We start from the raw sequence: 72,089 nt of genomic DNA on the forward strand, positions 1-72,089 counted from the left end.
TGGTTACAAACGTAAACTCGGTTCCCTGAGAGAAGGGAACGAGTATAGCGTAAGTAGCTTACGCTATGGGAAAACTCCTTTTCTCGAGAATATTTAAGTCAAATTTTTAAAATGCAGTGCAGTTTCGAGAGGTCTCTTGTATTGCGTAAGTAGCCTACACTATGGGAACCCCTTTTGAAATGCTGTGCGTGCTTAAAACTTCGCTCCCCACTATAGCCCAGGGCAGAAGTCCCGAGGCCCATACAAGAGTAAAGTAATGAATCCTAATAGAGGCCAAACCCCTGTTGAGCCTTCTATAGGGAACCAAGGAATGGGCCTTTGAGAGGGCCAGTCCTTATATAATATGTATGAACTAGGACCAGATATATGCATTGGCCTTATAGTTATGTGCACTTATTAACACTTATTATATTGAAAGAATCTTTGCTTGTAAACCGGGAACTTCCATGTTATAATATCATAAATGTGGACGGCGAGGCCCAGCCGGCCGCCGCACAGATATCTTCAATTGGAATTCCACTCGACCATGCCCAAGATGAGGCCATACCTCTCGTGAAATGAGCTCTGACGCCTATGGGACACTGGAGGCCCTTAGACTCATAAGTCAGCGAGATAGCGTCCACTATCCAGCGTGATAATCTCTGCTTTGTGACCGCAAGCCCTTTGGAGCGGCCGCCAAAACATACAAAGAGCTGTTCTGACTGCCTGAACGGGGCAGAACGCTCTAAATAAACTCGAATGGCCCTGACAGGGCAGAGCAAATTCGCATCTCGTTCATCCTCTGACGAGGGAAGAGCTGGCAGTGAAATTACCTAAGCTCTAAACGGAGTGGAGAGCACTTTAGGAACTCTGGAGTTGTTAGGCCCGAATTCAAGGCAGGAAGCACTTACTGAAAGCGCTTGCAAATCACCTACTCACTTGACTGATGCTAGCACCAGCAAGAGAGCAGTTTTGAGTGAAAGAGGCTTCAGGTCAGCGAGCAGAAGCGGCTCAAATGGGGCTCCTTTCATGGCCTCCAGGACCATGGAGAGGTCCCAGACAGGCACGGAGGGGGGTCGAGGTGGGTTTAGACTTCTGGCCCCTTTGAGGAAGCGCACGACCAGGTCGCTTCTTCCCAGTAATTGCCCAGCCACATTAGCGTGAAATGCTGCTATTGCCGCTACATATACTTTGAGCGTGGATGGGGAACGCCCCACGTTTAATAGCTCTTGTAAAAAGGAGAGAATTTTCTGTACTCCACATGTGTGCTCAGCCCACTTCTCTACACACTTTTCACACACGACTGCAGTTCTTCCTCCCCATCCAACTACGTAATAAAATTTGCCGACGACACAACAGTGCTCGGCCTCATCACCGGGAATAACGAGACTGCATACAGGCGAGAGGTCCAACTGCTGGCGGCATGGTGCAGCAGCAACAACCTGACCCTCAACACAAAGAAAACCAAAGAAATCATTGTGGATTTCCGCAAGACTGGACAGTTAAACCACTCTCCACTCCTCATTGGGAATGAGGTGGTGGAGAGGGTCTCTAGTTTTAAGTTTTTAGGTGTGACTGTGACGGAGGATCTGTCGTGGGGGAAAACCATCGCCTCTGCCACAGCGAAGGCCCAACAGCACCTCTTTTTCCTCAGGAAGCTGGGGTGGGCAAAACTGCCCCAGAGACTCATGGTCAACTTTTACCACTGTGCAGTGGAGAGTGTGTTGACCTACAGGTTACTGGTGTGGTTTGCTGCCTGCACCAGCACAGAGAAGGAGGCCCTACACAGAGTGGGGAGAGCCGCAGGAAAGATCATTGGGGTCATCCTCCCAGATATTCCAACTGTGTACACCTCCCGCTGCATGAACCGAGTGAAGAACATCCTCCAGGACCATTTACATCCAGCACATCACCTCTTCCAACTACTGCCTTCGGGGAGAAGATATAGGTCCATCAGGGCCAAAACCAGCAGGCTGGCCAACAGTCTTTACCCCCATGCAGTCAGGCTGCTTAATGGGCAGTCTACCCCCCCATTCCCCATCGGACATCCCTCTGTGACATAATGTCTCTGTCCATACACCCTCAAAATCTGTGACCTGGACTTTGCATTGCTGCAAAAACACTCCAACAACCTTACCTCTATTATATTTATTAATTGCACCATGCACTTTACTGGACATAGCACTTTATGGGGTCTTCTAGGGGTATTTATGGGGAGTTAAATTAGGTACAAGTCATTGGTAATTTAATTTAATTTAATTTAATTTAATTTAATTTATGGGGACATATTGATAAGGTAAATGGGTGGACATCTTAAAACTATATGCCTGTCTGTTTTTGCTCTAACAACATTTCGTTGTTATCCTGTAACAATGACAAATAAACTGAACTGAACTGAACTGAGTAGGGGTCCAGGTTCCGAGCTGTGTACCAGCCGGAGAACACTGATCATTTTAAAGCGTAACGATGCCTGGTCAAGGGAGCTCTAGCTTCAGTAATGGTTTTCAGCACCCCTTCTGTGAGGTCCCTGGGTATCCATTGAGGGGCCATACATAGAGCCCACAAGTCGGGACGGGGATGCCAGATCCTTCCGTTCGCCTGCGAGAGGAGGTCTCTCGTCAGCGGAATCGGCCATGGGGCTGTTTCTAGCAACTGAGTGAACTCGGAGAACCATAGCTGGTTCTTCCAGAGAGGGCCTATCAAGAGCACTGTACACTTGCTCTCTCTGATCCGTTCTATGACCTGAGGAAGCATCGAGACCGGAGGGAATGCATACAGCATTAGCCGGCGGCCCGGCCAATCATGGGCAAGCGCATCCCTGTCTTTGGAGAAAAATGTTTGGCTATGAGTGTTGTCTTCTGAGGCAAAGTGGTCGACCTCTGCCTTACCGAAGATGCTCCATATCAGATGAACCGCTCTCGGGTGAAGCGACCATTCCCCTGGGGGAACTTTGTCTCTGGATAGCATGCGTATGTGGCCCGGTTGCCATGCGTGAGTTTTAACCAGTGCAGAAGTGTTATGTTTTAACCAGCGCTGAAGAGGACGCATGTACAGTAAACCCAGCTGGAGTACTGATGATGCTGAGGCCATGAGACCTAACATCCTCTGAAATCTCTCGAGAGCTGCGCTCTCATTTGTATAGAGTTTATGACTGTTCCCAGGTAGGAAATGTTCTGGCTGGGAGACAGTGCGCTTTTGGAAGCATTGATCCTGATACCTAGGCATTTTAGATGGCTGAGGAGCCAGGATCTGTGAGTTATTAACTGTGTTCGCGATTGTGCTATAACCAGCCAATCGTCGATGTAGTTCAACACTTGCACCCCCCGGTGTTTAAGGGGGGTGAGAGCTGCATCTGCACTTCATAAATGTACGGGGTGCTAAAGATAGACCGAATGGTAGGACCGTGTACTGATAAGTCTGCCCCTCGAAAGCGAATCTCAAGAATGGCCTGTGATGGGGTGTTATCTATGTGAAAATAAGCATCTTTAGGATCTACTGAGAAAAACCAATCCCCCAAGCGAATTTGCGCGCAGATTTTTTTGGTCGTCAGCATCCTGAATGGGCGCGTCATCAGCGCTTTGTTCAGGTGCCTTGGATCTAGGGTGGGCCTGAGGCCGCCATCCTTCTTTGTAACGGCAACCGACTCGCTTTGTGGCAACGGGACTGGTTCTACGGCCCCTTTTGCTAACATTTTCGACACTTCGGTGCGAAGGACGTGAGCCACGTCGCTTCTCACTGTTGTCTCGACCATGGCTTGAAAGCACGGGGGTCTGCGAGCGAACTGTAGCGAGTAGCCTCGTTTTATTATATTCAAAACCCATTTTGATATACCGGGGATGGCCTCCCAGGCCTTGGCCCGCATAGCTAGGGGTTGAGTGATGTCTGGGGATGGGCCGCTTTGTGATAGGGACCTGGCAGACTTTGCTTTGTGCTTGTGATACTTTGGGAACAGTGCTTATATGCAGGGGTGCATACTTCATAGTGGGCACATGACCTACATTTATTACACTTCCAGCATGAGCCAGAGGGAGAACAAACAGACAAGTGCTCTTTTTGTGCTTTATTTAGGTCGCCGTAAAAACGCCGTTTGTTTACTGGGAGATGTGTAAGAGCTTTCTTGGAGGTTGGTCTGGCTGCAGCGGGACTTAAACACTCTCTTTTCCTTCCTGCCGTCGTGGCTAGGAAGGTTTTCAAGGCTCAGGGTGCAACACAATCTTGGGTCGGGGTCCCCGTCGTGTACCTCAGTCGCTGGGCGAGGCTGGGAGACCAGCGGCGTTGGCTTTAATGGCTGTCGGGGCGGTGCCATTTTGTGGCGGCCCGAAGCAGAGCTGGAGCGGTTAGTAAGGAAGTGACGCATAGCCTGCAACGCTTTCTGAGCCTCGGTATAACGTTCCGTGAAACCCTTGACTGCTGGCCCGAACAGACCGGTGGTGGAAATAGGGGAGTCACGAAAAGCTGCCCTATCCGCATCCTTCATCTCTGTTAAATTTAACCAGAGATGATGTTTAAGCACTGTCAAGTTCGCCATGCTCCTGCCAATCGCCTGGGCGGTTGCCTTGGTAGCTCGCAGAGCTTAGTCAGTAGCGCTGCGCAGGTCTCTGAAAGCTTCTGCTTCAGGTCCAGACTCGTCCATCGAGCGGAGAAGTTTGGCCTAGAGAACTTGGAGGATAGCCATGGTGTGAAGCGCCGAGGCAGCTTGGCCAGCGGAAGTGTATGCACGGCTGGCGAGAGCTGAAGTGACGCGGCAAGGCTTGGACGGGTGAGTTGCTTTAGCTTTCTATCCCGTGGCGGTGAGCGGGCAGAGGTGTGCAGCCACCGCTTCCTCGAGGGGAGGCATCGCCTCGTGACCTTTTTCAACAGGAAAATTAAGGCTTTAGACGAGCTGAATGTGTTGCTTTCCACAACTTTGTTAGCTCGTCGTGCACCTCAGGGAAGAAAGGTACAGGCCTCTGCTGAGGGCCCTGTCGGTGCCCCTGCAGGAACCATTCGTCCAACCTGCTACACGTGGGTTCCTCGGGCGAAGACCACTCGAGCCCAATGTCTTCAACGGCCTTAGTCAGCACGTGGAGAATCTCAGCATCGAGGCTGGACCTCACATCACTTGTGCTAGCTTGCGTTGAGGGGGCGGGGTCAGTCACGGAGCCCGTCCATTCCTCGTGTTTGGATGCAGCGAGAGAAAGGCTGTCATCCTTATCGTCCTCCTCGTCTGATGCCCCAAAAGAGACAAGACAGGCTGCTCGCTGAGAGGGGCGCTGGTCCGCCTGTGTGAACTGGACCAGCGAGGGGGTTTCTCTGGGAGAGAGCGAGGCATGCGGGGACGGAGACGGCGTGTGCCCACTCGTAATCTTCCCCTCTGGCATCCTTTGTTAATGCCGCTTCTTTTTGCGCGGCTTGAGCAAAGGGAAAGGAACGGATGCAAGGTCGTTGTCGGCAAAACTGGCCAGTCGAGACCGCAGTGTAGAGAGCGTCATCTCATCGCACTCCGGGCAGCGCAGAGGATGTGGCGATCTCCGCCGAAGAGCGGGCCTCTGCACGAGGCACAGGTGACCCAAGGCATTTGGAACAACGCCTGAAATCTGCTCTTTTACAAAAGAGAGTCACAACAGCGAACACTCTAGCTTGTGTTGTAGCAAATTCAAAGTCCTCAAATCGGGTCATAAAGAAATCTCTCAAGAGTCGAAGTTCCAGGTTTCAGATGAATTAACTTTATTGACAAGCAACAAAGTTAGATGCAGTTGTTCATCTGACTTGCAATGGTCGAACTTCAGGTCTTATACCTTTTCTTATCACTAGGTAGCCAATCAGCTTTATCTTTATCTTTTTGCTCCGCACTGAGACACAGCAATACAGACTGATTAGTTTGCGTGCATGAGCCGCCTCGCCATAGGTTCGTGCAGTTGCCGCAGCACAGCCAATGACCGCTCTAGGTGCTCAGCTAGGTGTCTGCTGTGCAGCTGCACTGCGTTTTAAAAACCTCTTGAAAGGGAAATGTAGGTGTGACAGGTTTGAGACTAGGGTAACAGGGTTGAAGAGACAAATACAGCTTAACATATAAATAGTTGTTTTTTTACTCAAATTCACTGTAAGATTTTCTATAAGCACTGCATTTCATTATGTAACCAAGAAAGACAACGGATATAAATTGCAATTGCAACTGAGTTTTATTGAGCCGACTGCAGGAAAAACAGCAATAACATAGTATACATTAGAAAATTATAAAATGACTGAATAGGACCTCAAAATAAAACATAACGTGTGCTTTTTATGTGTAGGCTATGTGTGTGTGTGTGTGTGTGTGTGTGTGTGTGTGTGTGTGTGTGTGTGTGTGTGTGTGTGTGTGTGTGTGTGTGTGTGTGTGTGTGTGTGTGTGTGTGTTTTTTTTCATGTACGCACGCTTCGTGGCAAAGAAGTAATGGGGTTGAGTGTGACGGGGTTGTTATTTTTTGCTCAAAATGGCCACTGCTCTACATGAAGTGAATAACAGGAGAGCACATGGCATGCATGGTATTAAGAAATCATGTATATTGTTGAAATAAAGATAATTTTAACAAGTAATAGATTTATATGTTTATTTGATGTAACAGGGTTGAGTCGTTGAGCTTGACAACCACAATATCACAATTCTAAATAAGTTACAGTTACAAAAGAAGGTGGTAACTTGCCTCTGTCTGCACACAATGTTGTTCAGAAGACTTATATGATGTTAATTCCTGTTATTGATGTCACACAAGGATATGTTCATTATTTTTATGGGGGGAGAATGATTTGTCTAACGGGGTTGAGGGGTTACTGAGGTACAGAACTAAATAATGTGATTTTAATTAATAATCATGAATTTAATTAGAGCAACAACAACAACAACAACAAAAAAAAACATTACCAGCAAAAAAGCACAGACAAGTATTCATGGGAAGGGCAATATGTATGTAATTTTAATATTCATATCCCAAGTACACTTTCAGAAGGCCATGAGGGATATGACAAAGTAGGTGGTGTCAACAAAAAAACAAAAACAAAAAAAAAACAAGATCATTTCTAATATAAAGATAAAATGTATGTCATTATTTCTACACTTTATCAAATGAGACATTTCAATTAATTTAACAATCTCTTTAACTCTGTTGCGTGGAAATCTGTCAGATTTCATTTAAAATATCTTCATTTGTGTTCCAAAGACGATCAAAAGTTATACAAAAAGCTTTTAAAAATAGATTTTGGTGACACAATAGGTAAAATGCATTCAGAGTTCCTAATGGCGATGCGAATTCAACCAGGAAAATGGCCCTAGTTTTCGGAACATTTAGTTCTCGGGGAATCACCATGATGGCTAGTTTATAGAAATAAAGCTAGCGCAAGTTCTGCCAGGGAGACTCAATCATTTACGTCACTAATTGCCTTATCAACTACCCTATCATTTCCTTGCTGTAGTATAAAAGGGCAGCCCTTACTCATATCTGAGTCCGCAGATGCTGTTGTTCCAGCCACCACCTTCCTCCCCACCACCACTAAGACGGATCTTCTCCTCCATCCTCCCCCATCACGACCACCCAGGTGTCCACTTTCACCATCCCTAATATCACTAGATGGGCTCTTCTCTCCAACCTGAAGTCTTCAAGACGCCCTCCTTTCCATCCACCCCACCACCACCAGAGGGCCCCCTTCATCGCCTCGGGGGGTGAGCGGCGCCCCTGCCTTCATCTTCAGTCAGCAGTCGCTGATTCAATACCCCTGGAATTCGAGTCATGAACGGGGCCTCCGCCAAAGAATTTGATTGCTTGCTGAGCTCATTAATAAATGTCTATGCTACAGCATTAATTCTCCCGAGTCTTTCTGGCAGAACTACCCGGTGCGAAAGCCCCAATGTTCCATTTCGGCAGTAACATGTACACTTCATGTACCTACATTTATAATACTAATATGCACCCCCTAAATAAGGTACCTTTTGAAAGCTTTTGTACCTTATAAAAAGTAAGTTAAATGACAAAAATAAGGAATATATTGCCAATTAAGAACAGTTAAAGTTGAGATGAACTATAACAGTACATCATGCAAATGCAGGGCTGTGAAACTAAGAGGGTCAAACTGTGTCGTGGGAGGATTCACACACCACATCAACACTTCTGCTGTATGTTTAGCAGGAAGTTTTATTAGATCAGACACTGAACAACTGAAGGAAATGTTTCACGTGTTAGTTTTGTTCTGTTTGTGCTGCTTGAGTCTAATCGGTAAGTTCTAAAAACATTTTATGGCTTAATTTTTCTTTTCCCATATTAGAGTAATAAAGCTGCTCTACTGTTCAAATTAAATTATTTTCATCTGCTGTTATGTACCAGACGAATCAAGAATATTAGGAAATCTACTAACTTTGAATTCAGTCTCTGTTCAGAATTTTAAACTGAAATACAATATTGAAAGGCATGGAAATGAATGGAAATCTCTAGAGAAAATGTAAATTTCTGATATTTTCTGTAAATCTGTTTTCTTAATCTTCGAATAAATTTTTAATGGATTCACATCAGAAGTGTATACTGTATGCACAATTAACTTGCATGTTCAATCTGCAATACTTATCATGTATTTGTTTTTAATAAATATGTAACTTTATACATTGATATTCCTCAACAGAAGATCATTTTAAAACAGTTTAAAGTTTGAGGATGTGTTGCACCATATTAAATTAAGGTTTAACTAATAAATCTCTTGTGCCAAACTTTAAACTGTGAAATAACCAGATTTACATTTAAACCATAATTTTGAGCCTGAATTGCGTTCCTTTACATTAAAGAACAGGGTAAAAGTTAATCTTAAAAGTAAACTCCTTAATGAAGTCATATATGATTGAAAAAGTTTTTGTTGTTTTTGGAAACCTGTCCGCTTTGAGTTCATATCTGTAATTAAGCATTTATGTTTTTTTACTATATTAAATAGCCTGTAATATTTAGTATGACAATCTAAAGCATTACGGCTTGTTGAATAATTTGCTTGTTAAAAATTTACATTTTTAAAAGTATTAATAATAATAATAATACTAATTCTTGCATAAGAATAGTAGCATTTAGGAGAATTATCTCTCCTTTTTTCACAAATGATGCTGCCATATTAGTCTATTAATTGATACTGTAAATATATTTCCTAGTAACCTGTAAGCGCTGCTGCGATGTTTTCTCTCACTGCTTGATTCAGACGATCTCTCTTTAACGGTAGTGGTGAGAAGTTTACAGTAGCACATGTAAAGACAGTTGATATTTCAGGCTTTGTAAACCATCAGAAACCTTAATCTGTAAATTTGTTTGGTTCCACTTTATTTTGATAGTCCACTTCAGAAATTATACTAACTATAAGTAACTTTGCAACTACGTCAACTAACTCTCATTAGAGTATTTGACTGTTAGGTTATGGTTAGTTGCCAAATTACTTATAGTCAGCAGAATATCTGTTGAGGAGCATCAAAATAAAGTGTTAGCAGATACAGAGCAGCCAGTCTACTAATACTCTAATGACAGTTAGTTAGAGATCACTTCTAAGTGGATTATTGAAATAAAGTGTTGCCATTTGTTTGTTCTCCAGGTGTGTTTGGTGAATCATTGTCAGTGATGGAGGGAAATTCTGTCACTCTAAACACTGATGTCACTGAAATACCTGAAGATGAAGATATATGGTGGACATTTGGAGCTGAAAACTATCTTTTAGCTAAAATAAAAAAAAATAAGCAAATTGTCTCAACATATAACGGCACTGATGGAAGATTCAGAGACAGACTGAAGCTGGACGATCAAACTGGATCTCTGACCATCAGAAACACCACAACTGAACATACTGGAGTTTATCAACTAGAGATAATTAGAGCTGGAAAAGCATCAAAAACATTCAATGTTTCTGTCTATGGTGAGTAGAGATCATTTGTCCAAACGTTCATATATTCTATTTACATATTCAAATGTTTAATCATTTTATTGTTTGAGATTACAGACACATTTAGTGACCATGAACACACTAAACACTCACTTCATATTTCAGTTTATTCTCTCATGTTTTCCAGCTCGTCTGCCTGTTCCTGTCATCATCAATAACTCTTCACACTGTTCTTCATCATCATCATCATCATCAAATTGTTCATTGGTGTGTTCATCAGTGTTGAATGTGTGTGATGCGACTCTCTCCTGGTACAAAGGAATCAGTGTATTGTCCAGCATCAGTGTGTGTGATCTCAGCATCAGTCTCTCTCTACCTCTGGAGGTGGAATATCAGGATAAAAACACCTACAGCTGTGTGCTGAACAATCCCATCAGCAACCAGACCACACATCTGGACATCAACACACTCTGTCACACATGTGCAGGTACCACAGCTCTGATGATAGATGTGTGTATTTACTGACCTGATCTCTTTAGTTGTAGATCTGATACATTCACTCACATTAATGACTGTCTCTCTTTAGCCGTTACAGCACTGATGATATACGTGTATGTGTTTATGTACAGATTCACTCACACTAATGACTCTCTCCTTCAGTTCCTCCAGTCTCAGTGTCTCTGATAGTGTTGATCTCTGCTGGATCTCTGATGATTGTTGCTGGATTCGGGATCTTCTGGATCTGCAGTAAATGTAGAAAAATTGACAGGGAAGGCAAGTGTTATTACTGCTTTTAAACAAAGTTTATAATAAACAAAACTTTACACCCTAAAATATACTCTAAATATATTTAGTCAACTGATAACCCTAAATATAATTTTGTCATTATTATGTAGTTAACACCTTTGAGATTATTTATATGAAAAGAAACCAAAACAATATGTGTAGTTTTGTTGTATTATTTTAATTTAATACTGTGAAGCTGCTTTGATACAATCTGTATTGTGAAAAGCGCTATACAAATAAACTTGACTTGACTTGACTAGTTTGTGTTTAATAAAAGACAAAAAAACAGATCCTTCTTTTCTCAAATTGCACCAAAAGATTAAAAATACAAAAGCTTTCTCCACTTTATGAACATAATTTTACATGTTCCATAATTATTCCATGTACATGTTACATAATTGCCTATTGTTACTGTAAAGCTGCTTTGAAACAATCTATATTGTTGAAAGCGCTATATAAATGAAGGTGACGTGTAAAGATGCAGCTGGTGCTAAAGTTTAAATATGTTATTGATTACTTTTGTTCAACTTGTTGAGCATCAATTTCACCAAACAAAGAATGCATTTGACTTAAATTTCCTGCCTGGGTTTTATTTACAAATTATGTGTAAAAACATGTCTCTCTAATTTTAAGGTGATAGTTCAAATTTCAATTTAGTCGAATGAAATTTGTTAATGTAATTTTTTTTTTTTAAAGGGCTGTGTTAATGTTTAATAAAATGTGTGCATTTATGCTTTAACTTTGACGGCCATAATAATAATAATAATACATACAGTATGTTAAAGAATCAGATCTACAGTAATTAGTATTGAGTTTTGTTGTTTTAATGCATCTATTATCATTGAAACAGTCGAGACTCGTGAAGACGAGATCACTTACGCTGAACCAGCGTTCTACAAAAGAAACGCACAGAAAACGGTAAGACGATGTATTATTGAGTAATGTTGTGTTTCTCTGTATTATTTCAGCAGTGAGTCAGATGCAATTGTGTTTTTGACTGTATAATGATCCATCAAACACAACATCACCAAATCAGATGTTTAATAAAAGCCATTAGATTATCAATGCAAGAAAAACTTTTGTTATTTTCCTATTGTGTTGTTTGGATCACATCACAGATTACATTTTTAGCAAGCAATTTTTAATTTGAGATGTAATACATATTTAAAGAAACTGAGAAACACTGAAAGACAGCAGGACCTCTAAACTTCATCTATAAAGGATTGTAATTACATTGATGAAAACATTTAAACAAATAATGGTTTGCACAACAAGACTAGGACAAGCCAAACAAATGATGTTTTGTTGAATCTAATAAATTGAAGTTCTTGTATCAGATTAACATGTTAGCAGAACCGGTTGAGAACCACTGATATAGAAGATGTTGTTTGATGTCATATCTTCAAGATGTTTAAGTTTGCATGCAGTGCTGATAAATGTTATTAGAATAACTATATACAGTAACTATATAAAACTATATTTCTTGTGTTGTGTTTTTTACAGAAAGTTGAAGAGGAGGATCATGTGGATTATGCACCAATCACAATGAGAAGATGAACAAACTTCAGTCTTTTTATAAGTACAAGACCGAACTGTGAGTCCTGCGTCGAGTCCGAGTCTATGGTTGAGTTTTTGGTGAGAATCACCATATTGTATCAGGACGTCCCAGCAGACGTAGAACAGGATAAATATTTAAAGTATTAAATGAAGTGGTCTCCTAAAAACTTAAAACAAACTTCCCTTTTTAACCAATTAAATCATTCATTAGAGCATTTCATGTTTGACTTTTAAAGTATTAAAGAGAACATGCGTGTAATCTCATGAAAAACACAGATGCAAAACACTCATGAACACTGTGGTCTCATGTATTCACATCTGAACAGAAATGTGGTTTGATCTGCTGGGTGGATGGACAGCTTGTGCATGAGTGTTTCTGCTGATGGACGTGTGTGTTTGATGTCAGTTTGTGATCGTCTCTGTCTGAGGTGTGAATAGTCTGTGAATAGCCTGTGGTTGAAGGACTTTTTCCATTCCAGCTCACATGAAACCGTCGACTTCTGCTCTACAGAAAACCTGCTATACTAAAATATACTGAACTCAGCACTGGTGTTTAACAAAAATATAATATACTTTGTGTGCGTGATGATCAATACTCATGCAGTGATCCTGCAGTTAAGCAGTGCGACACTCTCAGGGTCATATTCTTACAAAGGTCATATCATTTTTCTGCCAGTGTCTGCGTAATTTTAAGGATAAATGCAATGTATGACTTACAATTTATGATTTATGTTTGATAGTTGTTAATTTATTTTGTTTTCATCAGTATGGACGAGAAACTAACTAAACACTACAAACAGTCTTGATTATTATTATTTATTTATTTTTATAACAGTGGTCCTGTCCATAAAACAAAGGTTTTTTTAAAGATAAATTAATATCCCTATTAGCAAATATGTAGGCTAGTTAGTGCAGTGTTCTAGTGGATGTGAATAGGCTACCAGGGTGCTTGTGGTTGTTTACTAGTCAAAGTGCCCACATCTCCACATCTCTGTGCTTTTCTCAGTCTCTGTGATCTTCTGGTTTGATGTCTCGGTTCCCTCCTTCAATGTGTGTCTGACCCAGACAGCAACATAGTGTCTGCCCAGATCCGGGCCACATCTGGTACATGTGGATTCAATGGGTACCAGATGTGGGCCGGATCTGGGCCAACACTATGTTGTTGTCTGGGGAGGGACTTTTCACCTGATTCATCATCTTCATTCAGGTGAAAATCTGCTCACTTAAAATTAAAGCATGTCTCCTCAACAACACACATTATTTTAGGAATCATTCTTGAACGGAGCACAGGACTGAAACTGTTTACTTGCAGATTTTCTGATGGTTTTTTTCAACTTCTAAGAAAAGTGACATGAAGTCAGATTTACAGCTCACGCGGAAGACAATATTAACTTTGATGCCGCCAAGATGACGTCACGTGAACACGGCTTCATCCAGGGAGATGTACACAAGAACATTCATTTGTAATCAAATAAAAAAATGATTTGAATTTCTTTTTGTTGACAATGAATAATTTCATAGCTGCCATGTTCCTAATCGTAAATAATATCCTTCATCAAACCTATATGTGTTCCCATCTAATGCTTCTGTATTGTAAACAACCTCCCTAACTGCATTTCTACAATCCTGCCAGTTCAACGCTGATATATAGTTTCTGTTTCTTTTTACTTCAACATGCGCTAATACTCAAAGAAAGCAGATATTTAAACACTCAGAAATGACTATAACAACACTTGACCACTAGAGGGATTAATCACATTCCCACCCAGAATAAATGTGGTAGCTATATTTGCTTTCTCAAGCGTCAAAGCCTATACTGTTTTTATAAAGGATATTAATAATGTTCATTGCCATGGCACGGAGCGATTGAACATGGTAATTATATTTCTCCACAACATAGTACAGTTATGATTCCTATTATACAATTATAATTTGAGATCTTCAAAGTGTAAAAGAAATTATAAAAAAAATGGTCATTTATTTTTTTAAGTCACTCATTAAATTTCACTATAATAACTGTTGCTGTTTCCCATGATCTTTATTATTATTATTATTTGTAAGAACAACATCCCACACAATGTGCCCTTATTATCACCTTATATTTCAGATAAGAGCAGGCACGGCCATTTGTACTTTTAATGTGTCTGGCTTCCAGTGTCATATGCCTCCTTACCATATTACCATATTACATATCATATCTACATATCTTAGTAACTATAAACATGCTGGTTTGTAGCAAAAAGTTTAAAGTTCACTGAACTTTGATATATTCTTCTCGTTATTTCTCTATAGCTGATAATAAATAGTCTCGCACATTCTGCGTCCAGCTTACTTCTGCGTTGAAACATCAGGTTTCCTCCTTCCCTTTAGCCGGTGTGTATCGCTCCTCCACCTCGCTGTGCTCAGAAGCCTTAACCTGCCCAACGTTGCTTTAATCTCTGGTTTAATCACTGTGTTACGATTATTAAGTGTAAGAAGTCCAGATAAACTGTACTTTAACTGTACTTGTTGCCACAGCAACAACCAGGGTACTGAAGGGGTTGGGGGTCAGAGGACAGGCCTTCCGAAAAGCTGTTGGGTCACTGTCAGAGACTGATGAGCAAAGCAGAAACTGGCTGTGGCTAAATCGGAAGAATCCCAAATGGCCCACAAAATGGCCAAGAGAGGTAAGAGTAGAGGGGGGCGCACCTGGGACACCAGTTGTTGCTTTTGAGCCCTTTGGAGGTGTCTTGGGCCTATCAACGAAAACACCAAGGAAGGAGGGTGCCCACCTGATGACCCTAATGAACTGATTAATGGCTCCATCTGGTGTGTTTTTGAAGAACAGCATCATCACTGTGAACTCAACAGGAAACACTATTATAGTGATGATATGTGTGACCCCTCAGGATGTGCATCCAACACTATATTGTTGGATTTTAACATTCCTTAAAGGGTAAATATTGTTTAAGTGCTATAGTCTGGTCCCTGGGGGCATTTACCAACCCCAAAAAACGTGAAAATTTACGTCAACTTGTGTAAAAGTTAAACATGACGGTACATGCAAGTCGATGAGTTGAATCAATGTAACTCCACAACAACTACATAAATGTATCCACTAACCATTCATAAATGTCCAGGTGCGTCTAAAAGTTAAACCTCTACCTGAGTCTCTCTGTAAGGCAGCACTCGCTAGTGAGATTATTTGCGTGTTTTGTCATTGTTGGAGTATCCGAAGCTTGTGTAAAGGATCGACACTCTTCTGAACAGAGGCGAGGAGCTGCAGCTCATTTACATTTAAAGGGACACACGCGAAAATGGCGCGTTTTGCTCACACCCAAAAAGGGCAAATTTAATCAGCTGCAATACGTGATGTGTGGGGTATTTTGAGCTGAAATGTCAAAGACACATACTGGGAACACAGTAGATTTATATTACATCTTGTGAAAAGGGGCAAAAAATGTTAGCCTGACTACGTCAGACTTCGTACTTCCGCTCAATTTCATTTCGCTTCTGTACTCAGTCTGAGACAGCGTCATAGCTTTCCGTTTTCCTCCGGCCTGAAAACAGCCGGGCCAATCAACGAACAGAGGGTGGGCTGAGAGCCGTGACGTAGACGCTGATTGTACCGTGGATGCATAGATTTACTTCACATAATCTGCAAAAGTCGTTCACAGCCATGTTCACTCCGGTGTTTCGCTGTTTTTTGTTTTCGCATCATACGTGTGTTTACACGTAACATATGCAAACAAACAGCAGAAGAACATCATTTATTCACACTTTCATTCTCAGACAAACATGTCTCATGATCTTGAACAACTTAATGCACATTCAACTCACATCCTGATTTCTAAGCATCACAGTACAATCTGTAGAATGTGAATGTTTTATTCTTTACCAAATTGATATAAAATTATATATTTTTTAAAACAAAAGAATAAATAACTTTTTACAGACTAAACTTGTGAATGGCAGTGTTAAACAGAGGTGGGTAGAGTACCCAAAAACTGTACTCAAGTAAAAGTACAAGTACTTATAGAAATATTTACTCAAAGTAAAAGTAAAAGTAATAATCTTAATAGTTACTTGAGTAAGAGTAAAAAAGTATCCAATGAAAAAACTACTCAAGTAGCGAGTAACTTACTTCGGATCATATAGGCCTCTATTTTATATATATATATATATATATATATACAGAATATATATGAAGACTTCAGATGCAAAAGCCTCTGAGTGCCATCTGAAACTTTCTTCTAAAACAAGCATTTTTATCAAGCTTGTATATTTAAGTTCAGTAATGTCACTTTAACGACAATTAATAGGTACTTTTCATTGCCATTTAAGTGAAATAACTGAACATAAACATACAAACTTGATAAAAATGCTCTTTTAGAAAATTTCAGATGGTACTTAGAGGCTTTTGCATCTGAAGTCGTCATATATATATAAAATAATATTATTTAGATTTTTTTTATTTAAATGACTATTATTTTCATAAGTAGATTGGCTCTCTTTGCAACAAAAAACATTATTTCTGCCATCTGTAGCCCGAAAATCATTGCCTGTCCTTTGGTTTGTATAATAGTAACTTACAGTTGGATTATTAGACAATGTCGAAATAAAGTGAATCTGCAGAGTGTTGCATTCAACTGACACAGAGAAGAAAGAGTTAAAACTCTTCACATGTGCTCGCGCTCATGACTGCTACTGAACATCTGAACACAAAAAAACAAACAAGTACATCGACGGATCTTTTTCTGTCTGTTCTCCAAAATATAATCAAATGTATATTTCTGCAAGCATGTTTAAACTGGTTAACTGTGTGTACGGCAGGCAAAAGCATTCGTTTTCAAGTCGAGTTCGTACGCCACTGCGCAACAATACACAAACTACCGCAGGATGGCGGGTGTTCATAAACTGTGAACAATGGTAGCTTATTTAATGTAGAAATGAATGTATTATGTCCAAAAAACGGGTAATGTCATCCTTTCTACTAGTGCTATCATGGCATAATAATCTGTTTGGTTGTAAAATGTATTACCTGAGTGAAATGAAATCGAATGTATCGTCCTGTGGAATCATTCATTCACAGACAGCTTACGAAGATGTTCAACTAATAAAGATCTTCATCGCTGGCAAATATATGATGCATTTGAAGATTTGCTCTCACTTGACTGTAGCCTACTGTAGGTCCACGGCCACTTCATCCAACGCTCTTCCCAGCTAACAGGGGACGTCCCCCGGACTTTTCCAACGTCCCCTTAAGTCCGCATTAGGTCCGCTTTGTAACGTTCCCGAGCGGACGTTCGGAGGACGTCCGCATTTGGTCCGCTTTGTAACGTTCCCGAGCGGACCTTCGGAGGACGTCCGTATTTGGTCCGCTTTGTAACGTTCCCGAGCGGACCTTCGGAGGACGTCCGTATTTGGTCCGCTTTGTAACGTTCCCGAGCGGACCTTCGGAGGACGTCCGTATTTGGTCCGCTTTGTAACGTTCGCTGATGGACGTTCTGATGACATTTGTCCGGGCCAGTTTGCGAACGTCTATTTCGTCCCTCACCTGCCATTTCCATGACAACACAATCCAGTCGCCCATGCCTTTGATTTTTATCATTAGACCGGACATCTTGCAACTCAGACAAACGAATAATTAAACTAAAATATAAACCCATATTGGATTTAAAAGGGGATTTGTTTATCCATTAAATGAACTGTAATAATAGATTTTATCTAAAAACCATGGTTTTTTGTTTTGCAGATTGACAGTTTTATAACTGCAAATAAACTATAGTAAAAATATTATTTGAATTAATTGTAAAATTAAGTTAATGTTAAAATTGTTAGTGTTTTAATTTTAATGTTAAGATAATAACTTTCATGTTACTTATAACTTCTATCACTAATTAAATATGTAATCAAATCACGAGTCTGTTTTCAGCCAATATAATTTAAACATCAAAAACATGAGAAGTGATTCAATTGAATAGCCTACAATTTATTATTCCGCATGAAGAAAATATGGTTGAATCTCAGGAGCTCTAAAATAATGCATCGACTTCACATGATGAATGCAGCCAAGGAAAATGCGAAGAATGGAAAAGCACATTGCTGGAAAGAAAGTGGAAAATAACACAGGTAAGACAAATAAAAGTATCCTCCTAATTTAGACTACCTGTAAAAATGTTGGTCAGGCGATCGAAGTACTGGTTTTATTCAAAATAAGTTATTTTAGGAAAAATATTACCGGTATTCTAATTATTGCACTTAAGACTGATAGCACATTGCATTTCAAATAACAAAAAAAAAAAGTGTCATATAGCTACACACTATAATTTTGGCAGAATATGCCTTCCATAACACACTAGCAAGTGACGATCAAATGCACCTAAGCGAGTGACGTCATTCATTATGCGGCACGCAGCATGTATCCGTGTATCCATGGCAACGCTCAGCTGCGTAGTGACAGTTAACGGTCCTCCTCAGACGCGGCCTTGTGTTTTCTCTTTCGACAGTCTAAAAGGTATTTTTAATTTTTAGATTAGTATACATTAGTTATCGTAACCACTATACATCATTACATATTATGAAAATTTGACCTTTTAAAACGTTTGCTGAAGTTGTCCGCCGTTGTACCACTGCTAACCGTTATGCTAACACTACGAAACTAACGTTAAATGTTGCTGAAATGAAACGACGTTATATTTCACATATTCATATATAGACATATAAAATCATAACACTACTGAATGTGTTCATTTTGTTGTTTTAGATGCCAGGGGGGAGAACTGCCAACGGACTAACCCCACAGCTGACCGACCGAGACACACACACACACACACACACACACACACACACACACACACACACAGCTGCCAGCGCGTTTGAAGACACACACACACACGGAAAGAGCACAACACCTTTACAATTGTTTGAATAAATACTTTGTTCCTTACAACGTGTCTGTTTTCTTTGGTTAGCCAGAAGTAAAATAAAATAAAAGGATGTTAAAAGGACTTCTAATGAACGTTCTGTAAAGGTCCCCGAAAGTTTTCCAAACGTCCCACTAAGGTCCCTCGGGACGTCGCACGACGGTCCTGCAAACGTCCTGCGCACGTCCCCCGCGACGTCCTGCTAACGTTTAACCCTACACGAAGACGTCCAGAGGACGTTCGCAGAGGACGTTCAGGGACGTTCTAGGGACGTCTTTTTGTTAGCTGGGTTGTACGACTCCGAGTCGAGTGTGAATTGCAATCGCTTCAGACGATTCAGTGCGTGCAGGAACTGAACAGAATCAGGAACTGAATCATTCAAACTGATTCGCGAACCGATTTAGACAGATCTGCCAACTTGTTTGATGAAGTCTTTGAACAGAATCGACTCAAAAGAGTGATTCATTTGTGAATTGAGCATCGCTCAAGCCCAGAAAAAAAGATACATCGCGCTTGGAATAAACTACGCATTTAACAACACATATTGCATTAAAATAAAGTAACGAGAAGGACGTCGCCCAACGTAACGAAGTAAAAGTACAGTTTTTTCATTAGAAATGTACTCGAGTAAAAGTAATAAGTACCCACATTCAAATCTACTCTTAAAAGTACATTTTTTCCAAAAAAATACTCAAGTAAATGTAACGAAGTAAATGTACTTCGTTACTACCCACCTCTGGTGTTAAATATACACTCACCTAAAGGATTATTAGGAACACCATACTAATACTGTGTTTGACCCCCTTTCGCCTTCAGAACTGCCTTAATTCTACGTGGCATTGATTCAACAAGGTGCTGAAAGCATTCTTTAGAAATGTTGGCCCATATTGATAGGATAGCATCTTGCAGTTGATGGAGATTTGTGGGATGCACATCCAGGGCACGAAGCTCCCGTTCCACCACATCCCAAAGATGCTCTATTGGGTTGAGATCTGGTGACTGTGGGGGCCATTTTAGTACAGTGAACTCATTTTCATGTTCAAGAAACCAATTTGAAATGATTCGAGCTTTGTGACATGGTGCATTATCCTGCTGGAAGTAGCCATCAGAGGATGGGTACATGGTGGTCATAAAGGGATGGACATGGTCAGAAACAATGCTCAGGTAGGCCGTGGCATTTAAACGATGCCCAGTTGGCACGAAGGGGCCTAAAGTGTGCCAAGAAAACATCCCCCACACCATTACACCACCACCACCAGCCTGCACAGTGGTAACAAGGCATGATGGATCCATGTTCTCATTCTGTTTACGCCAAATTCTGACTCTACCATCTGAATGTCTCTACAGAAATCGAGACTCATCAGACCAGGCAACATTTTTCCAGTCTTCAACTGTCCAATTTTGGTGAGCTCGTGCAAATTGTAGCCTCTTTTTCCTATTTGTAGTGGAGATGAGTGGTACCCGGTGGGATCTTCTGCTGTTGTAGCCCATCCGCCTCAAGGTTGTGCGTGTTGTGGCTTCACAAATGCTTTGCTGCATACCTCGGTTGTAACGAGTGGTTATTTCAGTCAAAGTTGCTCTTCTATCAGCTTGAATCAGTCGGCCCATTCTCCTCTGACCTCTAGCATCAACAAGGCATTTTCGCCCACAGGACTGCTGCATACTGGATGTTTTTCCCTTTTCACACCATTCTTTGTAAACCCTAGAAATGGTTGTGCGTGGAAATCCTAGTAACTGAGCAGATTGTGAAATACTCAGACCGGCCCGTCTGGCACCAACAACCATGCCACGCTCAAAATTACTTAAATCACCTTTCTTTCCCATTCTGACATTCAGTTTGGAGTTCAGGAGATTGTCTTGACCAGGACCACACCCCTAAATGCATTGAAGCAACTGCCATGTGATTGGTTGATTAGATAATTGCATTAATGAGAAATTGAACAGGTGTTCCTAATAATCCTTTAGGTGAGTGTAATTGTGTTTCAATTGTTTTCCTGTCTCTGTGTGAAACAGTTTATCATCATGTTTCTGTAGATTAAAGTTTAAAGCTGTTCGTATAAGCAGGACAGGAAGAAACTCTTCACCTACAAACTACCACACACACACACGCACTGAATGCCCAGTCTCACATATAAGATGTCCGTCCAACCAAATGATCAAACCACAAAAAAAAAAAAAAGAAGACAGAAATAACCCGCAGGAGGTTTCAGTTTGACTCAGAAGCTGAACGTCAGTAAAACTATGAGATCAGATACGCTTTTAACTTTGTACTTTATTTTTATTCATACACTAAATTTAAGAACTGAATAAATATACACAACCATTTTAAAATCAGTTATGCTCTTAGCCATTTAACACAGTTACAACTACTTTTCAAAAAGTATGTTAAATGATAAAAATAAAGAATATCTCACCCATTAAGAACAGTTTAAGTCTTGATAAGGCCAGATGAACTATAACATTATGTCATGTGCAAATGCAGCGAGTGAAACTAGGAGGGTCAAACTGTGTCGTGGGAGGGTTCACATATAGACTTGAGTGTTTTCAGTGGATAGTTTCATCACACACTGAACTACTGATGAAAATGTTTCACACGTTTTTCACATGCGTTTTGTTCTGTCTGTGCTGGTGCCGTTTGATTGGTAAGTTACAAAAACATTTTTATGTTTTTTGTTGTTTTTTTGATGGTGATACAGCGGCTGCTACACACTCAGAAAAAAGGTACAAAAGCTGTCACTGAGGTGACACACTTTCAAAAGTAATATAATAATTTAAGTACTAGTACCTTTAATATACTAATATGCATCCTTTAGGGATTAATAAGTGAAAGGGTCTCGCTCCAGTCACAGCTTTTGTACCTTTTTTCCTGACAGTATCTGTTCAAATGAGATTATTTTCATCTACTGTTATGTGTGAAATGAATCATGAATATTGTGAAATCTACAAACTTTGTATTCAGTCTCTGTTCAGAATTTTAAACCGACATTTTCTGCCATAAAGTTGGACATTTTAACATGGGGGGTGGGTTGGCTCTCTTTTGGAGCCTGTCCCTAGTGGCCAGACAATGAATTGCAGTTTAAGTCACTTCTGTGTTGGATTCAGGAGAGAGACAGGAAGCTTCGCCAAGATCACTTGGTTCAAACACACAGGCTGCATCCGAAATCTGACAAATGACAGACAGGATACGGAGGTAGGAAGGTAACAAGGACCGAATCCGATGATCGTGTTACATCCATCAGGAGACCTTCATCTGATTGATTTTTGAAGGCAGCATTGATGTATCCTTCACTGCCTTTGATATCCCACAATCCTGTGCATTCCATTCTGTGACAGTTAAATAAAGATGGCGTTTGAAATTTGAGGTCGGAGGTCAGTTTGTGTGTAAAGTGCACATTTTGACAAACTTTTCCCTCTTCTGATGACATTTCTAGTGAGAAGTTAATATTGTAGTAATCAAAATATTCAATTTGTTGTCACCAAAGCTCTCTCTTTTTTGTCATTAATCATTAAATCGTTACGCTGCCTCAGAAGCCTGTCTGAAATCAGTTTGGTGAGGTATCTTTATACATAAACGCCGTCTGCTAGGTCATTGTCTGACAGGGCAGAGAGGCAACAAGTCACTGTCTAGGTTTTCAGATTCAGCCACAATTTGTAGCCTATATATTTACAACACTAACTAACTCTATGAACATGGAAAACAGTGATAAATCGACCTCTCGCCCTCTCAACCTTATAACTAAGGAGGAAATCCAACGCAACTTTGAGGGGACCAAACGAAACATGATCAGTTAGCGACACTGGATATCAACCACACAGCAAATGCTAAGACTTTTTCATATACTGTCTACTTTCTTTGTATAACAGTTCTATCTAATAACGTATTAGACAGGGCGGTTAAACAGATTGTAAACTAAAGATGGAGAATACGAGTGCTGTGTTCAGGCTCTGGGGCTCGTTCTTCGTACGTCGCTAACTCAGTTAGCTGGATTTGATTGTTGACGATTTGGCATGATCTTGGATTGTTTGGTTCTTCGACGCTCATCCTGGACTTGCTGTCATAGCAACAGGTGCGCAAACTTGAACCTGCTCGGGAGCAGGCTTATTTCATGTAAACAGGATTAGATCCCGGCTTCATAAGCGGAGCTGATACGGGAAGTCCAGCGCAGCGCGATAGTGCACTTTCTGAGATTGAAATTTTTTTCTCGTGACTCGTGAGATTGTCGTTTACATTATTAATTTGTTGGAAACGCACATTATTTTCGACTTGTCGGAGTCGGGCTTTAACTACAGCACAAACTGTTTGCATTGCCCTATGATTATTTGCGAGTGGCTCTTTCCTTTACACTATTGGAGCAGAGAACTTGATGGAAAGTGCTGTCTGTCGTGTCATTCGGAGTTTACCTGGCGCTTTTAGGTTTAAAAAACAGTTTTAGGTTTTTAAGACCCAATGTTGTAAAGCAGTTTTTTTAAAGCAGTTTTTTTTTTTTTTTTTTTTTTTTTTTTGGCTATCATTTTTTATGAAGATCATGCAATCATGACCATGCCGATTACAGTATGTCACTCAGGCTTCACTAACGTGATTGGTACCATAGATAGACTATATAGGCTTCCATAGACTGCCATCAAGGCCTCAATGAAGGGGATTATGTGAACAGAAAGGGGGTTCACAATGTAAATGTGCAGCCCAGTTACTATTGGGAGTCTTAATATTCCAGATTAATAATATTATATCAAATAAAAAAAGTCAGTTGACTAAAATCTTCCATATCACAAATGTGAAAGCAAAATGGCCAGGATCTGTGCATGACTTAAGAATTTTCAGAGATTCACATTTATGCACATTATTTGAAAGTGGTAAGGAAAGTTCCACAATTAAATATCAAGCTCACTGTATTACATACACTTATGCTGATCCTAACAGAACTGCATTTCTTCATAGGTGATTATGACATGTTCCTGCCTGCAGACAGGTGTTTTATGACCCCATTCCCTGACCCAAACCAGTTACAATGCAGTAGCCAGGACAAGGGCACGCAATGAAATGAACTTTGGCTAACTAAAGGGAAGATTTCAGTGTCTGATAAGTCTGAGGTTTGCACACCTGACAGGGCCTGTGACATTACTGCATGTGCCATATTACACAACATTGCCCAAAAAAAAAAAAAAAAAAAAACTTTTCATTATAATATAATGAAAAGTTTAATAAAAGACCAATATACTTAGTTCCTTGAGTTTTATTTCAATTGTTCTTTGTAAAGAAAAGCCAGTGTTCAAGTGCCTGCAACAAGAGATATTAGACACATGCCTCATGCAACAAATAAAAAGGAATGTCTCCTCTGTCTGTGCTGACTCTTCTGTAGGCCTTTCTGTAGATGTGGAATCCTGCAACTTATATTGCTGCCATAAAGCATACAAGTATAAATTAAGTAAAGTTATTTATGCACTTGCAGGTAGGCTAGTTCCTCCATATGACAGTTATCTGAGAGGGTTTATTCACTGTCCAGTGAAATGGAAATAAATGGACATTACAAAGTCTTATACTTTCTTTCCTTTGGAAAGTTATAAAAAAAATGTCCACTTACTGCACATATTTCAGCCACCACTTTCTTGGGAACAGATACAAGTGTTGGTGTATTATGTAAAAGTGCACAAAAGAGGAAAACACAATGTCATTATATGAACTACACTCTGGAAAAATATTTTTACATTAATATAAGTTTATTAGTTTTGTCAAAGCAATTCATCATTACTCAAGATTTAACAGTTGAAATGACTATACAGCCTTAATTTAATGCAGCAAAAGTTATTTTACAGTGTAGGCTACTAAGATCTTTTCTTCTTTTTTTTTTTTTTGCTCAGCCTTTTTCTTGGTTGCTTTTATAAACAGCCAACCATTTATTTAATAGTGTCTTTTATAAAAGAGACTATAATATAACAAAAAAATTACCATTATGTAGAATATTTTTGTACTTCACTTTTGTTTGTTCCCATGTTCTAGTGTGGTGACTCTGACATTACAATGAACAAAGTAATTATGCAATTATTCAAATACAAAAATATAGGCTAATAAGTGATAAAAACATCTAACATGGCCACTTCTAACGGATTTAAATTGTCTGCTACTTTTTGCCAGCCCTCTCTCCTGGCTTTTGCAGACTTTGAGGTGTTCCCTGCGTTTTGCATTAAAACATTAAAATTCCGAATAAACTTCGACTATTAGTTCTTGCTCTGCTGCGGAGAAAAACTGTGCGCGCTCTTTGGCCATGCTGAACAGCCAATAGCAGCGTTGCTGATCAATGTTTCTACTATCGATACATGTCCCCTTTTAACCCAGCGCATGAACGCGCAATTATCTCAGATAACTCAATCCAGCGATACTAATCCTATCCGGCAAGTGTGTTCGAAGAACCGAGTTAGCCAGATCATGATTAGCACGATGATATTATCTTGGATGTGTCATTTGATCTCGGATGTAATAAGCAACGTACGAAGAACGAGCCCCTGGTGTTCTCAGTGCTGTCAAAATAAAAGTCACAACAACAAGTGCGGCTTACGTCACTTCAGAGTTCCTAGTGGTGTAAAAAATTGGAAAATTGCCCTAGCTTTGGAAACATTTAGTTCTCGGGGAACCACCCTGGTGGCTAGAACTACCCGGTGTGAAAGCGCCTAATATGTGCCATTTCGGCAGTAATATGTACACTTTATGTACATACATTTATAATACTAATATGCATTGCACACCCTAAATAAGGTACCATTTGAAAGCTTTTGTACCTTACAATAAGCAAGTTAAATTACAAAAATAAGGAATATATTGCCAATTAAGAACAGTTAAAGTTGAGATGAACTAGTACATCATGCAAATTCAGGGTTGTGAAACTAGGAGGGTCAAACTGTGTCGTGGGAGGATTCACACACCACATCAACACTTCTGCTGTATGTTTAGCAGGAAGTTTTATTAGATCAGACACTGAACAACTTAAGGAAATGTTTCACATGTTAATTTTTAGTCTAATCTGTAAGTTATAAAAACATTTTATGGCTTAATTTTTCTTTTCCCATATTAGAGTAATAAAGCTGCTCTACTGTTCAAATGAAACTATTTTCATCTGATGTTATGTACCAGACGAATCACGAATATTGGGAAATGTCTCTGCATCTCTACAGTGATTGTACATATATTTCTGTAAATCTGTTTTCAATGTATTCAAATACATTTTGAATGGATTCACATCAGAAGTGTATATATCCACAAATAAACTTGCACATTCAATCTGCAATAATTGTCAGGTATCTGTTTTTAATAAATATGCAAATAAATATGCAAATATAAACTTTATACATTGATCCTGAATTGTGTTCCTTCACATTAAAGAACAGGGTCAAAGTTAATCTTAAAAGTCGTATATGATATGTTGTTTTTGGAAACCTGTCCGCTTTGAGTTCACATCTGTAATTAATGCATTTATGTTTTTTACTATATTAAATAGCCTGTAATATTTAGAATGACAATCCAATGTATTACGGCTTGTTGGGTCATTTGCTTGTTTAATATTTACGGTGCATCTGTACAAGTATGAATACAAGTATGTACAAGTATGAATAATAATAAGTCTTGCATAAGAATAGAAGCATTAAGCCATCATCTCTAGACTGGCTCCGCCCTCCTATGTACTTCCGCTCAATTTGAATTTTCCTTTAGTATGATTTATGTACCAGGACCAGGCTAATTATCTCCTTTTTTTCCATAAATGATGTTGCTGTATTAGTACTTAAAAAAAAAAAAAAAAAAATTATATTTATTTATAAGCAATTCATAAGCACCACTGCAATGTTTTCTCTCTCTGCTTGATTCAGACAATCTCTTTAACGGTAGCGGTTAGAAGTTTACAGTAGCACATGTAAAGACGGTTGATATTTCAGGCTTTGTAAACCATCAGAAACCTTAATCTGTGAATCTGTTTGTTCATCAGGTGTGTTTGGTGAATCAGTGTCAGTGATGGAGGGAGATTCTGTTACTCTAAACACTGATGATACTGAAATACATGAAGATGAAGATATATGGTGGTCATTTGGAGCTGAAAACTATCTTTTAGCTAAAATTAAAAAAAAGAAGCAACTCTTCTCCACATATGATGGTCCTGATGGGAGATTCAGAGACAGACTGAAGCTGGACGATCAAACTGGATCTCTGACCATCACAAACACCACAACTGAACATACTGGAGTTTATAAACTACAGATAATTAGAGCTGGAAAAGCATCAATAGCATTCAATGTTTCTGTCTATGGTGAGCAGAGATAATCTGTCCAAATGTTAACATGTTAATTTTATAGTTAGGACTGAAAGACACATTCAGTGACCATTAACACACTACACACCAACTCAACACAAAATTCACAATAACTAAAATAGACTGATTGTTAATAGTTCTCTCTATTCTCTCATGTTTTCCAGCTCGTCTGCCTGTTCCTGTCATCATCAGTAACTCTTCACAATGTTCTTCATCATCATCATCATGTTCATTGGTGTGTTCATCAGTGTTGAATGTGTGTGATGTGACTCTCTCCTGGTACAAAGGAATCAGTGTATTGTCCAGCATCAGTGTGTGTGATCTCAGCATCAGTCTCTCTCTACCTCTGGAGGTGGAATATCAGGATAAAAACACCTACAGCTGTGTGCTGAACAATCCCATCAGCAACCAGACCACACATCTGGACATCAACACACTCTGTCACACATGTGCAGGTACCACAGCACTGATGATAGATGTGTGTGTTTACACATTCACTCACACTAATGACTCTCTCCTTCTCCTCCTCCAGTGTCAGTGTCTCTGATAGTGTTGATCTCTGCTGCTGCTGCTGGAGGATCTCTGTTGATTGTAGCTGCAGTCATTGGGATCTTCTGGATCTGCAGGAAAAAAATAGGTAACGAGATCAAACAATTAATGCATATGTTGAAATATTGATCTTTTATAAGGCCAATTTCAATAGACTGAATGCTGTTTTTAACTTGTATGCATTATGTTATTGTTTATGCAGTTCAGACCCAGGAGAAATACATGAATTATTCTGCATGTAAACCAAAAAGACGAAAAAAGGTAAGACCATTCATGACTTTGTTGCAATAAGTTGTTGTCTGTTTGAATTTTTGTAATCAATATGCATCAGACGGTCAGTAAACAGATGTATTGTATTTTTTCTCAATAACAATAAAATATGATTATATTCAATGAATAGTTCATCCAACAAAAAAAAGTCTAAAAAAAATTTACTCACAGCACTGTTATTAGATTATTTTAGGCAGCATGTCAGCCTCAGTCACCATTCACTGCATATTTTTTAAAGTGAACTATAACTGCCAGTGTCTGCCTACCACCACCTTGTGTTTCCCGGAAGAAAGTTTATCTCCATCGTTGGTCTGGTTGTACCGTAACCATAGACTGTAAAAAAATATGGACGTAGTGTCCGTGACGTCACCCGTAGGTTTCTGAAGAGCATTTTTGAAGCCTAAAGTGGGCGGAGCCGGCCGTAGCCATCTTGTCCTTGCGTTACTCCTGGATTAACAGAAAATGGGCAAAGAGGCTGAGGAGCCTGGCTATCTGAAATCACGCCCACCTAGCTCGACATGATCGAGTTAGCTCAGGCTGGGGAGGTAATGCTCTAACGTTATGCTTTTGACAGTACCAAGTCTGCGACTGCACAGGGCCTCGCGCTAAAGTGACAGTTGATGATGTAAAGCTAATTAAAAGTTCCTATTTTTGCCCTTCAAAATGTTGTAATAGTTAAAAGACATGGCTACAAGTGAGACTGTGTATCGTGATTCTGTACTATTCTGCTAGTTGAAAATGTATTATGCAGTAACTTAATATTACTCTGAGAGAGTGTGTGTGAAAGTGATTTATGTGCATACATGTCAGTCACTCTTTTTTATGGTCCGTCAGCCCGGCATCGCTCGTCAAGTTCGTAGAGAGCTTATTCAGTCCATTCTAAATTCTGATTTTGGCCGCCTCTCAAATGGGTTAAACCATATACCCAGCTAGAAATGTTACGTTCCCAGGACGTTCTCAGAACGTCCCCACTGGTGTCAAGGACGTCGCCTAGTAACGTTCCGGGAACGTTCTGAGACGGTCATGATGTGGAGTTCTTTAAAGGGTCGGAGGACGTTATTTTGCGGACCTTCACGGAACATTCGGGACGTTCTCGGGACGTTTAGGGGACCATGTTTTATTTGGAAATGTGATGTTCCCAGAACGTTCTCAGAACGTCCCCACTGGTGTCAAAGACCTGTAGGGACCTATAGGGAACCAAACTAGAATACACTTGTTCTTGCAGAACCTTAATCAGGAATAAGCATGCACGTTTAACACATTCAAAGATAAAACACAAAGCAGGGATCCGTCATTTATTTATTTATTTTGTGTGAACAAAAACAGATAAATTATATATTATATATAATTATATATATATATTTATTATTTAAATAATATATATATTTATAATTATAAATTAATATTAATGTGGTCATGCATAGGAAGCATATACACGGGTTTCTTGTATACAAACAATACCGGATGCGCGCGCATCCAGGAGGCAAAAAAACGCTATGTTATGCCGAGTTCTGTAATAAAAGAATAAAAGAACATTGTAATCAACGTAGATTTCGCATTGTTTGTAATTTTTTGTTGACTCAATAATAAACTGCAATTTCAGAGTTGGATCTGTTTGTTTGTGTTTCATATTAATATAACATTATGTAAAATGTCCAACTGTTTACGAATCAAAATCCGGACATACTGTGATGCATGTATGAATTATCATGTTAGACTAAGTTAGTAATGTAATAGTCAATGTTAGCAGTGCAGCATCTAGAGCCCGAATTTGCTTTTATATAAGTTAACCTTGTTTACGTTACTTTACGACCTGCAACATTTCATGATTGCACACATATAACGTTACTTACTGTAAATCAAAGATTTGACGATGGATTATGTGCTGTCATGAGCACATACTAGAGTTTAACTGCTCAGCCAGTTATGAACTGTGAAAAAAATACGTTTATTTTTTCAAACAGCTATTTAGATCGCAAATTTGACATTTAGTATACCAAGTGTGTAGTATACTACAAGAAAACATTCAAATAAATGCTGTTCTTTTGAATTTTCTATTCATCAAAGAATCCTAAATAAAATATGTCACAAAAATAAGAAGCTGCATAACTGTTTTCAACATTGATAATTATCAGAAATGTTTCTTGAGCATCAAATCATCATATTAGAATGATTTCTGAAGGATCATGTGACACTGAAGACTGGAGTAATGATGCTGAAAATTCAGCTTTGATAAATTACACTTTTTCTTTTTGAATGCATTTTAAAATGTATGTTCCAATAATATTTCATAATATTCCTGCTTTACAGTATTTTTGAGCACAAGAGACTGCTTTCAAAAACAAAAAAATCTTACCAACCCCAAACTTTTGAACAGTAGGCTATACATGGATTTCGAATAAGATATTTATATATATCAGGCCCTACAATTGCTGGCCACTTGTCATCCACAATCCAAAGATCGTCATGTATTGCGTAGGGATCCGGCAAGATCTCACCATTGCTGAGAGTAAGTTTTTTTAATATAATCGCCACGTTATATGTGTGTGTGCAGTCATGAAATGTTGCAGGTCGTAAAGTAACGTAAACAAGGTTAAATTATATAAAAGCAAATTCGGGCTCTATAGATGCTGCACTGCTAACATTGGCTGTTACATTACTAACTTAGTCTAACATGATAATTAGCATTTTGACTTAGCGACAACACCACCACTATGCTACTAGACTACCCTAAACCCTTTACTCTGGTACGAAGACCGCGGGTCTTTTCTGCCTCCTGGTTGCGTGCGCAAGCAGTGATGACGTCGCCGAGAAATCCATGTATAGGCCAGTAGGTTACAGTCCAGCTTTCGTTTGGTTCTGTCTTGACCATCACCCCAAAATGGACTCAGGAGCTGAAATTAGAAGAATACACACCACAAAGGGATAACTCCAGACACTGAATTCAATCTTAAATGCATAAATAATAGTGGTAATAAATCGCACGTATTCTGTGTATAGTGAGCAGTGGTGCTGAGCACATTCATACAAGAAGTGACGACACCCAACATCACTTAGAGCACCTTTAAAAGTATAACATTTAAAGCCCCTTAAATTAACGAAATGACTTGAAAAAAAGATTTGTTCATTTTGATGAACGAGAACAAACAAGAGAGTCAGTAAAATTATCCGGACTTCCCATCACTAAGACTAAGCTGCACAGGTTGTTGCTGGGATCCTCTTCCACTCCTCCATAATGACATCACAGATTTGCTGGCTGTTAGACACATGGCGCTTCTCCACCTTCTGCATCTGGAAGCCCCACAGTTGCTCATTAGGGTTCAGATCTGGAGACATACTGGCCACTCCATCACCTACACCTTTTTCAAGGCAGTTGTCATCTTGGCGGTGTGTTTGGTGTCGTTATCATGCCGTTAATACCAATACTGTATGTTTGACATTAGTTGAAAGTTTTACTTACAAGTCATAGGGTTCACAGCGCCATAGAGATGTTGATCTGCTCCAACTCTGCTACTGTGCAGGCCATCAGCATGGAAGGATCTAGGAACACAACAAACCGCTTGCCAGGTTTATTTAAAGGCAAGGAAAATAGAAAGAATAAATTAGCATAACAGAATTTATGTTTTTAGGTTTACTTATTCATATTGCTCCAACAGTGTCACTTACGTTTGGATGTCAAAACCTTCTCAAAATAAATTAAACAAATAAAATAAATAAGAAAACAGATGCATGGTGATATAACGTTAGGTGGAAAACATTGTGAGAAAATGGATTTAAAGTTATTTAATGGGCTTCCTCAGTTTACCTGTGTCTTTCTCTGGCAGCAGCTTTCTTCAGCAATGTTGCAATAGTAGAGCTTCCCCTCTGTTGTTATTTTGTTGCTGCTGAAATCACAGATCATTTGTTTATCAATATTTGTTTACCATTGAGCTAGTTTCAGCCAATTTTAGCGCTCCATGTAAGTGACGTCACCGATTAACAGCACATATGTTTCTGTTAAATAATACATACGTTTATGTTAAATAAATTAGCTCACTTCCAAGCAAAACCCTTAACAAAACTATTAAAAACATCTAATCTACATATAAGATGTGATTAAAACCCCAAACTTTCATAAACAAAAGCTCAAGCTAGTTAGCCTACGTTACCTTTTCTGAAAACGGTTGAGATGCTAACGGATTTTTTTTCCAAGACAATAAAGCATTTCTATAAGTAAAAATTCAACAGAAGCGTGTCAATTACAAATAAGATAAATGTCAAGCAAACTTGTGTGTATTATTCGTGTGATTTAAGAAACTAAACTCACCTGAAAGTAATAAAAACACCACGAGAGAGGGTTTAGCTGCTCGTCAGTTGCAGCGGTGGCCCGCCGTTTCCATGGCGACTCTGTGCCGCTCCAGTGTTTGAAAAAGCGTCTCGGACGTTCACGAGCACGCGCATTAAAACACATCAAAGTCACGCAGCATTTACAAACATAAACATCTAGAATTAGAACATTACATAAATACAATTCGTATAAAAAAAATTATTAAAAAAATATATATTATTATTTAAAAAAAATGTAAGAGTAATTATAACAACATAAATTGATTTTGCACTAAATCCTAATTGTAATCGTATTGCCCATATAAAAGAGTTGTTTTTAATTTTCTATACTGATACTGCCTCGTTCAAACTCCTTTTTTGGTTCTGTTAACGTCCCGAATGTCCTCTTTGTAACGTTGTTGTGTGACCATATAATAACCAATATCGAACGTCCCCCTAAAGCAATAAAGGGAACGTTATTATATGACCAACAGAGGACCATACGAGAACGTTCTGTTAACGTCCCGAATGTCCTCTTTGTAACGTTGTTGTGTGACCATATAATAACCAATATCGAACGTCCCCCTAAAGTAATAACGGGAACGTTATTATATGACCAACTGAGAACCGTATGGGAACGTTCTGTTAACGTCCGGAATATACTCTTTGTAACGTTGTTGTGTGACCATATAATAACCAATATGGAACGTTCCCCTAAAGTCACATTGGGAACGTTATTATATGACCAACAGAGGACCATGCGAGAACGTTCTGTTAACGTCCCGAATGTCCTCTTTGTAACGTTTGTTATGTGACCATAAAATACCCCAAATAGAACGCCCCCCTAAAGTCATATAAGGAACCTTGAACTGCAGCACTTTCATAACCAAAAGAGGACGTTCTATGAACGTCCCTAATGTTCTGTAAAGGTTCGGAACTTTCGTTACCTTTAGACAACTTTTAGGGAACGTTCCACAAGGTCGCGAGAACGTCCCCTCCTACGTGGGTATTGCCTATGAAGTTCAAGTAAATGCGCTAGAAAATCCGCGCTCATGCAAGGATGTGCATTTATTGCGTGGACGGAGAAAGCGCTGACACCTGGTCGTACATAAGCATATTATAATCTATCTGTTCCGTGAGAGCAGAACGAACGAGCCTTTATTGACGTTTTTAAATCTGAAAACTCCAAAAAGCAACGAAATTGTCAGACATCCAAGGACATTCTACCAGAAACGTACATTATCTGTCCTTGAATTGTTACAGTGAATAAAAAAGTATTTCATCCAAAAATTTCTAAAACTGGCTAGTTGATTTCTGTGAGTTGTTCTGTAAAGGAATATGTCATTCATTAGGTTCTCAGATATATTTTTCTTTATTAAAAACACTTTTGAAAATTACAAATCATGTCCATGCCCTTGTCCTCAGCCAAATTGGAGCTACAGCTTTCATAGTTTTGTTATGCTACAAACTGTTATTTAAGAAAAAAAAACTCATCAATAACAAGTTTAAGCTGTTATCATTCACATCAACTGATCAAAAACATAAAATTATATATAAATTCTACAAATAAATTCTATTTTACAACTGTCCCCATGTTTTGGTCAGTCCTGTCACGTTTACATAAAACTCTACATAAAATGTGTGAAATACACCTTTAAGGGTATCACTCAGAGGAAGTGACATCATTTGACCCAGGTGAAGCTTACATTGATTAAGGCTGAATTGTTTCATTGAATTGTATGATTTTAAGCTTGTTTTTGTATGTTTTTTTTAGGAAGACGAGCTAAAGGGTCAGGCCCTGTCACGATTAAACATTCCAGAAAATAATGAAAATGTTTTAAATCCAAAACATGTCTAAAAAGGTTATTGAAATTCCTTGCTTGCATGTTAACAGTTTTTATGCTAGCATGCTAGCAGGCTGAGTAATGGCAGTTTACAATGGCCAACCGTCAGGCCCTGTCACATCAGGCCCTGTCACATTCCTGTGTGACACGGCCTTACAAATTAATGTTATTGTTCTTTTTTATTACATTTATTGCATATGTTATGTATTTAACGCATGCAATAGTAAAATGAAGGCCAAGGTGCTTGATTTTTATACAACTGTGGCCATGGAAGTGATTTAAACACCTAAATTCAATTATTTGGAGGGCTGTCCCAATACTTTTGGCAATATTATGTATGTCCTTGGCTGAATTTTACCATAGTCTAATATTACTTTAACATTAAAATTATAATAATAATTTAAAAAAGAAATGCCAATCAAAACTTAAATAAAGAACACAAAACATAACTTTTTCTGCATCATCAAAATCCATAAAGTCAGTCCTGTCACAGTACCGTCAGTCCTGTCACGCCATGGTCAGTCCTGTCACACAGGAAATTATGATAAAAGTGTACTATTTGAGGAAATATTAATTAATTAATCTCTTTAACTGTGTAGATGAAGGTGGGGGTATATATCCACTACTATGTTTTTATAAAAATCTCCTATGTAAAGGTAGTTATTTTACAACTATATGAGTGCCTGCAGGTATTCTGTGATTTTGTGTACTACAGTTGACCGAAAAGTTACTTATACTTCTTAAAGGAATTATAAAACCATGTTAGATACAATCAGGGACATGTGATCAATAAGAAAATGCTATCTGTATCAAAGAAATTCATTAGGAAACCATTCTAACATATACAAATTTGTCTGTGACAGGGCCTGACATTTTAGGGGTGAAATGCGTATAAAAATGTATTTTATTTAATCATAAAAACATGCTGAGATGGGATGATATGTGTTTCTCATAGTTTAACATGTCCTCCATATGTCTCAACGTTCAGATTTAAGAAAAATATATTTTTTTCCCCAAGATTTTTTAAAGTGGAAATGTACGTTTCTGGTAGAATGTCCCGGTTAGTGTATGTTCACAGAGGTAAACAACTGAAATACAGCGCTGGTTGTTCTCACGAACGATACTCGACGACAACGACGGAATCCTAAGCCGTGGGCGAAGTAATGGGTGTATTAAATTGTATGAAATAATCCCGAAAAAAAAGCACAAAACACTGCAGAGATGGCAAGTTCAGCAGCTAACATAATGCTGAGGTGAAGTGACGGCTAACAGCAGACAAACGGCTAGCATTGACATCAGCGGCAATCCACCTGTCACTCAAGTGGCCACACCCTTAATTATGCAGAACTTTAAATATTAATCAACTAAACGGATGAGTTATAAAAAAAATTCACCCCCCTCACAGTTGTTATGAAGGGCAAAATTAGCTGTATAGACCAAAGCCACATAGAGAACCAGGCTGTAAACACGTTTTTTTCTGCTGTAGCCTAAAGTTGGTCATTTTAACATGGGGGAGATACAGATTTGACTCACTTCAGCAGCCAGCCTCAAGCGGCCAGTCAATGAATTGCAGTTTAACTCACTTCCGTGTTGGTTTCTAAAGAGAGACGGGGAGGTTGCCGCTTGGTTGTAACGGTCAACGGTAGCTTTCGTGTTTGTCGTGGTCGGGGAGACTTGATGAGGAAGAGCTGCCTAAGTCGCTCCTCCTTATTTAATCGTGCTGTTTTATTTGCCACTTGGAAATATGCTTAAACATGTAGGCCTAAGCAGGAACAACAGCATGGAAATAAAATAACGACAATTGTAGCCTATATATATATAAAACAAAAAACAAACACACACACACACACACACACACACACACACACCTTAGGCTATACTATTACAATGGGGTGAGTGGACATTTTACCTGGCGTTACGATTCAACCCTATGGCTGATGTTTATGACTCCAGATGTGAACAATCGGCGCAGATTTGTCAATTCCGGAAAAAAAATCAATAGGCTACAATTAAACGTTCTTCCTACATGATTTTGGTGTTGTTATTTCGTTACTTGAAAAGCAAAAGTAGGCTACCATAAAATTAATAATATATATATTATTATTATTATATTATATATATAAGTATAACCCACCAAAAAGTCATCCTTATGCGGTTTGATGGCGTCCATCCTGATCTCATTCGTACGAATTAGCCACCTTTTATGAGTTCTTACAAATTGATCGTGAGATAACGTTGCAATTCCTCTAATCAATCTGACTTTGCTGCATGTGCAAAATCACAAGGAGAAATCACAAAAGGATCTTGTTATTCCTTGAAGTTGATCTTGAAGTTTTTGGCTTTTGTTATTATGTTAAAGGGTTAGTTCACCCAAAAATGAAAAGTCACTTATTCACACAAGTATTATTTTCTACATGGTGAATGGCACACAGTGCAATTGGGTCAAATTAAGTCTGGTTTCACTTTTTTTTTTTTTTTTTTTTGCACAAAATCGCAAAGTATCCTTTCACCACACATAAGTGTTGAAGATTTATTAGTAAATAAGATTATCATAGATGCAAAGCTCTGAATAAGCCTACTAGTTACAAGTGTGTGATTATCAGTGACAAAGCGATCGAACATCATTCATTTGGATAGGCTGATGACTTCTGCCGATACGGGACAGTGACCGTGATCAACAAGAGATCAAACTTATGCAAATGATGGGCGATACCCAGGTTAGGCCATAGGCTACAATCAATTAAAATGACTGTATATTGATTGACTGTATATTTTTTCTTGCAGAAATCAGAGGAGACCGTGTATGAAAATTGATCAAAACAGTGATCAAATACAGCATCTCTGCCAGGATGTTTTTCTTCTTTCTTTCTTTTTTTTTTCATTTCTTTTCTTTTCTTTTCTTTTCCACATGCAATATCATAAGTACTATTGTTTAGTCTGCAATTTTGTTGCTGTGTATTAGTTTAATTTAATGGCGCACAAATAACATCCAGAAACTTAACTAAATGTTTTAAATTTAGCTTAACATTAACACATGGAAACTTTATAAAAGTTTGATATCACCCTTCACTGTTCTTGATCACTTGGTCTACACCTGTTTAAATAAATAGAAAATTCTCTAAAGCAGACAATCACATCTCTCTACTAACGAGACAGTGCGCTATAAATACAGCTGCTGGTCTCACAGAGGATGAGCTGAAGAACAAATATGAAATAATGATGAGAACTTTTGAAATATTTTTTAATAATTTGTTTTGAAACAATCAGAAAGCCAAAGTCACATGATTTCAGTAGAAGAGGTTCCGTTACATCATAACTGTTCGGAAATGTCGATGGTTTGCCGCTAGGGGGCGATGATATATGTGAACCCATGAACCAGTGGTTGTCCACATGATTTTTACCTGATCTCGGATCAATTTCATAAATTTCCAGACATTTAATGACACATTTGTACAATATAAAGGAAGAGCTTAAAAGTCACTTATTGGTCTGATTAACCAAAAGTCCTACAATTTAATAAAATAAAACATATTAAAGACACTTTTTATTTAATGCTATTATATAATTTGTTAATTGCCTTTAATAGATTACGCATTCAATAAAAACGTTTACAATGGGTTTGTAAAAGGTGTTTTTATGCATGTTTGGTCTGAGTTTTCGCTGCATTTCCACAGTTCTGACCAGCAGGGGTCACCAGCGTGTGGAGATTCGAGCGATTCAAAATAGTGAATCATTTTTTTCGAAGCAATTGGTTCAATTGATTCAAGTTTCGAAAAGCTTCGTTTCTCCCATTACTAATAAACTAAATAAATAATACATGTAACTGATCTGCGCTGCATCATGATGCCTGTTTACAATAATAATAATAATTAAAGCTGCAAGCAGCATTTATCGGGGTTCAAGCAGTTAAGGCCTTTAAGGCATTTAAGCACAAAAGCATCAAAAGACATTAAGTTTTATTTAGCAAGCATGTAACCACTGACATAATAGATGGAAAAGACCATTTACAGCCAATACAGGCAATTTACCATAGGAAATATATGGTTTTAAAGTTTTTTAACAGTTATAGCGCCACCTATGGTCCGATCTCCATAACATTTTGCATGGTTATTAATGATGTTATGTCACATATGCTCACCAATTTTTGTGAAGTTCTGAGTTTTTATATATGATTTATAGGCTTTTTAGTGCATTTTGCCACACCCATTTTATAAATGACCCTATTACAGCCACCCAAATGCAAAAGTTCAACTTTTTTTTGATAATTATTGATCTAGAGAGTCCAGAGAATTGCCCTAAACTGGTCTGGTTCCGATCGGGCGAAAAACCTAGGACTAGTTCGCAAAAGTAGGTTTTTAACATATTCGCAAATAATTAATGAATGGTTTGATTGACATTAGTGGTTCTTGAGGCAAAGTTGTTGAGCATGAGCAGATCTATCAAATGATATGCATTTTGTGACGATAAGTGTAACACTACGTGATTACAGAGCCATAAAACTCGTTAGCGCCAACTAGTGGCCGATTTCTTTCAAAATTCTTACAGACCTCTAGGGCCATGAGTCGAACATGCCCATTGAGTTTCGTTCCGATCGGCCTCCGTTAACCTTGTCTAATAGTTGCTCAAACTTCATTGGCCGATGGCGGCCATGTTTTTTGAGATACACCAATGTCCTTATAGACATACATGGCACCTTGGACCAAGACACTGCATACCAATTTTCAAGTCAATCGGACTAACGGTCAGGTGGTTATAGCCTGTTTTATGTTTTTTTCATATTATAGCGCCACCTAGTCTTCAATCGTCGCGATTTTTTTACCGTGACCCCAGATTGACCTCTTACACATGTGTACCGAGTTTGGTGAAGATACCTCATTTACTTCTGGAGTTATAGCCATTTTAGTAAAATAGGCTCCGCCTCCTGCGAACGTTTTGACACCCCTTAGCAACCGTGGATCGAAATTTCAACTTTTTTTCGATAATTATTGATATTCAGACCCCTGTGAACATTTCTGCACTGGTTTGGTTCCGATCGGGCAAAAAACCAGGGACTAGTTCGCAAAAGTAGGTTTTGGACAAAATCCAATATGGCGGAAAAATTTGCATACCGGAAATGAAATCCTTGAGGCCATTTTTGTTCGGCTTGACCCAAGGATTCCAATGATATAAGACACTTGAGTATGTGACAAACGGTTAATGAGATTTAAGCAAAAATATGCCATTTTTTTGTTTTTTGCGCTGTAGCGCCACCTATTGGCCAATCTGGCTCATATTTTGATAACCTCTCCTCGATTTTTGTACTACCATCTGGCAAAGTTTCAAGTCTCTAGCTCTTACGGTTTGGGCTGCACGATGCGTTTTAGGGGAAAATAATAATAATAATAATAATTAAAGCTGCAAGCAGCATTTAGCGGGGTTCAAGCATTTAGGGTCTTTAAGCACATAAGGCAGTTTAGTGAGTTGTCTGAGTTTTTGTTTAGGATTTACAGGCTTTTGAGTGTTTTTTGCCATACACATTTTCTAAATGATCCTGTTATGGCTACCCAATGGGTAAAGTTAAAGTTTTTTATATAATTAATAATCTAGAGCTTCCAGAGAATTGTACTGCACTGGTATATTTCCGATCGGGCGAAAAACCTAGGACTAGTTCGCAAAAGTAGGTTTTTAACATAATCGCAAGTATTTAATGAACAAATTGATTGACAGCAGTAGTTCTTGAGGCAAAGTTGTTCAGTATGAGGAGATCTATCAAATGATATGCATCACGTGATTACATAGCCGTAAAACCTGTTAGCGTCAACTAGTGGCTGATTTTTCAAAATTCTTACAGACCTCTAGGGCCACGAGTCGAACATGCCCACCTAGTTTCGTTCTGATCGGCCTCCGTTAAGAGCAAACTAACAGCTTTGAATTAAAATGGTGAGGTATCCTGTTGTAAACATCAACCATGCCTGTTGACAGTTCTCTTTTGTGGGAAGGGAATGAAAAGTTCTCAAATCCGCAGCACAGCCTCAGACATAACATTTATATCCATGATCTGCCATTTTCACTATTGTCCTTGCTTGCTTCTTCACAATACCTGCAGATCTTCTGATGATTCGGCTGTGCAGGTCCACATTAACACTGCCTGGCCTAGAACATTGACTGGAAAATCCAAATTTGGGGGGTATAAATATTAATGATCCTGACTCCAACGTCACAGTCGGTGTTATGGTGGGATTCACTCATTTTTCAGCGGTCTTTTGCAAACAGGAGATTTACACATGAAGGAGGAAACAATGGTGTTTGAGGCTCAGGGTATGTCAGTTCCATGTCCAGAACTCTTATCATTCAACTATGCCAAGATAAATACAGTTTTCAATTGTATGGCACCTTTAAAATAGATGATTAGTAATATAATGCTTACTTGGAGTCTGAAATGGCTTTAACAAAAGAAGAAAAATAGTCTTAGATTTCTGTTCATTCTAATCATGTACAAATAAAGTAGCACAGTAAGATTACATTTATTTGAATGCATTAGTGAGTGTGTGATTGTGCTGTGTGTGCAGCGTATCAATACTAAAAGTGAAGGTGTAGTTGATATCTTTGGTGATAATATCTGTAGTAAGCATAAAAAAACAATTAAGAAATAAAGAATTAAAATTACAAATAATATTCTATTAAGATATGAGTTACAATAACATGATTTGCAATAGTAATAATATCAATAATATATGCACAATACACACAGATTAGACTATCAGGTCTGTGTTTTACAAAAACATTAGTATTGCAGCCAATGTGAGTCTGTGGGATTTATAAACAGACAAAATATGATTTGAAATGTTATTTTAATGATTTTATTAAGTTTAAACAATATTTCAAATGGAAAAAAAATGAAAAATAATATTTTAGTGAGCAGAATGAACCAATGAGTGTTCTTCTTCTGGTGGCTAAAATGTAAATGAAAACAATAATACTTAAACAATAATACTTAATACACTAACCATGCTTGAACACACACATGCACACACATTTTGTTGTAGATGTAGATATTTAAAATAAAAGATAGGTAACAAAATGATAATTGCAAATCTCCTCTGTATAACACCATTTTCAGATTTCAAATTAATCACTGAGAGGCAGAAATTTTCAAACTGAGAGCTCAGTAAAAATGAAGTGATAAACTTTGACAAAACATGACTGTGTTATAATAGGTGATTTTCATGCAAGTAATTTTATATAGTCCAAAAACTAATGCAAAAGCACAGATGAAAATATTTTATTAAGTAGAATGTCCTGCAGAGGGCAGTAGAAGACCACTAATTGACTCACTTTCATTTGAAAGACTTTTTTATCCACCAGTAAAACAAAGCAGTTTCTCCATGTTCTTTCCATTAAGCATGCTTACACACACAGACACACACACAAACACAAACACATCCATCCACACACACACACACACACACACACACACACACACACACACACACACACACACACACACACACACACACACACACACACACACACACACACACAAAGACAAATATGTTTTCAATGTTTTTATGATGTGATATTGTGAAAATATCTTCATCTCCTCATCTTGAACAACTTTGCCTCAAGAATCACTAATGTCAATCAAACCGTTCATAATCATAATAAAAAAATAAAATATATACAAATATCATAATAAAACAAAAAACATAGTAATAAAAAAGATTGCTTCTTAAAGCATTTGTTTATTTCCCAATACTGAAAGCGAATTAAAAGATCATGCGTAATCCTGCTGCTCCCTCTAGTGGACAACAGTGGTATTATAGCTTTTTTTACAGTTGAAGTGAATGAATGGGAATTTGTTTTTTTACTTATATCTCAGGAACCAAAAGGCGAAAAATTCTGAAACTCAGAGCATAGATAGTGCTTGAGGAGCCCTGTTGAATGAGACCATCAAGGTGTTTTTGGGCGATTGGGGCTGGGAGTTATGACTGTTATAAGGCATATCTGTTCGGGCTATTATCTCTGGAATGCCCAGGGCAAATAACACCACATTTGAATCGAAGCTAGCCAAGGACGCGCCCTTTCCAACGAGCTCTCACACAAGGTTCGGGGTGGTTTGGGTCGGGAGTTGCGGTCGTTCAAAGTCGGGGGTCCGCGGGCTTGCGATGCGCGGGGGGGCGCGCTCCCGAGGCCCGCGACGACACGTTTCGATCAAGAGCCCCGAGAGGTCCTCACCATCAAAATTTGAGCGCGCAACGACTTTCCGTTTTCGAGTTATGAATGAATTTGTATTTGGGGGCGTGGCTTAAATGCCGTTATACTTTCGTTTCATTTCATTCATTTACTTTCGTCCATTTCCATATCTCAGTGTAACACAATTGTCAATAGTAATACTCAATAGATGAGTTTTGACAAAATGTGATTGTAAATGTTAAAATAATGATTTTATAAAGTCTAAATATGAATTTTATAACAATATTAGGGAGTAGTATGATGAAATGACAGCAGGGGGCAGTAAAATACCACTTATTGGCTTAATATGTCATTATATTCATATAAAATCACCTTTTGAAGAAGTTAAACTTTTTTTCTGATAATTATTGATCTAGAGAGTTCAGAGAATTGTGCTGCACTGGTTTTGAACATTATGATATGAACATTATATGATAGAAGACACCATTTACAGCAAATACAGGCAATTTACCATAGGAAATATATGGTTTTAAAGCGTTTTAACAGTTATAGCGCCAACTATGGTCCGCTCTCCATAAAATTTTCCATGCTTCTTAAGCAGGTTATGACACATATGCTCATCAATTTTCGTGAAGTTCTGAGTTTTCGTTTAGGATTTATAGGCTTTTGAGTGCATTTTACCACGCCCATTTTCTAAATGACCCTGTTAGCCATGCGAAAAATGCAAAAGTTCAACTTTTTTTTGATAATTATTGACCTAGAGAGTCCATAGAATTGTCCTAGACTGGTTTGGTTCCGATCGGGCGAAAAACCTAGGACTAGTTCGCAAAAGTAGGTTTTTAACATAATTACGAATATTTAATGAACGGTTTGATTGACAGCAATGGTTCTTGAGGCAAAGTTGTTCAACAAGAGGAGATCTATCAAATGGTATGCATTTTGTGACAATAAGTGTAACACCACGTGATTACAGAGCCATAAAACTCGTTAGCGCCAACTAGTGGCCGATTTCTTTTAAAATTCTTACAGACCTCTAGGGCCATGAGTAGAACATGCCCACCGAGTTTCGTTCCGATCGGCCTCCGTTAACCTTGTCTAATAGGTGCTCAAACTTCATTGGCCGATGGCGGCCATGTTTTTTTAGATACGCCAATGTCCTCATAGACATACATGGCACCTTGGACCAAGACACTGCATACCAATTTTCAAGTCAATCGGACTAACGGTCAGGTGGTTAAAGCCTGTTTTATGTTTTTTTCATATTATAGCGCCACCATGTGGCCAATCGCCGCGATTTTTTTACTGTTACCTCATATTGAGCTCATACATATGTGAACCGAGTTTGGTGAAGATACCTCATTTACTTCTGGAGTTATAGCCATTTTAGTAAAATAGGCCCCTCCCACAACGTACGTTTTGGCGCCCCTTAGCGTCCGTGAATCGAAATTTCGACTTTTTTTCGATAATTATTGATCTTCAGTTTCTAGAGAACATTTCTGCACTGGTTTGGTTCCGATCGGGCGAAAAACCAGGGACTAGTTCGCAAAAGTAGGTTTTTGACAAAATTCAAAATGGCGGAAAATCTATCATGGCGGAAATGAAATCGGAGATATACGTTTTGTTCGTCAGGCATCCAGCTTTCCAATGATATAAGACACTTGAGTCTACGACATACGGTCTAGGAGTTATGAGCAGTTTCGCGCTTTTGGTCGCTATAGCGCCACCTATGGGCCATTCGAGGTCATAATTTGATAACCTCTCCTCGATTTTTGTACTACCATATGGCAAAGTTTCAAAGTTCCAGCTCTTACGGTTTGGGCTGCACGATGCGTTTTACGGCAGAAGAAAAATAATAATAAAAATCAGGACAATTACAATAGGGTTTCAGCACTTCGTGCTTGAACCCCTAATTAAAGCTGCAAGCAGCATTTATCGGGGTTCAAGCATTTAGGGTCTTTAAGCACATAAGGCAGTTTAGTGAGTTGTCTGAGTTTTTGTTTAGGATTTACAGGCTTTTGAGTGTTTTTTGCCATACCCATTTTCTAAATGATCCTGTTATGGCTACCCAATGGGTAAAGTTAAAGTTTTTAATATAATTAATAATCTAGAGCTTCCAGAGAATTGTACTGCACTGGTATATTTGCGATCGGGCGAAAAACCTAGGACTAGTTCGCAAAAGTAGTTTTTTTAACATAATCGCAAGTATTTAATGAACAAATTGATTGACAGCAGTAGTTCTTGAGGCAAAGTTGTTCAGTATGAGGAGATCTATCAAATGATATGCATCACGTGATTACATAGCCGTAAAACCTGTTAGCGTCAACTAGTGGCTGATTTTTCAAAATTCTTACAGACCTCTAGGGCCACGAGTCGAACATGCCCACCGAGTTTCGTTCTGATCGGCCTCCGTTAAGAGCAAACTAACAGCTTTGAATTAAAATGGTGAGGTATCCTGTTGTAAACATCAACCATGCCTGTTGACAGTTCTCTTTTGTGGGAAGGGAATGAAAAGTTCTCAAATCCGCAGCACAGCCTCAGACATAGCATTTATATCCATGATCTGCCATTTTCACTATTGTCCTTGCTTGCTTCTTCACAATACCTGCAGATCTTCTGATGATTCGGCTGTGCAGGTCCACATTAACACTGCCTGGCCTAGAACATTGACTGGAAAATGCAAATTTGGGGGGTATAAATATTAATGATCCTGACTCCAACGTCACAGTCGGTGTTATGGTGGGATTCACTCATTTTTCAGCGGTCTTTTGCAAACAGGAGATTTACACATGAAGGAGGAAACAATGGTGTTTGAGGCTCACGGTATGTCAGTTCCATGTCCAGAACTCTTATCATTCAACTATGCCAAGATAAATACAGTTTTCAATTGTATGGCACCTTTAAAATAGATGATTAGTAATATAATGCTTACTTGGAGTCTGAAATGGCTTTAACAAAAGAAGAAAAATATTCTTAGATTTCTGTTCATTCTAATCATGTACAAATAAAGTAGCACAGTAAGATTACATTTATTTGAATGCATTAGTGAGTGTGTGATTGTGCTGTGTGTGCAGCGTGTCAATACTAAAAGTGAAGGTGTAGTTGATATCTTTGGTGATAATATCTGTAGTAATCATAAAAAAACAATTAAGAAATAAAGAATTAAAATTACAAATAATATTCTATTAAGATATGAGTTACAATAACATGATTTGCAATAGTAATAATATCAATAATATATGCACAATACACACAGATTAGACTATCAGGTCTGTGTTTTACAAAAACATTAGTATTGCAGCCAGTGTGAGTCTGTGGGATTTATAAACAGACAAAATATGATTTGAAATGTTATTTTAATGATTTTATTAAGTTTAAACAATATTTCAAATGGAAAAAAAATGAAAAATAATATTTTAGTGAGCAGAATGAACCAATGAGTGTTCTTCTTCTGGTGGTTAAAATGTAAATGAAAACAATAATACTTAAACAATAATACTTAATACACTAACCATGCTTGAACACACACATGCACACACATTTTTTTGTAGATGTAGATATTTAAAATAAAAGATAGGTAACAAAATGATAATTGCAAATCTCCTCTGTATAACACCATTTTCAGATTTCAAATTAATCACTGAGAGGCAGAATTGTTCAAACTGAGAGCTAAGTAAAAATGAAGTGATAAACTTTGACAAAACATGACTGTGTTATAATAGGTGATTTTCATGCAAGTAATTTTATATAGTCCAAAAACTAATGCAAAAGCACAGATGAAAATATTTTATTAAGTAGAATGTCCTGCAGAGGGCAGTAGAAGACCACTAATTGACTCACTTTCATTTGAAAGACTTTTTTATCCACCAGTAAAACAAAGCAGTTTCTCCATGTTCTTTCCATTAAGCATGCTTACACACACAGACACACACACAAACACAAACACATCCATCCACACACACACACACACACACACACACAAAGACAAATATGTTTTCAATGTTTTTATGATGTGATATTGTGAAAATATCTTCATCTCCTCATCTTGAACAACTTTGCCTCAAGAATCACTAATGTCAATCAAACCGTTCATAATCATAATAAAAAAATAAAATATATACAAATATCATAATAAAACAAAAAACATCGTAATAAAAAAGATTGCTTCTTAAAGCATTTGTTTATTTCCCAATACTGAAAGCGAATTAAAAGATCATGCGTAATCCTGCTGCTCCCTCTAGTGGACAACAGTGGTATTATAGCTTTTTTTACAGTTGAAGTGTTTGAATGAATGAATGGGAATTTGTTTTTTTACTTATATCTCAGGAACCAAAAGGCGAAAAATTCTGAAACTCAGAGCATAGATAGTGCTTGAGGAGCCCTGTTGAATGAGACCATCAAGGTGTTTTTGGGCGATTGGGGCTGGGAGTTATGACTGTTATAAGGCATATCTGTTCGGGCTATTATCTCTGGAATGCCCAGGGCAAATAACACCACATTTGAATCGAAGCTAGCCAAGGACGCGCCCTTTCCAACGAGCTCTCACACAAGGTTCGGGGTGGTCTGGGTCGGGAGTTTCGGCCGTTCAAAATCGGGGGTCCCACGAATTTGCGATTCGTGGGGGGCGCGCTCCCGAGGCCCGCGACGACACGTTTCGATCAAGAGCCCCGAGAGGTCCTCACCATCAAAATTTGAGCGCGCAACGACTTTCCGTTTTCGAGTTATGAATGAATTTGTATTTGGGGGCGTGGCTTAAATGCCGTTATACTTTCGTTTCATTTCATTCATTTACTTTCGTCCATTTCCATATCTCAGTGTAACACAATTGTCAATAGTAATACTCAATAGATGAGTTTTGACAAAATGTGATTGTAAATGTTAAAATAATGATTTTATAAAGTCTAAATATGAATTTTATAACAATATTAGGGAGTAGTATGATGAAATGACAGCAGGGGGCAGTAAAATACCACTTATTGGCTTAATATGTCATTATATTCATATAAAATCACCTTTTGAAGAAGTTAAACTTTTTTTCTGATAATTATTGATCTAGAGAGTTCAGAGAATTGTGCTGCAATGGTTTTGAACATTATGATATGAACATTATATGATAAAAGATAGAAGACATCATTTACAGCAAATACAGGCAATTTACCATAGGAAATATATGGTTTTAAAGCTTTTTAACAGTTATAGCGCCAACTATGGTCCGATCTCCATAAAATTTTCCATGCTTCTTTAGCAGGTTATGACACATATGCTCATCAATTTTTGTGAAGTTCTGAGTTTTCGTTTAGGATTTATAGGCTTTTGAGTGCATTTTACCACGCCCATTTTCTAAATGACCCTGTTATAGCCATGCGAAAAATGCAAAAGTTCAACTTTTTTTTGATAATTATTGACCTAGAGAGTCCATAGAATTGTCCTAGACTGGTTTGGTTCCGATCGGGCGAAAAACCTAGGACTAGTTCGCAAAAGTAGGTTTTTAACATAATTACGAATATTTAATGAACGGTTTGATTGACAGCAATGGTTCTTGAGGCAAAGTTGTTCAACAAGAGGAGATCTATCAAATGGTATGCATTTTGTGACAATAAGTGTAACACCACGTGATTACAGAGCCATAAAACTCGTTAGCGCCAATTAGTGGCCGATTTCTTTTAAAATTCTTACAGACCTCTAGGGCCATGAGTAGAACATGCCCATCGAGTTTCGTTCTGATCGGCCTCCGTTAACCTTGTCTAATAGGTGCTCAAACTTCATTGGCCGATGGCGGCCATGTTTTTTTAGATACGCCAATGTCCTCATACACATACATGACACCTTGGACCAAGACACTGCATACCAATTTTCAAGTCAATCGGACTAACGGTCAGGTGGTTAAAGCCTGTTTTATGTTTTTTTCATATTATAGCGCCACCATGTGGCCAATCGCCGCGATTTTTTTACTGTTACCTCATATTGAGCTCATACATATGTGTACCGAGTTTGGTGAAGATACCTCATTTACTTCTGGAGTTATAGCCATTTTAGTAAAATAGGCCCCTCCCACAACGTACGTTTTGGCGCCCCTTAGCGTCCGTGAATCGAAATTTCGACTTTTTTTCGATAATTATTGATCTTCAGTTTCTAGAGAACATTTCTGCACTGGTTTGGTTCCGATCGGGCGAAAAACCAGGGACTAGTTCGCAAAAGTAGGTTTTTAACAAAATTCAAAATGGCGGAAAATCTATCATGGCGGAAATGAAATCGGAGATATACGTTTTGTTCGTCAGGCGTCCAGCTTTCCAATGATATAAGACACTTGAGTCTACGACATACGGTCTAGGAGTTCTGAGCAGTTTCGCGCTTTTGGTTGCTATAGCGCCACCTATGGGCCAATCGGGGTCATAATTTGATAACCTCTCCTCGATTTTTGTACTACCATCTGGCAAAGTTTCAAGGTTCCAGCTCTTACGGTTTGGGCTGCACGATGCGTTTTACGGCAGAAGAAAAATAATAATAAAAATCAGGACAATTACAATAGGGTTTCAGCACTTCGTGCTTGAACCCCTAATTAAAGCTGCAAGCAGCATTTATCGGGGTTCAAGCATTTAAGGCCTTTAAGCACATAAGCATTTAAGACATTACGTTTTATTTAGCAAGCTTTTAACCACTGAAATAATAGATGGAATAATCCATTTACAGCTAATACAGGCAATTTACCATAGGAAATACATGGTTTTCAAACCTTTTTGCCAGTTATAGCGCCACCTATTGTCCAATCTCCATGAAACTATGCATGCTTCTTCACCATGTTATGACACATATGCCCACCAATTTTCGTGAAGTTCTGAGTTTTTATTTATGATTTATAGGCATTTTAATGTATTTTGCCACGCCCCTTTTATAAATTACCCTATTACAGCCACCCAAATGCAAAAGTTCAACTTTTTTTCGATAATTATTTATCTAGAGAGTCCAGAGAATTGTCCTAGACTGGTCTGGTTCCGATCGGGCGAAAAACCAGGGACTAGTTCGCAAAAGTAGGTTTTTAACATATTCATGAATATTTAATGAACGGTTTGATTGACAGCAATGGTTCTTGAGGCAAAGTTGTTCAGCATGAGCAGATCTATCAAATGATATGCATTTTGTGATGATAAGTGTAACACCACGTGATTACAGAGCCATAAAACTCGTTAGCGCCAACTAGTGGCCGATTTCTTTCAAAATTCTTACAGACCTCTAGGGGCTTGAGTCGAACATGCCCATCGAGTTTCGCTCCGATCGGACTTCGTTAACGGTGCTCAAACCTCATTGGCCAATGGCGGCCATGTTTTTCGAGATACGCCAATATCCTTTTAGACATAGGTGGCCCCTTGGGCCAAGACACTGCATACCAAATTTCAAGTCATTCGGAAAAACGGTCAGGTGTCTATATGTTTTTTTTTGTTTATAGCGCCACCATGTGGCCAATCGACGCAATTTTTTTTACTGTGACCTCAGATTGACCTCTTAAACATGTGTGCCAAGTTTGGTGAAGATATCTCATTTACTTCTCGAGTTATAGCCATTTTAGTAAAATAGGCTCCTCCCACAACCTTAATTTATCACCCCCTAGCGACCAGGAATCGGAATTTCGACTTTTTTTCGATAATTATTGATCTTCAGACTCCAGAGAACAATTCTGCTCTGGTTTGGTTCCGATCGGACGAAAAACCAGGGACTAGTTTGCAAAAGTAGGTTTTTGACAAAATTCAAAATGGCGGAAAATCTATCATGACGGAAATAAAATCGGAGATATACGTTTTGTTCGTCAGGCGTCCAGCTTTCCAATGATATAAGACACTTGAGTCTATGACTTATCGTCTAGGAGTTATGACCAGTTTCACGCTTTTGGTTGCTATAGCGCCACCTATGGGCCAATCAGCGTCATAATTTGATAACCTCTCCTCGATTTTTGTACTACCATCTGGCCAAGTTTCAAGTCTCTAGCACTTACGGTTTGGGCTGCACGATGCGTTTTACGGCGGAAGAATAATAATAATAATAATAATTAAAGCTGCAAGCAGCATTTATCGGGGTTCAAGCAGTTAAGGCCTTTAAGGCCTTTAAGCACACAAGCATCAAAAGACATTAAGTTTTATTTAGCAAGCATTTAACAACTGACATAATAGACGGAAAAGACCATTTACAGCCAATACAGGCAGTTTACCATGGGAAATATATGGTTTTAAAGCTTTTTAACAGTTATAGCGCCACCTTTGGTCCGATCTCCATAAAATTTGGCATGCTTGTTAATGATGTTATGTCACATATGCTCACCAATTTTTGTGAAGTTCTGAGTTTTCATTTATGATTTATAGGCATTTTAGTGTATTTTGCCACGCCCCTTTTATTAATTACCCTATTACAGCCACCCAAATGCAAAAGTTTAACTTTTTTTTGATAATTATTGATCTAGAGAGTCCAGAGAATTGTCCTAGACTGGTCTGGTTCCGATCGGGCGAAAAACCAGGGACTAGTTTGCAAAAGTAGGTTTTTAACATATTCATGAATATTTAATTAACTGTTTGATTGACAGCAATGGTTCTTGAGGCAAAGTTGTTCAGCATGAGCAGATCTATCAGATGATATGCAGTTTGTGATGATAAGTGTAACACCACGTGATTACAGAGCCATAAAACTCGTTAGCGCCAACTAGTGGCCGATTTCTTTCAAAATTCTTACAGACCTTTAGGGGCTTGAGCCAAACATGCCCACCGAGTTTCGCTCCGATCGGACTTCGTTAACGGTGCTCAAACCTCATTGGCCAATGGCGGCCATGTTTTTCGAGATACGCCAATATCCTTTTAGACATAGGTGGCCCGTTGGGCCAAGACACTGCATACCAAATTTCAAGTCATTCGGAAAAACGGTCAGGTGTCTATATGTTTTTTTTTGTTTATAGCGCCACCACGTGGCCAATCGACGCAATTTTTTTTACTGTGACCTCAGATTGACCTCTTAAACATGTGTGCCAAGTTTGGTGAAGATATCTCATTTACTTCTCGAGTTATAGCCATTTTAGTAAAATAGGCTCCTCCCACAACCTTAATTTATCACCCCCTAGCGACCAGGAATCGGAATTTCGACTTTTTTTCGATAATTATTGATCTTCAGACTCCAGAGAACAATTCTGCTCTGGTTTGGTTCCGATCGGACGAAAAACCAGGGACTAGTTTGCAAAAGTAGGTTTTTGACAAAATTCAAAATGGCGGAAAATCTATCATGACGGAAATAAAATCGGAGATATACGTTTTGTTCGTCAGGCGTCCAGCTTTCCAATGATATAAGACACTTGAGTCTATGACTTATCGTCTAGGAGTTATGACCAGTTTCGCGCTTTTGGTTGCTATAGCGCCACCTATGGGCCAATCAGCGTCATAATTTGATAACCTCTCCTCGATTTTTGTACTACCATCTGGCCAAGTTTCAAGTCTCTAGCACTTACGGTTTGGGCTGCACGATGCGTTTTACGGCGGAAGAATAATAATAATAATAATAATAATAATAATTAAAGCTGCAAGCAGCATTTATCGGGGTTCAAGCAGTTAAGGCTTTTAAGGCCTTTAAGAACACAAGCATCAAAAGACATTAAGTTTTATTTAGCAAGCATTTAACAACTGACATAATAGACGGAAAAGACCATTTACAGCCAATACAGGCAGTTTACCATGGGAAATATATGGTTTTAAAGCTTTTTAACAGTTATAGCGCCACCTTTGGTCCGATCTCCATAAAATTTGGCATGCTTGTTAATGATGTTATGTCACATATGCTCACCAATTTTTGTGAAGTTCTGAGTTTTCATTTATGATTTATAAGCATTTTAGTGTATTTTGCCACGCCCCTTTTATTAATTACCCTATTACAGCCACCCAAATGCAAAAGTTTAACTTTTTTTCAATAATTATTGTTCTAGAGAGTCCAGAGAATTGTCCTAGACCGGTCTGGTTCCGATCGGGCGAAAAACCAGGGACTAGTTCGCAAAAGTAGGTTTTTAACATATTCATGAATATTTAATTAACTGTTTGATTGACAGCAATGGTTCTTGAGGCAAAGTTGTTCAGCATGAGCAGATCTATCAGATGATATGCATTTTGTGATGATAAGTGTAACACCACGTGATTACAGAGCCATAAAACTCGTTAGCGCCAACTAGTGGCCGATTTCTTTCAAAATTCTTACAGACCTTTAGGGGCTTGAGCCAAACATGCCCACCGAGTTTCGCTCCGATCGGACTTCGTTAACGGTGCTCAAACCTCATTGGCCAATGGCGGCCATGTTTTTCGAGATACGCCAATATCCTTTTAGACATAGGTGGCCCCTTGGGCCAAGACACTGCATACCAAATTTCAAGTCATTCGGAAAAACGGTCAGGTGTCTATATGTTTTTTTTTGTTTATAGCGCCACCATGTGGCCAATCGACGCAATTTTTTTACTGTGACCTCAGATTGACCTCTTAAACATGTGTGCCAAGTTTGGTGAAGATATCTCATTTACTTCTTGAGTTATAGCCATTTTAGTAAAATAGGCTCCTCCCACAACCATAATTTATCACCCCCTAGCGACCAGGAATCGGAATTTCGACTTTTTTTCGATAATTATTGATCTTCAGACTCCATAGAACAATTCTGCTCTGGTTTGGTTCCGATCGGACGAAAAACCAGGGACTAGTTTGCAAAAGTAGGTTTTTGACAAAATTCAAAATGGCGGAAAATCTATCATGACAGAAATAAAATCGGAGATATACGTTTTGTTCGTCAGGCGTCCAGCTTTCCAATGATATAAGACACTTGAGTCTATGACTTATCGTCTAGGAGTTATGACCAGTTTCGCGCTTTTGGTTGCTATAGCGCCACCTATGGGCCAATCAGCGTCATAATTTGATAACCTCTCCTCGATTTTTGTACTACCATCTGGCCAAGTTTCAAGTCTCTAGCACTTACGGTTTGGGCTGCACGATGCGTTTTACGGCGGAAGAATAATAATAATAATAATAATAATAAAAATCAGTACAATTACAATAGGGTTTCAGCACTTCGTGCTTGAACCCCTAATAATAATAATAATTAAAGCTGCAAGCAGCATTTAGCGGGGTTCAAGCATTTAGGGTCTTTAAGCACATAAGGCAGTTTAGTGAGTTGTCTGAGTTTTTGTTTAGGATTTACAGGCTTTTGAGTGTTTTTTGCCATACCCATTTTCTAAATGATCCTGTTATGGCTACCCAATGGGTAAAGTTAAAGTTTTTTATATAATTAATAATCTAGAGCTTCCAGAGAATTGTACTGCACTGGTATATTTCCGATCGGGCGAAAAACCTAGGACTAGTTCGCAAAAGTAGGTTTTTAACATAATCGCAAGTATTTAATGAACAAATTGATTGACAGCAGTAGTTCTTGAGGCAAAGTTGTTCTGTATGAGGAGATCTATCAAATGATATGCATCACGTGATTACATAGCCGTAAAACCTGTTAGTGTCAACTAGTGGCTGATTTTTCAAAATTCTTACAGATGAACATGCCCACCGAGTTTCGTTCTGATCGGCCTCCGTTAAGAGCAAACTAACAGCTTTGAATTAAAATGGTGAGGTATCCTGTTGTAAACATCAACCATGCCTGTTGACAGTTCTCTTTTGTGGGAAAGGAATGAAAAGTTCTCAAATCCGCAGCACAGCCTCAGACATAACATTTATATCCATGATCTGCCATTTTCACTATTGTCCTTGCTTGCTTCTTCACAATACCTGCAGATCTTCTGCTGATTCAGCTGTGCAGGACTACATTAACACTGCCTGGCCTAGAACATGGACTGGAAAATGCAAATTTGGGGGGTATAAATACTAGCAATTATGTGAAGTGTCAGTGCAAATGAAGTGATAAACACTGACAAAATATGATTGTGTTATAATAGTTATTGTAATATAAGTGTGTTCCATGTTAACTCAATAATGCATGCTTACACACACACACACACACATATACAAATATGTTTTCAATGTCTTTAGGATGTGTTATTGTGAAAAAAATATTTTAATGGTCTAACCATTTCATATATTTCATTGTGATCTATATTATCAGTCAAAAAAAAAAATAGCTTTAACCATTTGTTTGTTGGCCAAAGCTGAAAGCTGATAAAAAGATTAATACTATGTCTAATACTGCTGCTCCCTCTAGTTGACAACAGTGGAATTACAGCCTCCATCTTACAGTTGAAGTGTTTGAATGAATGAATGGGAATTTGGTTTTTCACTTATATCTCGGGAACCAGAAGGCGAAAAATTCTGAAATTCAGAGCATAGATAGTTCTTGAGGAGCCCTGTTGAATGAGACCATCGCGGTGTTTTTGGGCGATTGGAGCCCGGAAATATGACCGTTCAAAGGCATATCTATTGGGGCTTTTATCTCTGGAATGCCCAGGGCAAATTACACCACATTTGAATCGAAGCTAGCCAAGAACTGGCCCTTTCCAACGAGCTCTCACACAAGGTTCGGGGTGGTCTGGGTCGGGAGTTTCGGCCGTTCAAAATCGGGGGTCCCACGAATTTGCGATTCGTGGGGGGCGCGCTCCCGAGGCCCGCGATGACACGTTTCGATCAAGAGCCCGGAGAGGACCTTACCATCAAAATTTGAGCGCGCAACGACTTTCCGTTTTCGAGTTATGAATGAATTTGTACTGGGGGGGCGTGGCCTAAATGCCGTTTTACTTTCGTTTTCAATTTCCATATCTCAGACAGACAGTGTGACACAATTGTCAATAATAATACTCCAATAGATGAGTTTTGACAAAATGTGATTGTAAATGTTAAAATAATGATTTTATAAAGTCTAAATATGAATGATATAACAATATTAGGGAGTAGTATGATGAAATGGCAGCAGGGGGCAGTAAAATACCACTTATTGGCTTAATATGCCAATGTTATTCATTTTCTTTTTTAACTGTTATTTTTTATACTTTTTCTGATAATTATTGATCTATAGAGTCCAGAGATTTGTACTGCACTGGTTTTTAACATTATTTTATAAACATTATATGATATATGTTATAGGAAATATATGGTTTTAAAGCGTTTTAACAGTTATAGCGCCAACTATGGTCCGCTCTCCATAAAATGTTCCATGCTTCTTAAGCAGGTTATGACACATATGCTCATCAATTTTCGTGAAGTTCTGAGTTTTCGTTTAGGATTTATAGGCTTTTGAGTGCATTTTACCATTTTCTAAATGACCCTGTTAGCCATGCGAAAAATGCAAAAGTTCAACTTTTTTTTGATAATTATTGACCTAGAGAGTCCATAGAATTGTCCTAGACTGGTTTGGTTCCGATCGGGCGAAAAACCTAGGACTAGTTCGCAAAAGTAGGTTTTTAACATAATTACGAATATTTAATGAACGGTTTGATTGACAGCAATGGTTCTTGAGGCAAAGTTGTTCAACAAGAGGAGATCTATCAAATGGTATGCATTTTGTGACAATAAGTGTAACACCACGTGATTACAGAGCCATAAAACTCGTTAGCGCCAACTAGTGGCCGATTTCTTTTAAAATTCTTACAGACCTCTAGGGCCATGAGTAGAACATGCCCACCGAGTTTCGTTCCGATCGGCCTCCGTTAACCTTGTCTAATAGGTGCTCAAAATTCATTGGCCGATGGCGGCCATGTTTTTTTAGATACGCCAATGTCCTCATACACATACATGACACCTTGGACCAAGACACTGCATACCAATTTTCAAGTCAATCGGACTAACGGTCAGGTGGTTAAAGCCTGTTTTATGTTTTTTTCATATTATAGCGCCACCATGTGGCCAATCGCCGCGATGTTTTTACTGTTACCTCATATTGAGCTCATACATATGTGTACCGAGTTTGGTGAAGATACCTCATTTACTTCTGGAGTTATAGCCATTTTAGTAAAATAGGCCCCTCCCACAACGTACGTTTTGGCGCCCCTTAGCGTCCGTGAATCGAAATTTCGACTTTTTTTCGATAATTATTGATCTTCAGTTTCTAGAGAACATTTCTGCACTGGTTTGGTTCCGATCGGGCGAAAAACCAGGGACTAGTTTGCAAAAGTAGGTTTTTGACAAAATTCAAAATGGCGGAAAATCTATCATGGCGGAAATGAAATCGGAGATATACGTTTTGTTCGTCAGGCGTCCAGCTTTCCAATGATATAAGACACTTGAGTCTACGACATACGGTCTAGGAGTTCTGAGCAGTTTCGCGCTTTTGGTTGCTATAGCGCCACCTATGGGCCAATCGGGGTCATAATTTGATAACCTCTCCTCGATTTTTGTACTACCATCTGGCAAAGTTTCAAGGTTCCAGCTCTTACGGTTTGGGCTGCACGATGCGTTTTACGGCAGAAGAAAAATAATAATAAAAATCAGCACAATTACAATAGGGTTTCAGCACTTCGTGCTTGAACCCCTAATAAAAATCAGTACAATTACAATAGGGTTTCAGCACTTCGTGCTTGAACCCCTAATTAAAGCTGCAAGCAGCATTTATCGGGGTTCAAGCATTTAAGGCCTTTAAGCACATAAGCATTTAAGACATTACGTTTTATTTAGCAAGCTTTTAACCACTGAAATAATAGATGGAAAAATCCATTTACAGCTAATACAGGCAATTTACCATAGGAAATACATGGTTTTCAAACCTTTTTGCCAGTTATAGCGCCACCTATTGTCCAATCTCCATGAAACTCTGCATGCTTCTTCACCATGTTATGACACATATGCCCACCAATTTTCGTGAAGTTCTGAGTTTTTATTTATGATTTATAGGCATTTTAATGTATTTTGCCAAGCCCCTTTTATAAATTACCCTATTACAGCCACCCAAATGCAAAAGTTCAACTTTTTTTCGATAATTATTGATCTAGAGAGTCCAGAGAATTGTCCTAGACTGGTCTGGTTCCGATCGGGCGAAAAACCAGGGACTAGTTCGCAAAAGTAGGTTTTTAACATATTCATGAATATTTAATGAACGGTTTGATTGACAGCAATGGTTCTTGAGGCAAAGTTGTTCAGCATGAGCAGATCTATCAAATGATATGCATTTTGTGATGATAAGTGTAACACCACGTGATTACAGAGCCATAAAACTCGTTAGCGCCAACTAGTGGCCGATTTCTTTCAAAATTCTTACAGACCTCTAGGGGCTTGAGCCGAACATGCCCACCGAGTTTCGCTCCGATCGGACTTCGTTAACGGTGCTCAAATTTCATTGGCCAATGGTGGCCATGTTTTTCGAGATACGCCAATATCCTTTTAGACATACATGGCCCCTTGGGCCAAGACACTGCATACCAAATTTCAAGTCATTCGGAAAAACGGTCAGGTGTCTATACGTTTTTATTGTTTTATAGCGCCACCATGAGGCCAATCGACGCAATTTTTTTACTGTGATCTCAAATTGACCTCCTACATATATGTACCAAGTTTGGTGAAGATATCTTATTTCGTTCACGAGTTATAACAATTTTAGTAAAACTGACTCCGCCTCCTTCGAACATTTTGGCACCCCATAGCGACCTTGAATCGAAATTTCAACTTTTTTTCGATAATTATTGATCTTCAGACTCCAGAGAACATTTCTGCACTGGTTTGGTTCCGATCGGACAAAAAACCACAGACTAGTTCGCAAAAGTAGGTTTTTGACAAAATTCAAAATGGCGGAAAAATTTGCATACCGGAAATGAAATCGGAGATATACGTTTTTTCCGTCTTGAGCCAAGGATTACAGTGATATAAGACACTTGAGTCTACGACAAACCGTCTAGGAGTTATTAGCGATTTTATACTTTTGCTTACTATAGCGCCACCTATTGGCCAATCGGGGTCATAATTTGATAACCTCTCCTCGATTTTTGTACTACCTTCTGGCAAAGTCTCAAGTCTCCAGCACTTACGGTTTGGGCTGCACGATGCGTTTTACGGCGGAAGAATAATAATAAAAATCAGGACGATTACAATAGGGTTTCAGCACTTCGTGCTTGAACCCCTAATAAAAATCCTTACAATAACAATAGGGTTTCAGCATTTCATGCTTGAACCCCTAATAAGAAGAGACGTTTTTGCCAGTTATAGCGCCACCTATTGTCCGATCTTCACGAAACTTGGCATGCTTCTTCACCATGTTAGGACACATATGCTCATCGATTTTTGTGAAGTTTGGTGTTTTCCCTTAGGTTGTATAGGCTTTTGAGTGTTTTTTGTCCCTCCCCTTTCCTAAATGACCCTGTTACAGCCAGGCAAATGCAAAAGTTCAACTTTTTTTCGATAATTATTTATCTAGAGAGTCCAGAGAATTGTCCTAGACTGGTCTTGTTCTGATTGGACCAAAAACCAGGGACTAGTTTGCCAAAGTAGGCTTTGGACAAAAGTGGCCATATAAATTTTTTTTTTGCTCAAATCGGGATTTGGAGATAGCCATGTTGTTCGTCTGGAGCCAGGGATCACAGTGATGCTAAATTTGAGCCTCTAGGACAAACTATGTATGAGTTATGACCAATTTAGTAAATGGGGTCATTATAGCGCCACCTATGGGCCAATTGGGGCCATACTTTGATAGGTTCTCCCCAAATTGAGCACTATCATTTGGCCAACTTCCAAGGTTCCAGCTCTTACGGTTTGGTCTGCACGATGCGTTTTAGGGGAAAATAATAATAATAATAAAAATCCTTACAATAACAATAGGGTTTCAGCATTTCATGCTTGAACCCCTAATAAGAAGAGACGTTTTTGCCAGTTATAGCGCCACCTATTGTCCGATCTTCACGAAACTTGGCATGCTTCTTCACCATGTTAGGACACATATGCTCATCGATTTTTGTGAAGTTTGGTGTTTTCCCTTAGGTTGTATAGGCTTTTGAGTGTTTTTTGTCCCTCCCCTTTCCTAAATGACCCTGTTACAGCCAGGCAAATGCAAAAGTTCAACTTTTTTTCGATAATTATTTATCTAGAGAGTCCAGAGAATTGTCCTAGACTGGTCTTGTTCTGATTGGACCAAAAACCAGGGACTAGTTTGCCAAAGTAGGCTTTGGACAAAAGTGGCCATATAAATTTTTTTTTTGCTCAAATCGGGATTTGGAGATAGCCATGTTGTTCGTCTGGAGCCAGGGATCACAGTGATGCTAAATTTGAGCCTCTAGGACAAACTATGTATGAGTTATGACCAATTTAGTAAATGGGGTCATTATAGCGCCACCTATGGGCCAATTGGGGCCATACTTTGATAGGTTCTCCCCAAATTGAGCACTATCATTTGGCCAACTTCCAAGGTTCCAGCTCTTACGGTTTGGTCTGCACGATGCGTTTTAGGGGAAAATAATAATAATAATAAAAATCCTTACAATAACAATAGGGTTTCAGCATTTCATGCTTGAACCCCTAATAAGAAGAGACGTTTTTGCCAGTTATAGCGCCACCTATTGTCCGATCTTCACGAAACTTGGCATGCTTCTTCACCATGTTAGGACACATATGCTCATCGATTTTTGTGAAGTTTGGTGTTTTCCCTTAGGTTGTATAGGCTTTTGAGTGTTTTTTGTCCCTCCCCTTTCCTAAATGACCCTGTTACAGCCAGGCAAATGCAAAAGTTCAACTTTTTTTCGATAATTATTTATCTAGAGAGTCCAGAGAATTGTCCTAGACTGGTCTTGTTCTGATTGGACCAAAAACCAGGGACTAGTTTGCCAAAGTAGGCTTTGGACAAAAGTGGCCATATAAATTTTTTTTTTGCTCAAATCGGGATTTGGAGATAGCCATGTTGTTCGTCTGGAGCCAGGGATCACAGTGATGCTAAATTTGAGCCTCTAGGACAAACTATGTATGAGTTATGACCAATTTAGTAAATGGGGTCATTATAGCGCCACCTATGGGCCAATTGGGGCCATACTTTGATAGGTTCTCCCCAAATTGAGCACTATCATTTGGCCAACTTCCAAGGTTCCAGCTCTTACGGTTTGGTCTGCACGATGCGTTTTAGGGGAAAATAATAATAATAATTAAAGCTGCAAGCAGCATTTATCGGGGTTCAAGCAGTTAACGCCTTTAAGGCCTTTAAGCACACAAGCATCAAAAGACATTAAGTTTTATTTAGAAAGCATTTAACAACTGACATAATAGACGGAAAAGACCATTTACAGCCAATACAGGCAGTTTACCATGGGAAATATATGGTTTTAAAGCTTTTTAACAGTTATAGCGCCACCTTTGGTCCGATCTCCATAAAATTTGGCATGCTTGTTAATGATGTTATGTCACATATGCTCACCAATTTTTGTGAAGTTTTGAGTTTTCATTTATGATTTATAGGCATTTTAGTGTATTTTGCCACGCCCCTTTTATAAATTACCCTATTACAGCCACCCAAATGCAAAAGTTAAACTTTTTTTCGATAATTATTGATCTAGAGAGTCCAGAGAATTGTCCTAGACTGGTCTGGTTCCGATCGGGCGAAAAACCAGGGACTAGTTCGCAAAAGTAGGTTTTTAACATATTCATGAATATTTAATTAAGTGTTTGATTGACAGCAATGGTTCTTGAGGCAAAGTTGTTCAGCATGAGCAGATCTATAAGATGATATGCATTTTGTGATGATCAGTGTAACACCACGTGATTACAGAGCCATAAAACTCGTTAGCGCCAACTAGTGGCCGATTTCTTTCAAAATTCTTACAGACCTCTAGGGGCTTGAGCCGAACATGCCCACCGAGTTTCGCTCCGATCGGACTTCGTTAACGGTGCTCAAACCTCATTGGCCAATGGCGGCCATGTTTTTCGAGATACGCCAATATCCTTTTAGACATAGGTGGCTCCTTGGGCCAAGACACTGCATACCAAATTTCAAGTCATTCGGAAAAACGGTCAGGTGTCTATATGTTTTTTTTTGTTTATAGCGCCACCATGTGGCCAATCGACGCAATTTTTTTTACTGTGACCTCAGATTGACCTCTTAAACATGTGTGCCAAGTTTGGTGAAGATATCTCATTTACTTCTCGAGTTATGGCCATTTTAGTAAAATAGGCTCCTCCCACAACCTTAATTTATCACCCCCTAGCGACCAGGAATCGGAATTTCGACTTTTTTTCGATAATTATTGATATTCAGACTCCAGAGAACAATTCTGCTCTGGTTTGGTTCCGATCGGACGAAAAACCAGGGACTAGTTTGCAAAAGTAGGTTTTTGACAAAATTCAAAATGGCGGAAAATCTATCATGACGGAAATAAAATCGGAGATATACGTTTTGTTCGTCAGGCGTCCAGCTTTCCAATGATATAAGACACTTGAGTCTATGACTTATCGTCTAGGAGTTATGACCAGTTTCGCGCTTTTGGTTGCTATAGCGCCACCTATGGGCCAATCAGCGTCATAATTTGATAACCTCTCCTCGATTTTTGTACTACCATCTGGCCAAGTTTCAAGTCTCTAGCACTTACGGTTTGGGCTGCACGATGCGTTTTACGGCGGAAGAATAATAATAATAATAATAATAATAATAATAAAAATCAGTACAATTACAATAGGGTTTCAGCACTTCGTGCTTGAACCCCTAATAAAAATCCTTACAATAACAATAGGGTTTCAGCATTTCATGCTTGAACCCCTAATAAGAAGAGACGTTTTTGCCAGTTATAGCGCCACCTATTGTCCGATCTTCACGAAACTTGGCATGCTTCTTCACCATGTTAGGACACATATGCTCATCGATTTTTGTGAAGTTTGGTGTTTTCCCTTAGGTTGTATAGGCTTTTGAGTGTTTTTTGTCCCTCCCCTTTCCTAAATGACCCTGTTACAGCCAGGCAAATGCAAAAGTTCAACTTTTTTTCGATAATTATTTATCTAGAGAGTCCAGAGAATTGTCCTAGACTGGTCTTGTTCTGATTGGACCAAAAACCAGGGACTAGTTTGCCAAAGTAGGCTTTGGACAAAAGTGGCCATATAAATTTTTTTTTTGCTCAAATCGGGATTTGGAGATAGCCATGTTGTTCGTCTGGAGCCAGGGATCACAGTGATGCTAAATTTGAGCCTCTAGGACAAACTATGTATGAGTTATGACCAATTTAGTAAATGGGGTCATTATAGCGCCACCTATGGGCCAATTGGGGCCATACTTTGATAGGTTCTCCCCAAATTGAGCACTATCATTTGGCCAACTTCCAAGGTTCCAGCTCTTACGGTTTGGTCTGCACGATGCGTTTTAGGGGAAAATAATAATAATAATAAAAATCCTTACAATAACAATAGGGTTTCAGCATTTCATGCTTGAACCCCTAATAAGAAGAGACGTTTTTGCCAGTTATAGCGCCACCTATTGTCCGATCTTCACGAAACTTGGCATGCTTCTTCACCATGTTAGGACACATATGCTCATCGATTTTTGTGAAGTTTGGTGTTTTCCCTTAGGTTGTATAGGCTTTTGAGTGTTTTTTGTCCCTCCCCTTTCCTAAATGACCCTGTTACAGCCAGGCAAATGCAAAAGTTCAACTTTTTTTCGATAATTATTTATCTAGAGAGTCCAGAGAATTGTCCTAGACTGGTCTTGTTCTGATTGGACCAAAAACCAGGGACTAGTTTGCCAAAGTAGGCTTTGGACAAAAGTGGCCATATAAATTTTTTTTTTGCTCAAATCGGGATTTGGAGATAGCCATGTTGTTCGTCTGGAGCCAGGGATCACAGTGATGCTAAATTTGAGCCTCTAGGACAAACTATGTATGAGTTATGACCAATTTAGTAAATGGGGTCATTATAGCGCCACCTATGGGCCAATTGGGGCCATACTTTGATAGGTTCTCCCCAAATTGAGCACTATCATTTGGCCAACTTCCAAGGTTCCAGCTCTTACGGTTTGGTCTGCACGATGCGTTTTAGGGGAAAATAATAATAATAATAAAAATCCTTACAATAACAATAGGGTTTCAGCATTTCATGCTTGAACCCCTAATAAGAAGAGACGTTTTTGCCAGTTATAGCGCCACCTATTGTCCGATCTTCACGAAACTTGGCATGCTTCTTCACCATGTTAGGACACATATGCTCATCGATTTTTGTGAAGTTTGGTGTTTTCCCTTAGGTTGTATAGGCTTTTGAGTGTTTTTTGTCCCTCCCCTTTCCTAAATGACCCTGTTACAGCCAGGCAAATGCAAAAGTTCAACTTTTTTTCGATAATTATTTATCTAGAGAGTCCAGAGAATTGTCCTAGACTGGTCTTGTTCTGATTGGACCAAAAACCAGGGACTAGTTTGCCAAAGTAGGCTTTGGACAAAAGTGGCCATATAAATTTTTTTTTTGCTCAAATCGGGATTTGGAGATAGCCATGTTGTTCGTCTGGAGCCAGGGATCACAGTGATGCTAAATTTGAGCCTCTAGGACAAACTATGTATGAGTTATGACCAATTTAGTAAATGGGGTCATTATAGCGCCACCTATGGGCCAATTGGGGCCATACTTTGATAGGTTCTCCCCAAATTGAGCACTATCATTTGGCCAACTTCCAAGGTTCCAGCACTTACGGTTTGGGCTGCACGATGCGTTTTACGGCGGAAGAATAATAATAATAATAATAATAATAATAATAAAAATCAGTACAATTACAATAGGGTTTCAGCACTTCGTGCTTGAACCCCTAATAAAAATCCTTACAATAACAATAGGGTTTCAGCATTTCATGCTTGAACCCCTAATAAGAAGAGACGTTTTTGCCAGTTATAGCGCCACCTATTGTCCGATCTTCACGAAACTTGGCATGCTTCTTCACCATGTTAGGACACATATGCTCATCGATTTTTGTGAAGTTTGGTGTTTTCCCTTAGGTTGTATAGGCTTTTGAGTGTTTTTTGTCCCTCCCCTTTCCTAAATGACCCTGTTACAGCCAGGCAAATGCAAAAGTTCAACTTTTTTTCGATAATTATTTATCTAGAGAGTCCAGAGAATTGTCCTAGACTGGTCTTGTTCTGATTGGACCAAAAACCAGGGACTAGTTTGCCAAAGTAGGCTTTGGACAAAAGTGGCCATATAAATTTTTTTTTTGCTCAAATCGGGATTTGGAGATAGCCATGTTGTTCGTCTGGAGCCAGGGATCACAGTGATGCTAAATTTGAGCCTCTAGGACAAACTATGTATGAGTTATGACCAATTTAGTAAATGGGGTCATTATAGCGCCACCTATGGGCCAATTGGGGCCATACTTTGATAGGTTCTCCCCAAATTGAGCACTATCATTTGGCCAACTTCCAAGGTTCCAGCTCTTACGGTTTGGTCTGCACGATGCGTTTTAGGGGAAAATAATAATAATAATAAAAATCCTTACAATAACAATAGGGTTTCAGCATTTCATGCTTGAACCCCTAATAAGAAGAGACGTTTTTGCCAGTTATAGCGCCACCTATTGTCCGATCTTCACGAAACTTGGCATGCTTCTTCACCATGTTAGGACACATATGCTCATCGATTTTTGTGAAGTTTGGTGTTTTCCCTTAGGTTGTATAGGCTTTTGAGTGTTTTTTGTCCCTCCCCTTTCCTAAATGACCCTGTTACAGCCAGGCAAATGCAAAAGTTCAACTTTTTTTCGATAATTATTTATCTAGAGAGTCCAGAGAATTGTCCTAGACTGGTCTTGTTCTGATTGGACCAAAAACCAGGGACTAGTTTGCCAAAGTAGGCTTTGGACAAAAGTGGCCATATAAATTTTTTTTTTGCTCAAATCGGGATTTGGAGATAGCCATGTTGTTCGTCTGGAGCCAGGGATCACAGTGATGCTAAATTTGAGCCTCTAGGACAAACTATGTATGAGTTATGACCAATTTAGTAAATGGGGTCATTATAGCGCCACCTATGGGCCAATTGGGGCCATACTTTGATAGGTTCTCCCCAAATTGAGCACTATCATTTGGCCAACTTCCAAGGTTCCAGCTCTTACGGTTTGGTCTGCACGATGCGTTTTAGGGGAAAATAATAATAATAATAAAAATCCTTACAATAACAATAGGGTTTCAGCATTTCATGCTTGAACCCCTAATAAGAAGAGACGTTTTTGCCAGTTATAGCGCCACCTATTGTCCGATCTTCACGAAACTTGGCATGCTTCTTCACCATGTTAGGACACATATGCTCATCGATTTTTGTGAAGTTTGGTGTTTTCCCTTAGGTTGTATAGGCTTTTGAGTGTTTTTTGTCCCTCCCCTTTCCTAAATGACCCTGTTACAGCCAGGCAAATGCAAAAGTTCAACTTTTTTTCGATAATTATTTATCTAGAGAGTCCAGAGAATTGTCCTAGACTGGTCTTGTTCTGATTGGACCAAAAACCAGGGACTAGTTTGCCAAAGTAGGCTTTGGACAAAAGTGGCCATATAAATTTTTTTTTTGCTCAAATCGGGATTTGGAGATAGCCATGTTGTTCGTCTGGAGCCAGGGATCACAGTGATGCTAAATTTGAGCCTCTAGGACAAACTATGTATGAGTTATGACCAATTTAGTAAATGGGGTCATTATAGCGCCACCTATGGGCCAATTGGGGCCATACTTTGATAGGTTCTCCCCAAATTGAGCACTATCATTTGGCCAACTTCCAAGGTTCCAGCTCTTACGGTTTGGTCTGCACGATGCGTTTTAGGGGAAAATAATAATAATAATAAAAATCCTTACAATAACAATAGGGTTTCAGCATTTCATGCTTGAACCCCTAATAATAAAAATCAGTACAATTACAATAGGGTTTCAGCACTTCGTGCTTGAACCCCTAATAAAAATCAGTACAATTACAATAGGGTTTCAGCACTTCGTGCTTGAACCCCTAATAAAAATTGTCCGATCTTCACGAAACTTGGCATGCTTCTTCACCATGTTAGGACACATATGTCCATCGATTTTTGTGAAGTTTGGTGTTTTCCCTTAGGTTGTATAGGCTTTTGAGTGTTTTTTGTCCCTCCACTTTCCTAAATGACCCTGTTACAGCCAGGCAAATGAAAATATTCAACTTTTTTTCGATAATTATTTATCTAGAGAGTCCAGAGAATTGGCCTAGACTGGTCTTGTTCTGATTGGACCAAAAACCAGGGACTAGTTGGCCAAAGTAGGCTTTGGACAAAAGTGGCCATATCAATTTTTTTTTTGCTCAAATCGAGATTTGGAGATAGCCAGGTTGTTCGTCTGGAGCCAGGGATCACAGTGATGCTAAAATTGAGCCTCTAGGACAAACTATGTAGGAGTTATGACCAATTTAGTAAATGTGGTCATTATAGCACCACCTATTGGCCAATCTGGGCCATATTTTGATAGGTTTTCCCCAAATTGAGCACTATCATTTGGCCAAGTTTCAAGGTTTCAGCTCTTATGGTTTGGGCTGCACGATGCGTTTTACGGCAGAAGAATAATAATAATAATAATAATTAAAGCTGCAAGCAGCATTTAGCGGGGTTCAAGCATTTAGGGTCTTTAAGCACATAAGGCAGTTTAGTGAGTTGTCTGAGTTTTTGTTTAGGATGTACAGGCTTTTGAGTGTTTTTTGCCATACACATTTTCTAAATGATCCTGTTATGGCTACCCAATGGGTAAAGTTAAAGTTTTTTATATAATTAATAATCTAGAGCTTCCAGAGAATTGTACTGCACTGGTATATTTCCGATCGGGCGAAAAACCTAGGACTAGTTCGCAAAAGTAGGTTTTTAACATAATCGCAAGTATTTAATGAACAAATTGATTGACAGCAGTAGTTCTTGAGGCAAAGTTGTTCAGTATGAGGAGATCTATCAAATGATATGCATCACGTGATTACATAGCCGTAAAACCTGTTAGCGTCAACTAGTGGCTGATTTTTCAAAATTCTTACAGACCTCTAGGGCCACGAGTCGAACATGCCCACCTAGTTTCGTTCTGATCGGCCTCCGTTAAGAGCAAACTAACAGCTTTGAATTAAAATGGTGAGGTATCCTGTTGTAAACATCAACCATGCCTGTTGACAGTTCTCTTTTGTGGGAATGGAATGAAAAGTTCTCAAATCCGCAGCACAGCCTCAGACATAGCATTTATATCCATGATCTGCCATTTTCACTATTGTCCTTGCTTGCTTCTTCACAATACCTGCAGATCTTCTGATGATTCGGCTGTGCAGGTCCACATTAACACTGCCTGGCCTAGAACATGGACTGGAAAATGCAAATTTGGGGGGTATAAATATTAATGATCCTGACTCCAACGTCACAGTCGGTGTTATGGTGGGATTCACTCATTTTTCAGCGGTCTTTTGCAAACAGGAGATTTACACATGAAGGAGGAAACAATGGTGTTTGAGGCTCACGGTATGTCAGTTCCATGTCCAGAACTCTTATCATTCAACTATGCCAAGATAAATACAGTTTTCAATTGTATGGCACCTTTAAAATAGATGATTAGTAATATAATGCTTACTTGGAGTCTGAAATGGCTTTAACAAAAGAAGAAAAATATTCTTAGATTTCTGTTCATTCTAATCATGTACAAATAAAGTAGCACAGTAAGATTACATTTATTTGAATGCATTAGTGAGTGTGTGATTGTGCTGTGTGTGCAGCGTATCAATACTAAAAGTGAAGGTGTAGTTGATATCTTTGGTGATAATATCTGTAGTAATCATAAAAAAACAATTAAGAAATAAAGAATTAAAATTACAAATAATATTCTATTAAGATATGAGTTACAATAACATGATTTGCAATAGTAATAATATCAATAATATATGCACAATACACACAGATTAGACTATCAGGTCTGTGTTTTACAAAAACATTAGTATTGCAGCCAATGTGAGTCTGTGGGATTTATAAACAGACAAAATATGATTTGAAATGTTATTTTAATGATTTTATTAAGTTTAAACAATATTTCAAATGGAAAAAAAATGAAAAATAATATTTTAGTGAGCAGAATGAACCAATGAGTGTTCTTCTTCTGGTGGTTAAAATGTAAATGAAAACAATAATACTTAAACAATAATACTTAATACACTAACCATGCTTGAACACACACATGCACACACATTTTGTTGTAGATGTAGATATTTAAAATAAAAGATAGGTAACAAAATGATAATTGCAAATCTCCTCTGTATAACACCATTTTCAGATTTCAAATTAATCACTGAGAGGCAGAATTGTTCAAACTGAGAGCTCAGTAAAAATGAAGTGATAAACTTTGACAAAACATGACTGTGTTATAATAGGTGATTTTCATGCAAGTAATTTTATATAGTCCAAAAACTAATGCAAAAGCACAGATGAAAATATTTTATTAAGTAGAATGTCCTGCAGAGGGCAGTAGAAGACCACTAATTGACTCACTTTCATTTGAAAGACTTTTTTATCCACCAGTAAAACAAAGCAGTTTCTCCATGTTCTTTCCATTAAGCATGCTTACACACACAGACACACACACAAACACAAACACATCCACACACACACACACACACACACACACACACACACACACACACACACACACACACACACACACACACACACACATGTAGTGTTTTCATTTTTTATGGGGACTTTCCATAGACATAATGATTTTTATACTGTACAAACTGTATATTCTATTCCCTTACACTAACCCTACCCCTAAACCTACCCATCACAGAAAACTTTCTGCAATTTCACATTTTCGAAAAAACATCACTTTTTTGATTTATAAGACGTTTTCCTCATGGGGACCAAAAAATGTCCCCACACGAACAAGGATTTCGGATATTGCCATCCTTGTGGGGACATTTTGTCCCCACAACGTGATGATTACCAACTCACACACACACACACACACACACACACACACACACACACACACACAAAGACAAATATGTTTTCAATGTTTTTAGGATGTGATATTGTGAAAATATCTTCATCTCCTCATCTTGAACAACTTTGCCTCAAGAATCACTAATGTCAATCAAACCGTTCATAATCATAATAAAAAAAAAAATATATATACAAACATCATAATAAATAAAAAAACATCATAATAAAAAAGATTGCTTCTTAAAGCATTTGTTTATTTCCCAATACTGAAAGTGAATTAAAAGATCATGCGTAATCCTTCTGCTCCCTCTAGTGGACAACAGTGGTATTATAGCTTTTTTTACAGTTGAAGTGTTTGAATGAATGAATGGGAATTTGTTTTTTTACTTATATCTCAGGAACCAAAAGGCGAAAAATTCTGAAACTCAGAGCATAGATAGTGCTTGAGGAGCCCTGTTGAATGAGACCATCAAGGTGTTTTTGGGCGATTGGGGCTGGGAGTTATGACTGTTATAAGGCATATCTGTTCGGGCTATTATCTCTGGAATGCCCAGGGCAAATAACACCACATTTGAATCGAAGCTAGCCAAGGACGCGCCCTTTCCAACGAGCTCTCACACAAGGTTCGGGGTGGTTTGGGTCGGGAGTTGCGGTCGTTCAAAGTCGGGGGTCCGCGGGCTTGCGATGCGCGGGGGGGCGCGCTCCCGAGGCCCGCGACGACACGTTTCGATCAAGAGCCCCGAGAGGTCCTCACCATCAAAATTTGAGCGCGCAACGACTTTCCGTTTTCGAGTTATGAATGAATTTGTATTTGGGGGCGTGGCTTAAATGCCGTTATACTTTCGTTTCATTTCATTCATTTACTTTCGTCCATTTCCATATCTCAGTGTAACACAATTGTCAATAGTAATACTCAATAGATGAGTTTTGACAAAATGTGATTGTAAATGTTAAAATAATGATTTTATAAAGTCTAAATATGAATTTTATAACAATATTAGGGAGTAGTATGATGAAATGACAGCAGGGGGCAGTAAAATACCACTTATTGGCTTAATATGTCATTATATTCATATAAAATCACCTTTTGAAGAAGTTAAACTTTTTTTCTGATAATTATTGATCTAGAGAGTTCAGAGAATTGTGCTGCACTGGTTTTGAACATTATGATATGAACATTATATGATAGAAGACACCATTTACAGCAAATACAGGCAATTTACCATAGGAAATATATGGTTTTAAAGCGTTTTAACAGTTATAGCGCCAACTATGGTCCGCTCTCCATAAAATTTTCCATGCTTCTTAAGCAGGTTATGACACATATGCTCATCAATTTTCGTGAAGTTCTGAGTTTTCGTTTAGGATTTATAGGCTTTTGAGTGCATTTTACCACGCCCATTTTCTAAATGACCCTGTTAGCCATGCGAAAAATGCAAAAGTTCAACTTTTTTTTGATAATTATTGACCTAGAGAGTCCATAGAATTGTCCTAGACTGGTTTGGTTCCGATCGGGCGAAAAACCTAGGACTAGTTCGCAAAAGTAGGTTTTTAACATAATTACGAATATTTAATGAACGGTTTGATTGACAGCAATGGTTCTTGAGGCAAAGTTGTTCAACAAGAGGAGATCTATCAAATGGTATGCATTTTGTGACAATAAGTGTAACACCACGTGATTACAGAGCCATAAAACTCGTTAGCGCCAACTAGTGGCCGATTTCTTTTAAAATTCTTACAGACCTCTAGGGCCATGAGTAGAACATGCCCACCGAGTTTGGTTCCGATCGGCCTCCGTTAACCTTGTCTAATAGGTGCTCAAACTTCATTGGCCGATGGCGGCCATGTTTTTTTAGATACGCCAATGTCCTCATACACATACATGACACCTTGGACCAAGACACTGCATACCAATTTTCAAGTCAATCGGACTAACGGTCAGGTGGTTAAAGCCTGTTTTATGTTTTTTTCATATTATAGCGCCACCATGTGGCCAATCGCCGCGATTTTTTTACTGTTACCTCATATTGAGCTCATACATATGTGTACCGAGTTTGGTGAAGATACCTCATTTACTTCTGGAGTTATAGCCATTTTAGTAAAATAGGCCCCTCCCACAACGTACGTTTTGGCACCCCTTAGCGTCCGTGAATCGAAATTTCGACTTTTTTTCGATAATTATTGATCTTCAGTTTCTAGAGAACATTTCTGCACTGGTTTGGTTCCGATCGGGCGAAAAACCAGGGACTAGTTCGCAAAAGTAGGTTTTTGACAAAATTCAAAATGGCGGAAAATCTATCATGGCGGAAATGAAATCGGAGATATACGTTTTGTTCGTCAGGCGTCCAGCTTTCCAATGATATAAGACACTTGAGTCTACGACATACGGTCTAGGAGTTCTGAGCAGTTTCGCGCTTTTGGTTCCTATAGCGCCACCTATGGGCCAATCGGGGTCATAATTTGATAACCTCTCCTCGATTTTTGTACTACCATCTGGCAAAGTTTCAAGGTTCCAGCTCTTACGGTTTGGGCTGCACGATGCGTTTTACGGCAGAAGAAAAATAATAATAAAAATCAGCACAATTACAATAGGGTTTCAGCACTTCGTGCTTGAACCCCTAATAATAAAAATCAGTACAATTACAATAGGGTTTCAGCACTTCGTGCTTGAACCCCTAATAAAAATTGTCCGATCTTCACGAAACTTGGCATGCTTCTTCACCATGTTAGGACACATATGTCCATCGATTTTTGTGAAGTTTGGTGTTTT

The 72,089-nt window shown here is 38.7% G+C and overlaps 3 long non-coding RNA genes across 3 annotated transcripts; all 3 read left to right on the forward strand.

Moving 5' to 3' along the window:
- Window positions 1–7,832: 7,832 nt before the first annotated feature.
- LOC309476475 lies at window positions 7,833–28,505 on the forward strand. Its single transcript, XR_014198187.1, has 3 exons — window positions 7,833–8,204; window positions 27,053–28,010; window positions 28,125–28,505. It is a non-coding gene; the product is annotated as an uncharacterized lncRNA (long non-coding RNA).
- LOC309476420 lies at window positions 10,622–12,898 on the forward strand. The gene is made up of 2 exons (XR_014198127.1): window positions 10,622–11,535; window positions 12,121–12,898. It is a non-coding gene; the product is annotated as an uncharacterized lncRNA (long non-coding RNA).
- Window positions 28,506–56,761: 28,256 nt separating the features above from the next.
- On the forward strand, window positions 56,762–72,005 carry LOC309476508. Its single transcript, XR_014198220.1, has 2 exons — window positions 56,762–56,948; window positions 71,829–72,005. It is a non-coding gene; the product is annotated as an uncharacterized lncRNA (long non-coding RNA).
- Window positions 72,006–72,089: the final 84 nt, after the last annotated feature.

The sequence above is a fragment of the Leuciscus leuciscus genome (genome assembly GCF_965113295.1).
Source record: "Leuciscus leuciscus genome assembly, chromosome: 15".
In the NCBI taxonomy this organism is placed as follows: domain Eukaryota; kingdom Metazoa; phylum Chordata; class Actinopteri; order Cypriniformes; family Leuciscidae; genus Leuciscus; species Leuciscus leuciscus.